Genomic DNA, 52,302 nt, shown 5'->3' on the forward strand with positions numbered 1-52,302 from the left:
GCTTTGAAGGGTTGTGATGAAGGCAGCAACCATTTGCTGTCTACCTCCACTGAGGACAGAGGACAGGGCTCTGATAGCAATGGGAGGGATGCCAGGTAGATTCTAGAAAGAACTTCCTGAGAAATGTTTCCGTCTTGGAATGATCAAACTAAACAGGTTGCCAGAGGAAGCTCTAGCACCTTTTCCCACTGGCTAGTTGGGAACAAAAGTGCAGTTACCTAGCCAAGGGCTCACTTTACTAGTTGCCTTTGGGAAGGGATATTCAATTATATTTATTATCTTTACTGCTCCTTGTGGAGCAGGGCGACCCCATAGGCAGTGTGCCCAGAGTAGCCTACATTACTTTTAAGTAATTCGTGGTTCTGATTCTTTTTCTCTTGAAGGCACTGCTGTTTAGAGTATCCCACATCTAAACCAGTCCAGTCTAGAGACAGTGCGGAATTTATGAAGAGAGAATGGAATGAGGTCAGAGTGTGGGACTGCATCCCAGCTCTGTTGTAAGGCCTTGGGCAGGTCCCTTCCTGCCTCTGGGCTTCAATTTCCCCATCAGTAAAACAAGGAGCCTGGCCCAGATCAACTCTAAGCCCTCTACTGGCTATGACATTCTCTAATTTTAGGGTTTCTCCAAGATCTCATCCTCCCACTGCTGTATTCATTCCTTAGGTAGTGCAGATGGCTCAGAGCTCGGGGCAGAGATCAGGTTCCGATCTGGGATTTGCTGCTTTGCCAGCTGGGTGACCTTGGGCAGCTCCTGTTTCTTCCCTGAGTCTCAGTTCCCTCATCTGTAAAAAGGGTGACATCATCCTCCTCAAACTGGAATCTATCATCTCAAACGTTTTCTTAGCTGAGCACTCACTGGGGATCGGAGTGGAAAGGCAGTAGGGAAGAAGAATTTGGGGGCCTCCAAGCCCCTGAGGCAGGGGAAGGTGGAGGGGACAAAGAGGGGACAGGATGGCCTTTTTTCATGTGCCCATGGGGGCTTAGCCACAGCCCTCTCTGCCTGCCTCCGGCGGGCAAGAGTCCCTCCTGGGACTCGGCAAGCCCTTGCTGAATGGTAGCGGTAATTATTTTTTGGCCCATAGTACCGTGTATGCACATGTGTGTATCTTGACGTGGGGCAGCAGCTGGGGAGAGTGAAGGCTCCATGAGATCATTACCCTGGGCTGGGCTCAGTTCATGGGTATGGCAGTCCCAAACTTAACAACCCTCTGTCTCAGCCTGCGCTGGGACCTTTCCGAAACCAGAGGTCGGCTAAGGCTGGGTGGTGTCTGGAATTGAGACCAAGAGTTCTGGAGGGGCAGAGTGAAAAGGATGCCAACCACTTTTCCTGTGTCCCTGCTGGCTTTGTTGTGCTTTTAAATCTCCAGAGCAGCACTGGCCAGTTGGAAGAAAGCTGGGAGCGAGGGGGAGCCATATGTTCTGCACGCCCACTACAGGTCCCATCCCTGGGCCCCAAAGTAAAGGCGGCACCAGACAGCCAATGCTATGGCAAGAAAAGGGGAATCTTTATTTTGGTTAAAAAAACGTACAGGATAGCAGACAAGCAACCCCCAGCCCTGGGCTCAGCTGATTTTCCTTGGACCAGCTGTTTCCTTTAGTCCCCTGAAGCGTATGGGGCTGTGCACAGCTGGCTCGGTCCCTCGGTGCCTAGAGCAAAGGAGGCACGCACCCTCCCTACATCTTAGCTACTCCGGTGGAGGGTTGGGGGTGGGAGGTGGACAGGCCGTGGGAACAGTGTCAAGCCAGTTGTGCTTAGAACAGTCACCAAACTTGTTCAGCAGCGTCATCCACCATCAACACCCGACAGTTCCTGAGGAAACCTGCTGGGCTTGACTATGGCTATGCCTGATCTGGGGGGGTGGAGGGACAGGCTGTAAGGCCAGATTCCTAGAGTCTTGACACCTCACAAATCCGGGGAAGGGGAAGTCAGTGGAAGAGAGAGGGAGCATTTCAGCATAGAGTCACATTATTGTGCTGATGGCTGCGTTATGGCTTTCTACACTCTGGCCGGCATGGAGCGGGAGTGGGGCAGAGTCCAGCCCCTGCCCCCTATGGGGGCCCTAGAGAGCACACAGGCCGGGCAGGCTTGGGGGCAGACTCTGTAGGCACAGATGGTGGCAGATGGGCCACAGGTTAGGCAGGTGGAGGTGCCGGGTGCCTGGCTCCCCCCAGGCCACTCCTGGAGAGGCAGAGAGCAGCGGTCCTCAGGAGGTCTTTAAGCCCCCGCACACACTGGAGATCCCCGGCAGGACAGCAAAGAAGGAGAAGAGAGAGGGTTAGCGGGGTTGGGAGGAGGGAGGCGGCCTGCAGGGGCCCCGGTGGTGGGGACAGGTGCTGCCACAGCACCTGCCTCTCTCCCCGAGAAAAGGGCCAAGCAAGGCTCAGGCAGCAGACAACAAAGCAGGAGAGAAAACGGGCGGGTGAGAGAAAGCTCAGCGGGGACAGAAAGCCAGGACACAAGAGCGTTAGTGACTGGTGGCCCCTGCATACCAGGACTCCACCAGCACAGACCCAAGCACCTCAGGGCAGGTTCGCCATCCTCTCCCCAGCCTCACCCTCACCCTCCTCTTCCAGCTGGAGAGCTGCTCTGCGCGAAGCTACCTCCTCAGTCCACAGTGGGGCTGGGCTCTTAGCCTGGCCCTATATCCCGATCCTTCTGCTTAGCAGGGAATCCCTGGAGACCCTACCACCACCAGCACACACACCGAACCACACAACAGACAGATGGACGGGCTCCATGGGGTTGGCGAGGCATGCGATGAAGATGAGATGGTGTGTGAAGGGAGCGGGCAGTGCTGGCCGACAGGGGAGAAACGGTCTTACCAGCTAACCCTCTGCAAAGAGACCTGTTAGCTCCCCTCAGGCTGTGCAGGAGATGGCAAAATCCTGACAGGTGTCCTCCTGAGGGAGATACCAGAGAGGTGGGCCAGTGTTATGAGTTGTCTGGCTGGGCCCTGCTGCCCAGGTTGGAGGTGGTAGCCAGGGAAGCTCCGGCTCTCAAACTGGAATCTACCGTCTCTCAAACGTTTTCTTAGCTGAGCACTCACTGGGGATCGGAGTGGAAAGGCAGTAGGGAAGAAGAATTTGGGGGTCTCCAAGCCCCTGAGGCAGGGGAAGGTGGAGGGGACAAAGAGGGGACAGGATGGCCTCTTTTCACGTGCCCATGGGGGCTCAGCCACAGCCCTCTCTGCTCTGCCTCCGGCGGACAGAGCTCCAGCCAGGTGAGGGAAGATGTAGCCAGATCACTGGGCTGCCTGCCTTCGCACAGTCTCCCCAGGAAATAACCAACTTTGTCCGAAAGAACAGAGGGCTGCCAGCTGGGGCCTCAGCAAAGGAAAAGCAAACAAAAACCAAACCAAAGCAAATCAACTCTTATAAACTAAAGTTTTATTACAGGCAGGAACAAAGAATACTGGCTTAAATAAAAGGTAGATGGGAGCCCCCTCCTCTAGCCAGCTTCTTCCTCAACTCCCAGGGCCACTGCAGTGATGGCCCAGGGCCCTGAGGTTGGGGTGAATGAAGCTGTTTCTCCCAGACGGGACCCTCTGTGGCTGCCATTCCCAGCTGTCTGTGACCACTGGCCTCTGGAGTGAGACGGGCAAGATCTGGGGACTTCCTATGTCACTTTCCAAGGGCTTCAGCCCACTTGAAGAGCCAAGGAAGGGGATGGTGGGACAATATCTATTTTGATAAGAAACTATAGCTCCCAGCAGAGGAGAAACATCCTCTGAGTTTCCGGCCCAGACTTAGGCCAACCTTCACTTGCCTCTTGGCCCACCCTGCACCTTCGTTCCTTTTCTCTGGATGGAGGTCCCCGCTTGGCAGAAACACCTTGTCTTCCGGCTCCCGGCACTGGGTCCCATATTCAGAGCTCAGAGGAGGGGGTGTGGCTTGTAGGATGGCAGCCACTCCCCAGAGCCATCACCCCACCCACCACACCCAGGCTCAGCCTGCCTGGGCAGGTCCCAGCTGGAAGCCTCACCTGGGGGCTGGAGGGTAGGGCTGGGGGTAGAGTGGCAGAGTCCCCAGACACTGGCTGTCTGAAGTCCACAGAAGAAGGAAAGATAGGAGGCTGGGCTGAGCCCCAGTGGGAGCCCAGGGTTTTCTCGTGACCAATGCACGTGCCCCCTGTCCCCTTGGCTCAGAGTGCTTCTGACACTCAAAGGGGATAGGGCAGGGGGCAGGGGGCAGCCCAGGGGATATGGGAGCCAGCCACATTCATACAGGGCACACACGAACACACACACACATGCACACACACACTCACTCATTCCAGTCAGAAGGTCTCTTGGAATAAACTTATTAAAACCAACCAGCCTTCTGATAACCTTTCACCTGGCACTACACAGACAGTAATGTGGCTGACCTTTTCCCCTTCCATTTAAAAAAAGACTATGTAGAAAAGAGGTCTATAAAATTGTGCAAAATACCCAGCATTAATAAACCCGTTTCAAGTATTGCCAGCATGAGCATAACCCACCCATGCCCGGACCTGGCTTGGGAGAGAGGTGGAGGGGCAGGCTGGGATCCCTTAAAGAGCTCGCCACGGGCAGGGGAGGGACCAGGCTCGCACTTCCGCTGTGCTGCCCAGGACCTGCACAGGAGCTGAGGCTGTGGGTGCCTGGCTGGGTAATTCACCTTGGTCTGATAGAGGCTGCCCCTACCCACCACCAACCCTGCCTTCTCTACTGGAACCCCAGCTCTATCCTATTGGCCAACTCCATTAAAAAAAGGGGGAAAAACCCCACCAAAAATCCCAAAGAAGAAAGAGCAATTATCACCAAGAGAATGAAGGAGCCCACAGACCAAAGCAGCCCATAGAGGCTTCCTCTCCACAGCCCTCTGTCCAGAGCTGGCCGCTCCTCAGTCCTGCTTCACCTTGAGGACCTTGGCTCAGCAAGGCCCAAGCAGTTCCCCCACCTGGGAGGCCTCACGCTCAGTTCACAGCCTCACTCACACAGGGCTCGCCTGGCACAGGCAAGGACTTGGTGTCGTCCCCTGGGTGGCCTCCAGAGGCTCTGGTCTCTCCTGGCACTGATCAGCTAGGGGGACCTAGGGCCCAAGGCTGTGGGAACCTGGGTTTGGGGAGCAGAGGGCACAGCCACGGAACAGTTCAGGGAAAGCCACGCAGGGGGGGAAATAAATATGAAAAGACTTGAGTCTTTGGCAGTTCTGCTTCCCTTGGATGGAACAGGGAGGGTCCCGGCAGGTGAGTGCGGAGGGGCAGACAGGCCAGCAGGTGGCAAGTACTGAGCCATGGTCAGGGGTGGCCTCCTACCATGCTGGCGTCCGGCTTGGCTCTGCAGGCTGGGTCATCGCTTCTGATGGGTGAGGGCAACACGGTGTCGGACTGCACAAATCCCCTCCGGTCAATCAGGCTTCCAAAACACAAGGGGGACACATGAGGGCTCTGTCCGACCCTGAGCCTCCAGGCCAGCGGCTGGACGGCAGAGTCTATCTCAGCCAAGGAAAGGCCCAGGCCAAGAAAGGCTGAGGAAAGGACAGCTGCTCCCCATCTGGGGGCCCAAGACCCTTATCTCTGGCAGGCCTCTCTCTGCCCTCTGGCCACCTGGCTTTTGGCCATAGAATTTATTTACTATTAATTCCAACTGGCCCACCTGTCTGGCTGCCAAGAAGCCAGGCTGCAGGTGACGGGAGAAAGCAAGGATGAACAGGTATTTGGTGACTATGAGATTCCTGTGTTCCTTTCCCCTCTAGGCAGGCTGGGTGACAGGGATACTGGGTGGGGCAGGGGACATGACTATGTGGGAATGACTCGTTCTGGCAGTGCCTACAGCAATTTAATCCCGTTCTGGAGCTCTCTGGTGCCCCCTGGTGTCGGGATGAACAGGGAGCGTCCCAGCAGGGCTGAGTCCCCAGGGTTCCTACTGCCAGGAGAGGATGGAGTCGCCACCCAGTCCATGCAGTGGGCAACTGGAAGGGCAGTGTCATTCAAGCGTGGCTGAAACAGTCATGGTGGTTATCCCCGGGGAGCAGGATTACATGTCATATCCAATGCTCTTCTGTTTTACATTTTGTACTTAATTTTTTTTTCTACAATGAGCACGTGATTAAATAACAATTCTCCATGGAATTCCTTCACATGACAAATGCCCTCCAGAGGGTGGTGGATGGAGGGCATCTAGGGTATAGGGGGAGGTCGGCTGATATCCAGGAACACTTTAATCACTGGCCAGGCCTGGCCCTGTTACCCCTCTTCTGTACCCCACTCGCTTACCTGGGAGGTAGGGGGCCACACAGCACAGCGCAGCAGTTGGTGATAATACTTTTATGGCTGTAGGGGTTGACAGAGGCCTCGCCGCCCCTCTTGCTGGACCACGAGCCTTTGATCTGCAAGCAGGAAGGAGGCCTGGGTCAAGTGCCTCCTTTTGCTTCACTTTTCTAGGAGGGAGGTCTAGAGGCTGGGGACAGCTGGTCAATTCCAAAACCAATTCTGGTTAGAGAAGGGGACATGTCTTTCTTTTTTTTTTTTTTTTTTGAGACGGAGTCTCGCTCTGACACCCAGGCTGGAGTGCGGTGGCCGGATCTCTGCTCACTGCAAGCTCCGCCTCCCGGGTTTACGCCATTCTCCTGGCTCAGCCTCCCGAGTAGCTGGGACTACAGGCGCTCGCCACCTCGCCCGGCTAGTTTTTTGTACTTTTTAGTAGAGACGGGGTTTCACCGTGTTAGCCAGGATGGTCTCGATCTCCTGACCTCGTGATCCGCCCGTCTCGGCCTCCCAAAGTGCTGGGATTACAGGCTTGAGCCACCGCGCCCGGCCTGGGGACATGTCTTTCATGTGGGCCATTCAATGAGGGTGTGGGGGACCCCTGGCAGAGATCAGGAGGCCCCAAAGAGGAGATGACAGAGCAGAGCCCAAGAGAAGCACCAGAGGAAACCTTTCGGATGACTCCTCCCTTCTCTGGCCAGCCGCTTCTGAAGGAGGGTAGTGCAGGGGCACAGGGTGAGGGCTGACCTGCCTGTGAGCCCCAGCCCTGCTACTCACTGGCTATGCTACCTGGACAGATCACCACTTTGCTGAGCCTGAGTCATCATGTGGAAAATAGGGAAAATAATACTAATTCTCAGATGGCATTGCCAGGGCATTAGATTAATCTTTGCCAGATTCTCTAGCTCTGTGAAGCCAAGCTATGGAAGGCACTGGGGAGTTTAGCAATAAAGAATACTTTGACCTAGAGGTATTACCTAGAGCTAGAGCTCTAAATACCTAGAGCTTTCTACACTTATTTGGCCACACACTCCTTTCTCTTTAACCTCTGGTAATGTGCTGCAGAACTGGCACTCAAGAAGCTACAGAGGGAGATGCTGGCTGATGGCATTTCTGTTCTCACCGATCACCAAGCACACAACGCCCTGTCATGTGTGTTAAGTTTTGTTTCCCTGAATGAGAGGATGAGGTCTGGGAATGTATTTTCTGTTGGAGGATGGGTTGATGGTGGGCCCTGAAACAGATGCTCTCATTTGCTTTTTAGTGTTTGGAGGATGGCGAGGGGAAGTCAGGTCTGGCCCAGGGCTGGGCACATCAAACATGCTTGTTGATGGCAGTCTGCAGGGTGCCAGGTAGGGAGGGTCAATGGAACCCACTGGCCTGTCCCCTGTCTCCCCCAGGTGTGCATATTAAGAGGGGCAGCCAGGACAGGCCGGTGACACCCTGAGAACAGTCACGGCTTTGCTGCTGACAGGGGCAGTGTGCAAGAGGGAGAGCACCTGACTGGGCACCGACCTTGGCTCTGTCCCCTCCCAGCTGTGTGACCTCCCAGACAGGGGACATGTCTCTCAGTCATCGAATGGGGAAAAAGCATCCCTGTCCTTTCTGCCTCAGGCTTGGCAAAAGGACCCAAAGAGATGACGGGAACAGAAAGAATTCCGTAAGCAGTCATGTGCCAGCCAAACATCATGTGTGTTGTGGTATGGGCACTGCCTCCTGCGGGGCTGTGGAGAAAAGCAACCTGGGGCCTTGAGAGCCCGCACTGAGAGAATGAAGCATGTGGAGGTCTCAGAAGCCTGCATCGGACCCACCAGGGCCAAGCTGAGAGGACTGGGAGGCATCTGGCTGCTTAACAGGCGTTTTCCCAGCAGTCCCTGAGTCAGGACTGCGCTTGGCTGCCCCAGGCTCCCTCAGCCCTGCCTCCTCCTGAGGGCGCTGCCCTAGAATGAGGGGTGGCTCCAGATTTACTCACGTCTTCATTAGTAGTCAGGTTGGAGGCGACGAGGTACGTGTGAAACCCTGAGAGGCCCAGAATGGACCAGATGGAGAAGAAGCAGATGACCAACTCCAGCACGGTGAGGCAGTTAAGGACCTAAACGGGTGGAGGGTAGGGAGCCTCCCAGCCTGGTCTGTCTCACCTATCCTTCCATGAAGCTGTTTCCCCAGAGAGCTGAGAAGTTTTGGAACCTTCCTGTGGCCCAGTCCCTACTTCTTAGCAGGATCACCTCCTGGGCTCCACGGAAGGTCAGGACCCCACTCAAGAGCCAGACGAGGTGAGAGTGACAGATGGCAGACAAAACTAAGGGTTCCAATCATAAAGAGCCTCAGGCATGACACGGTCCAGGGAGCTTGGCATCTTAAGGGACATACTCTCTTCCAGGCCCCTGAAGATGGGGACCCCCGGCCCCACAATGCCCCATGTAGAATCAGCTCTTGCCTGGGTGTGAACAGAGGAGCTGGTACACTGGATTCTAGAGGACACATGTGGGCTGTATGCTGTTCCCCTCTGATTAGAGGATGAGGCATGGGACCCACCCAGTGAAGGGACCTCAGTTCCCACTGGAGTGTCCTCTAGCTGACAAAGGATATCTTGCTGGTGTCTCCTTCAGAGTGGAGAGGAAGTTGCTTCCCTGAGCACCTGGGGAGAAAGAAACAGGAGAGGACAAGCTCAGAGGGACAATGACTGCTGAAGCTTGCTGACCCTTGAGCTTGCTGGCTGGCCCGTTCCACTCCCCCGCTGCCCTCACCCCCAACTCACGCAACGTCAGGTGGGTGACCACGCAGGCGAAGATGAAGGCCGTCAGGAATGAGAGGGAGAGAATAAACGCGTAGAAGAAGCGATAGTTCCGTCTCCCCACACAGTTGCCCACCCAGGGGCAGTGATGGTCAAATCGTTCTGGACAAGGGCAAGGGGCGATGGGTTAGTGTGGGCTGGCCTGCAGCCAGCACAGGCATTTGGCAGCCTCAACCATGGCTGGTGTTTTCCTACTCCGCTCACTCTCACAGCACCAGCTGGCTCCCAGGCCTTGGACACACCTGCCTCTGGTCCTTTGTGTACCAGTTCCCACTGCCTGATACACTCTCTCCTGTCTCTTTACCTGGCTAACTGGAACTTCTCCTCCATGTCTCAGCTGCAAAACCACCTTCTTAAGAAAGTCTCTTCCAATCCCAGACTAGGTGGGGGGGCCCTGTTATCTGCCCCATCACTTCTCTTTTGTGGCCCTCTGCACATGTGTGCTTTTATGCTTATTTATAATTACTGGATTGGCCAATCAGCCCTACTTGACTGTAAGCTCCATGGGCGAGGGGGGCTGTGCTGGTCTCACACCATGCTGACTCCCCAGGATCCGGAGCAGCGCCGGCACAAAAACTCACAAAAGTACTTGTCACGTGGTCTACCATCCCAACCACATGCTAACAGTCAATAACCCCTGTCCCCTGCTCTAGGACTAGCGGCCCAGGGAGGGGCTGGGCTGCAATGTGGTTCACAGCCAGCCAGCATCACAGGCCAGGTCAAAGGGCTGAGCTCACCTACACACTGTCCCCGGGGGTGGAGGCACACCCAGACTCTGGTAAAGGAAGTCCCTGTGGGAATGTGGGTCACAAGCCCGTTGCAGGCCTCATGCCAAGGCCAGCGCCCTTTGCAGGGGGTGGGCGGGGCAGCTCCTCGGGGATGAATGGTGCCCACTGAGTCACCCCCTTTGCTGCATGCCGTCATGGGGTGCTCCCTGCTGTTCTCTTGCTCAGGGAGTACTGAGCTGGCATGATGATCTCACTGCCCTGGGAACTGTGCACAGTCACTGTGGCTCAGCTCACCTGCGCCCTCTCACGCAGCGTTTCCCTTACAGCACCCTTCCAGGGGACCACCCTTGGTGCCCGTCACAACTACACAGCCTCTGGAGGGCAGGGAGAGGGGACAAAACAACCACTGCAGGCAGCTGTAGGGTCAGGAGCCGTTTCCAGTGGTGACATCCTCTGCACCTCATCAGCTTAAATGCCTCTCTTCCCAGATGCTTGTCCCTCTCAACCCTGGGAATCAGATCAAAGTCTTTCAGTACAGCTGGTGCCCTGGGCCACTGGACAGTAAATCATTCTTTCTGGCCCAAACACATCTGGAATGTTATTATTTCAGTCTGTTTCCTGGGAGCTTTGACTTCCTGAGGACCGGGCTGAAGCTTGGGAGAAGGGTTCAAGGCCCCTCTGTCTGCCCCGCACCTCCGAGCTGGGGGAAGGAATCCACCAATCCAGAGCTGAAGCCAAAACACTCCTGGTGAAGCTGAGGGCCCCTCCCCTGGGCCCTCCTGAGTCAGGGCAAATCTGGGTGAACCAGTCCCCCTGCCAAGCCCTGGGTATTTCAGACCCTGCCCACACCATCCCCATGCGTGACATCCCCCCACCCCCAGGACTCAGTCTCTCTCAGGAATCCCTGCATCCCTCCCTGCCGCCTCCTACTCACCCACACAGTTGTCACAGACACTGCAGTGTGAGGTTCGGGGTGGCCGAAACATCTTGCAGGTGAAGCAGTACTTCAGCTTCACCATCTGCCCATTGATCAGCACCTCCCGGGTCCGAGGGGGCGGCCGGTATGTAGAACTGCCTGTGTTGTCTGAGGGCAGGAGGAGAGAAAGACGGGGAATGGCCAAGGCAGCCCAGGGCCCAGATCCCCAGCAGGGGAAAGCTACTGCTGCCTGGCCAGTCCAGGAGAATCGTCAGGGTAACAGGTTCCCAGGAACAAACATTGGAGTAAAATGTCTGGCCTAAGGCAGGGACAAGTATTAGGAGCTGCCACCATGTACTGAGACTGCCTCTGTACCAGGCGCTATGCTAAAACTTTACATACTTGTTCATACACCTGCCGGCCGTACCCACTCTAAGAAGGGCTGTCAGAGAAAGAGACCCCCAGAAAGCTTAGTGAGGTTTTTTTTTTTTGTTTTTTTTTGTTGTTGTTGTTTTTGAGACAGAGTCTCATGCTGTTGCCCATACTGGAGTACAATGGCGTGATCTCGGCTCACTGCAACCTCCACCTCACAGGTTCAAGTGATTCTCATGCCTCAGCCTCCCAAGTAGCTGGGATTACAGGAGTGTGCTACCATGCCCAGCTAACTTCTGTATTTTTAGTAGAGACAGAGTTTCACCACATTGGCCAGGCTGGTCTCAAACTCCTGACCTCAGGTGATCTGCCCACCTCGGCTTCCCAAACAGCCAGGATTACAGGAGTGAGGCACCGTGCCTGGCCAGCAAGGTTTATCTGCATCTCATCAAGCCTAGACCTATGTCCCAGTTTACAGGAAGTTCAGGAGATGGAGGAACAAAGTGAGTAACACGATGAGGAAAAAGTCAGATCTAGAACATCAGACATCTACAAGACTGCTGGCCTGATCTCTAACAAAAGTCAATGTCATTTATAAAAAGAGAGAGGAGGTCGGGTGCAGTAGCTCACGCCTGTAATCCCAGCACTTTGGGAGGCTGAGGCATGAGGATCACTTGAGCCCAGAGGGTCAAGGCTGCAGTGAGTCAAGATCATACCACGGCACTCCAGCCTGGGCAACAAAGCCAGAACCTGTCTTAAAAAAAAAAAAAAAAGAGAGAGAGAGAGAGAGGCAGAGAGGAGATGATTCTAAATTAAAAGAGATTTAAGAGACATAAAGAAATGCAATACATCATGGATCTTATTTTGAAAACAAAACAAAACAAAAAGCAACGAAAGACATTTAGAGGGCAACTGTGGAAATCTGACTATAGATTAAAAACTAGGGCTGGGCGCGGTGCTCATGCCTGTACTCCCAGCGCTTTGGGAGGCAGGCGGATCACGAGGTCAGATCGAGACCATTCTGGCTAACATGGTGAAACCCCATCTCTACTAAAAACACACACACACAAAATTAGCCGAGCGTAGTGGCGGGCGCCTGTAGTCCCAGCTACTTGGGAAGCTGAGGCAGGAGAATGGTGAGAACCCGGGAGGCGGAGCTTGCAGTGAGCTGAGATCACGCCACTGCACTCCAGCCTGGGCAACAGAGCTAGACTCCGTCTCAAAAAAAAAAAAAAAAAAAAAAAAAAAAGCTAGGAAACAGGCCGAATGCGGTGGCTCATGCCTGTAGTCCCAGCACCTTGGGAGGCCAAGATGGGAGGTGTGCTTGAGCCCAGGAGTTCAAGACTAGCCTGGGCAAATAGGAAGACCCCATCTTTATAAAAAATAACAAAAATTAGCTGGATATGATGGCATGTGCCTATAGTCCCAGCTACGAAGGATGCTGAGGTGGAAGGATCATTTGAGCCCAGGAGTTCCAGGATGCAGTGAGCATGAGCCAGGATCGCTCCACTGCACTCTAGCTAGGGTGAGGGCATGAGACCCTGTCTCTAAAAACAAACAAAAATTAGGGAACAATCAGCCAGGTGCGGTGGCTCACACCTGTAATCCCAGCACTTTGGGAGGCTGAGGCAGGCGGATCACGAGGTCAGGAGATCGAGACCATCCTGGTCAACATGGTGAAACTCCGTCTCTACTAAAAATACAAAAAATTAGCCGGATGTGGCGGCGGACGCCTGTAGTCCCAACTACTCAGGAGGCTGAGGCAGAAGAATCACTTGAACCCGGGAGGTGGAGCTTACAGTGAGCCGAGATCGTGCCACTGCACTCCAGTCTAGGCGACAGTTGGCGACTCCGTCTCAAAAAAAAAAAATTAGGGAACAATTAATTTTCTTAGATATGATAATGGAATTGTGATTATATAGGAGACTATCCTTAGACTTTTAAGATATATGTTGAAATATTTATGGGTAAAGTATCTATGATGTCTATAATTTACTATGAAATAGTTTGAGAAGAGCAAATTGGCCAATTGTTCCCTAATTTTTGTTTGTTTTTAGAGACAGGGTCTCACTCTGTCACCCTGGCTAGAGTGCAGTGGAGCGATCCTGGCTCACACTCACTGCAGCCGGAACTCCTGGGCTCAAATGATCCTTCCAACTCAGCGTCCTTCATAGCTGGGACTATAGGCACATGCCATCATACCCAGCTAATTTTTGTTATTTTATATATATACACACACACATATATACGCAAATAAGACACACTATCAACAACTATTCAATCTAGATGATGAATGTACAGAATTAGTTGTACTATAATCCTTCCTGCTTTTCTATATGTTTGAAATTTTTTTTTTTTTTTTTTTGAGACGGAGTCTCACGCTGTTGCCCAGGCTGGAGTGCAGTGGCGCGATCTCGGCTCACTGCAAGCTCCGCCTCCCGGGTTCCCGCCATTCTCCTGCCTCAGCCTCCTGAGTAGCTGGGACTATAGGCGCCCGCCACCGCGCCCGGCTAATTTTTTGTATTTTTAGTAGAGACGGGGTTTCACTGTGGTCTCGATCTCCTGACCTTGTGATCCGCCCGCCTCGGCCTCCCAAAGTGCTGGGATTACAGGCTTGAGCCACCGCGCCCGGCCTGAAATTTTCCTTTTTTTTTTTTTTTGAGACGGAGTCTTGCTCTATTGCCCAGGCTGGACTGCAGTGGCCGGATCTCAGCTCACTGCAAGCTCCGCCTCCCGGGTTTACGCCATTCTCCTGCCTCAGCCTCCCGAGCAGCTGGGACTACAGGCGCCCGCCACCTCGCCCGGCTAGATTTTTGTATTTTTTAGTAGAGACGGGGTTTCACCGTGTTAGCCAGGATGGTCTCGATCTCCTGAAATTTTCATAATAAGAAATGTAAGAGGAAAAAAATGCAGAGATATAGCATATTCATGGATTGGAAGACTGAATATTATGAAATAATTTATTCTTCCTAAGCTACAGATTCAACATAATCCTAGTTAAAAATCCCAGTAGGTTGTTTTTGTGAAAAACTCATTCCAAAATTCATATGGAGGTGGCTGGGTATGGCTGCTCATGCCTATGGTCCCAGCTACTCAGGAGACTGAGGCAGGAGGATTGCTTGAGCTCAGGAGTTTGGGGCTACATTGAGCTATCATTGTGCCGCTGCACTCCACCCTTTGCAACAGAACAAGACCCTGTCTCAAACAAACAAAAGACACAAAGGGGCTAATCATAAAAGAGCAATTTGATAAACTGTATTATATCAAAAGTAAAAATTTTTTTCACATAAAGGTAATCATTAAAATAATGAGGAGTTGGCCAGGCGCGGTGGCTCATGCCTGTAATCCCAGCACTTTAGGAGGCCGAGGTGGGTGGATCACGAGGTCAGGAGTTCAAGACCAGCCTGGCCAAGATGGTGAAACCCCGTCTCTACTAAAATACAAAAAAACTAGCCGGGCACGCGCCTGTAATCCCAGCTACTCCGGAAGCTGAGGCAGAGAATTGCTTAAATCTGGAGGGGCGGAGGTTGCAGTGAGCCGAGATTGTGCCACTGCACTCCAGCCTGGGCAACAAAGCAAGACTCCATCTCAAAAAAAAAAAAAAAAAAAAAAAAAAAGAATGAAGAGTTTTTTTGGGCTGGATGATTAAAAAAAGAATGAGGCCGGGCACGATGGCTCAAGCCTGTAATCCCAGCAATTTGGGAGGCTGAGGCAGGCAGATCACCTTAAGTCAGGAGTTCGAGACCAGCCTGGCCAACATGGGGAAATCCCATGTCTACTAAAAATACAAAAATTATCTGGGCATAGTGGTGGGCGCCTGTAATCCCAGCTAGTCAAGAGGCTGAGGCACGAGAATTGCTTGAACCAATGAGGTGGAGGTTACAGCGAGCTGAGATCATGCCACTGCACTCCAGACTGGGCAACAGAGAGAGACTGTCTCAAAAAAAAAAAAAAAAAAAAAAAACAATGAAGAAGTAATCTTTAGAGCAGAAGTGGATAATTACAATGTGTTTACATCTTGCAAACATCTTGTTAACAAAGACAAAGGACTTGTATCAAGAATACGTAAAGGGTTGGGTGCTGTAGCTCACGCTTGTAATCCCAGCACTTTGGAAGGCTCACCTGAGGTCAGGAGTTCGAGACCAGCCTGGCCAACCTGGTGAAACCTCATCTATACTAAAAATACAAAAATTAGCTGAGCATGGTGGCGCGTGCCTGTAATCCCAGCTACTTGGGAGGCTGAGGCAGGAGAATCGCTTGAACCCAGGAAGCAGAGATTGCTGTGAGCCGAGATCATGCCACTGCTTTCTAGCCTGGATGACAGAGCAAGACTCCATCTCAAAAAAAAAAAAAAGAACATGTAAAGAAATCCTGTAAGTCAGTAAGAAAGTCACACAACTGAATAAAAATATGGACAAAAGACTTAAGTAGGCATCTCATAAAAGAGGCTGTCCAAACAGCCAATAAACACATGAAAAGGTGCTTATATTCATTAGTCAGCCAGGAAATGCAAATTAAAACTACAATATGCTACTATGACACATGCACTAGAATGGCTAAAATGAAAAAAAATAAAACATACCAAGTGTTGGCAAAAAAGTAGAGCAACTACAAATCTCATATGACCGTTTTGGACAACTGTTTGGCAACAGCTACCCAAGCTGAACATATGCACGCCCAGAAAACCTGCTCCCAGGCATCCACCCGACAGCAATGTGCATGAGATAATGTGCTCTGAAAGACATGCCCAAAGATGTTCACAGCAATCATTCTCATAATACACAAACTCTGGAACTACCCAAATTCCCCAGTAGTGGAATGGATGTTTTTAAAAAGTAGTATGTTCACACAATGGAATTCTATATAGCAATGAGAATCGAACCATCGTCAACTACACACAATAATATTAATGAATCTCATAAAAATTATCTGGCCGGGTGCAGTGGCTCACACCTATAATCCCAGCACTTTGGGAGGTTGAGGCGGGCAGATCACTTGAGGTCAGGAGTTCGAGACCAACCTGGCCAACATGGTGAAACCCCCTCTCTACTAAAAATACAAAAATTAGCCAGGCATAGTGGTGCGCACCTGTAATCCCAGCTACTCGGGAGGCTGAGGCAGGAGAATTGCTTGAACCCAGGAGGTGGAGGTTGCATTGAGCTAAAATCGCGCCACTGCACTCCAGTCTGGGTGACAGAGTGAGACTCCATCTTGAAAAAAACAAAACAAAACGAAACAAATCGTGTAAAGTGAGGAAATCAGACATACAATACAAAATGTTCAAAAATAGGCAAAAGTAATCCACGGTGTTAGAAATTAGGATTGTGGTTACTCTTGGAGAGTGACAGTGATTGGAAGGGGGCGTGAGGGGGCTCCTAGGATGCCAGTCATATACTGTTTCTTGATCTCAGTGCTGATTACATGTGTGCATTCAGTTTGTGGACATTCATCAGACAGAACACTTGCAACTTTTATACTTTTTTTTTTTGAGATGGAATCTTGCTGTGTTGCCCAGGCTGGTGTGCAGTGGTATGATCTTGACTCACTGCAACCTCTGCCTCCCAGGTTCAAGCAATTCTCCTGCCTCAGCCTCCTGAGTAGCTAGGATTACAGGCGTGTGCCAACACACAAGCTAATTTTTGTATTTTTGGTAAAAATGGGGTTTCACCACGTTGGCCAAGCTGGTCTCAAACTCCTGATCTGAAGTCATCCACCCACCTCGGCTTCCCAAAATGCTGGTATTACAGGCATGAGCCACTGCACACAGTCACAACTTGTGTACTTTTGGTAAGCCCATTATATTTCCATAAAAAATAAGAAAGAAAGAAAAAAAGAGGCTGGGTGCGGTGGCTCACGCCTGTAATCCCAGCACTTTGGGAGGCTGAGATGCGAAGATCACCTGAGGTCCAGAGTTTGAGACCAGTCTGGCCAACCTGGTGAAACTCCATCTCTACTAAAAACATAAAGATTAGCTGGGCGTGGTGGCGCATGCCTATAATCCCAGCTACTCGGGAGGCTTAGGCAGGAACATCGCTTGAATTCAGGAGGTGGAGGTTGCAGTGAACTGAGAAGTCGCCATTGCACTCCAGCCTGGGCGACAAGAGCGAAACTCTGTCTCAAAAAAAAAGAAGAAAAAAAAAAAAAAGCAAGAAAGATAAAAAGAAAGAAAGATTTAAGTGAGTTATTTAGGTCCTGTCCTGTTATATCGGCAGAGCAGGACTCTAACCCAGGTGTGTCATATGCAAAGCCCAAAACTCCACCCATTGAGCCTCTGGGTACCCCAGGGCACAGAGGACCTGAACAGTGGTTCCTTCCAGAAAGAAGTCTGAGTGTCCTGGGGCAGCCTGTACCCCCGGCCCTACACCATGTACCCTGTCATTGCTCCCATTGCATTGTTTGCCAGATAATGTCTCCAGTTTGGCCATTTGCCTCCAATGATTATTTACTGAGTGTCTGCCAATGTGCCAGGCACAATTCTAGGCACTTGGCGTATATCAGCGAAGCAAACATGCTCCAGCCTCCCATTTTCAACTACCAAATAAACCTTTGTTAGGCTGTTTCATCACCACCTTGACTATGGCATGTTTAAAATGGAACTAAGCATCTGAGCATTTCTTCCCTAAAATGGGCAGCATTAAAAAGGGTTGTGGATTTAGAGGCCAATGGTCACACTCTGAAACCTGGTTTTGTCATTGACTGGTAGTGTGTAAGGCTGAAGTCAAATGAACTTCTCTGAGCCTCAGTTTTCTCATCTGTAAAACAGGAATAACAGGTAGAATAGTTAATGAATCTAGCTCCACTTCTGCCCAGCTGGGTTTCTCCTGATAATATCATTTGCTAAAAAATCATATAAGCTCTTTGTGCCTCGGTTTCCCTAATCACTGAAATGGAAACAATAGTAACTCCCCTTCACAGGGTTGTTGTGAGGATTAAATTAATCAATATATGTGAAATGGCACAAAGCAAATGGTTAGCAAGTGTAAGCTATTATTTTAGCTCACAGGGTCAAGCGTAGTGGCTCATGCCTGTAATCCCAGCACTTTGGGAGGCTGAGGCAGGAAGATTGCTTGAAGCCAGGAGTTTGAGACCTGCCTGGGCAATAAAGGGGGACCCTTTCTCTCTCTCTCTTTTGTTTTTTTGGAGATGGAGTCTCGCTTTGTCGCCCAGGCTGGAGTGCAGTGGCGCGATCTTGGCTCACTGCAACCTCCACCTCTAGGGTCCAAGCAATTCTCTGCCTCAGCCTCCCGAGTAGCTGGGATTACAGGCGCTTGCCACCATGCCTGGCTAACCTTTTGTATTTTTAGTAGAGACAGGGTTTCACCATGTTGGCCAGGCTAGTCTTGAACTCCTGACCTCATGAACCACCCACCTCGGCCTCCCAAAGTGCTGGGATTACAGGGGTGAGCCACCGCACCCGGCCACCTCAGTTTCTTTATCTGTAAAATGGAGATGGGTCAAGTCACACCTTCATAGGATTGTGCTAAGGGCCGAATGAGATGCTTCCACAGCCCTGAGCACAGTACTAGCCTCCCAGGAGCCCCTGACATTGCTCCTGACCAACTGTTCATGCCATGACGCTCCAGGATGCAGAACCCCCAGCAGCTCTTTCCAAAGCTGGTGATACTACTCCAAACCAAACCCCTAATCCTGTCCCACAGGCCCCAGAGTCCCAGCTTATGGCTCCCCACTCACTGCTTCCTTCCTGACTTGGATATAGGCTTTGGGGTCAGAAAGACATGTAGGTATAAATCTCAGTCCAATCACTTACTAGCTGAGTGAGGTGGGTCAAGTCACTCAACTTCTCTGTGCCATCACCTGCTAAATAAATAAAATGGAAGGCCAAGCATGGTGGCTCACGCCTGTAATCCCAGCACGCTGGGAGGCTGAAGCAGGAGGACTGCTTGAGGCCAGGAGTTTGAGACCAGCCTGGGCAACATAGTGTGAGACCCTATCTCTATAAGAATAATAATTTTAAAAAATTAGCTGTATGTGGGCTGGGCGAGGTGGCTCACGCCTGTGATCACAACACTTTGGGAGGCCGAGGTAGGTGGATCACCTGTCTGAGGTCAGGAGTTCGAGACCAGCCTGGCCAACATGGTGAAACCCCATTTCTACTAAAAATACAAAAATTAGCCAGGTGGGCCAGGTACAGTGGCTCATGCCTGTAATCCCAACACTCTGGGAGGCCAAGGCGTGCGGATCACAAGGTCAGGAGATCGAGACCGTCCTGGATAACATGGTGAAACCCCGTCTTCAGTAAAATACAAAAAATTAGCTGGGTGTGGTGGTGCGTGCCTGTAGTCCCAGCTACTAGGGAGGCTGAGGCAGGAGAATTGCTTGAACCCGGGAGGTGGAGGTTGCAGTGAGCCGAGATTCAGCCACTGCACTCCAGCCTGGTGACAGAGCAAGACTACGTCTCAAAAAAAAAAAAAAAAAAAAAAAAAAAATTAGCCAGGTGTGGTGGTGGGCACCTGTAATCCCAGCTACTCAGGAGACTGACGGAGGAGAATCACTTTAACCCAGGAGGCGGAGGTTGCAGTGAGCTGAGATCACACCACTGCACTCCAGCCCGGGCGACAAGAGCGAAACTCTGTCACTCCCTCCAAAAAAAATAGCTGTATGTGGCATGAACCTGTAATTCTAGCTACATGGGAGACTGAGGCAGGAAGTCAAGGTGGTGATGAAACAACCTAACAACAGATAGCTACAGTTGAAGGGAAAGTTTAGGAGTTCAAGGTTGCAGTGAGGTATGACCACGTCACTGCATTCCAGCCTGGGTGACAGAGCGAGGCTGTGTCTCTAAAAAAAAATTAAAAATTAAAATAAAAAGGCTGGATGTGGTAGCTCACCCCCTGTAATCCCAGAACTTTGGAAGGCTGAGGCAGGCGGATCACCTGAGGTCAGGAGTTCGAGACCAGCCTGGCCAACATGGTGAAACCCCTTCTCTACTAAAAATACAAAAATTAGCCAGGCGTGTTGGCGGGCGCCTGTAATCCCAGCTACTCAGGAGGCTAAGGCAGGAAGAATCACTTGAACCTGGGAGGTGGAGGTTGAAGTGATCCAAAATCATGTCACTGCACTCCAGCCTGGGTGACAGAGCAAGACTGTCTCAAAAAAATAAAATAAAATGGAACATCATTGAGTCCACCTCAGAAGGCTGCTGGAAGGATTAGGTGAGAATTCACCAAGTGGCTTTAGCAAAGTGGCTAGCACTTGACAAGGGCTTAACAAATATCAGCCATTAGTATGACTGTTGTTTCTACAAAACACAGCATTCCAAACAAACAATGGAGTTATGAAGAAAACTTCAGAACACAGCCCGTCTGTGAGTGAAGGACAGCCACAGATCTCTCCAGCACTGAGAGAAGTTACTGGAATCCTCAGTGGAATCCCACAGGTCTTCCTCAGGGGAGAGGGGAACCCAAGCCTCCCCTAAGGATAGGGAGGGAACTGCTAAGCATGTTCTGGCCTCCATCAGCCAGGCTTCTTTCTCTCCAGCACTCTGCAAATGAAGCTTTGTACTCCAGCTTCCTGAGGCTGCCAGGAGCCAGGGGAGGCAGAGTGCTGTGTCATGCTGGAGCAAGGGTCCGCCTGGTGCTAAATCAAAGTCACCAGAGTTGGGGCAAAGGAGGCTCTGCAGGGGCTGCATCCTGCATGGGGGAAGACAAGCAGCTCTCCCACTGCTGAGACAAGATAGTGCTGACCAATCACTGTCCAAGATTCAGCCTCAGAATCCTCCTCAACCTGCTCCTCCCGACAGCCACTACTGGTGGCAGCTTATAAGCACCTGGAGCAAGTCCACTCTCCAATCCTGACCAAAAGACTCAAGTCTCTTCAGTTTCAATAGAGAAAAGTGACTTTCAAAGTGTACTGACATTCCCAGTCTCACTCAATCACAGAGACTGCTCTGGGCTGGGCAAGGGGATCTGTGCCTGTGAGTTACAGATGGGAAACCGAGTTTACTCCAATAATAGAAGGTGGCACTGAAACTAGGACCCTTGTCTTCCAGGGCACTCATTTGTTCACTCTTTCACACATGAGCACATACTATGTGCAAGTTATTGTACAAGGTCTGGGGGTGGCAGGAAGGTAAGGGGCAAATTCATAGAAATGAGCCAAAGATGTTGGTTTTGTTCACCCTGTGCCTGCCTGACATACTGCAGATGTTCAAAAAATATTTGTTGTAGAAAAGAAGAAAGAAGGGAGTGATGATAAGTGATGCTATCCCTGCCCTCAGGGAATCTAAGATCTACTCCAGGGCTGTTTCTGCTATGCCAGGCTCTTCCCCAAGTAAAAAGGTGCCCTTATGCTGGCAAGGCCCTCCTGCTGCCTTCCAGGCAGAAACCAAAGCTCTGAGGATGTGAAAATGAGAGGAAAGGCAAGGCTCCTCGTCACTGAATGGCTGTGAGGGCAAAGGAATTTCCCCACCCTAAGACAGCTCTTGGAGAGGAGCAGGCAGGCCTTTTGCGGTCAGAGCCTGAAAGGCTGGGGCCGTGGAAGTTCCCCAGGGCTGGCTGCGGGCTGCCAAGAAGGCCCTGACTGCCCTCTGCCCTTTCATTGTTGTCACCTGCAAAGGACTACAGTCTCCCCGCCTCTAAGGCCAGCTCAAGGTCAGCCACAGCTCCTAGGCCTCGAGTACTGGGTCTCCATAATCCTCCCAGACCACTTTTGTCCATCTCTGGGCTCATGGAGCCTTTACCACATACCAGGCTTAGTGCTAGGCCTGTGGATACAGGAAGAGCCCGCCTGAGGGCAGAGTCAGACAGAAGTGGATAATTAGAGTCGTCCTACAAGGCAGTGCCTCTGTGTGGTAACTCTGGGCCTGCCTGATCTTATTTTGAACCCTGGCATGGCCAATTGTTAGCCTGTGACCTTAAGAAGCTGGTCAATCGGGCGGATCACGAGGTCAGGAGATCGAGACCATCCTGGCTGACACGGTGAAACCCCGTCTCTACTAAAAAATACAAAAAACTAGCCGGGCGCCTGTAGTCCCAGCTACTCAGGAGGCTGAGGCAGGAGAATGGCGTGAACCCAGGAGGCAGAGCTTGCAGTGAGCCGAGATCTGGCCACTGCACTCCAGCCTGGGCGGCAGAGCGAGACTCTGTCTCAAAAAAAAAAAAAAAAAAAAAAAAAGAAGCTGGTCAATCTCTGAGCCTCAGGTTCCTCACCTGTAGAATGGGTAATGATGACATCAACACTGTAAAATTTTACACAAATCAGAAATAATATAATATCAACCTAATAGCTATTCAATTAATGACATTACTAGTGTCTATACTCAATGCCTCAAGAACACAGAGGGAAATATGTGGGGTGGAGGCAGGAAGCAGCATTCAAGAAAGCAACAGGCCAAGTGCAGTGGCTCATGCCTGTAATCCCAACACTTTGGGAGGGTGAGGCTGCAGGACTGCTTGAGTCCAGGAGTTTGAGACCAGCCTGGGCAACATAGCAAGACCCTGTTTCTACAAAAAATAATTTAAAAAGAAAGCAAGGGGCTGGGCACAGTGGCTCACGCCTATAATCCCAGCACTTTGGGAGGCTGAGGCAGGCGGATCACCTGAGGTCGGGAGTTTGAGATCAGCCTGACCATCATGGAGAAACCGCGTCTCTACTAAAAATACAAAATTAGTGGGGCATGGTGGGGCATGCCCGTAATCCCAGCTACTCGGGAGGCTGAGGCAGGAGAATCGCTTGAACCTGGGAGGCAGAGGTTGTGGTGAGCCGAGATCTCACCATTGCACTCCAGCCTGGGTAACAAGAGCAAAACTCCATCTTAAAAAAGCAAGCAACAAAAGAAGTGGCAGCAAAGCTGGATCAGAAAGAATGAGCACTCTGGCTCACCACGGCAGGTAAGGACAGCACAAGCACAAGCAAACGCACTGAGGCATCTAGTGCACAGCGTGGCTGGGGGCACCAGGGACCGGCAGGAAAGGAGTGGTGGCAGGGGTAGGCTGCAGCTTGCCTTAATTTCATGAGTGAGTTTTCAAGATAGAAGAGGAGCCAGGCATGGTGGATCATGCCTGTAATCCCAGCACTTTGGGAGGCTGAGGCAGATGGATCACCTGAGGTCAGAAGTTCAAGAGCAGCCTGGCCAACATGGTGAAACCCCATCTCTACTAAAGATACAAAACTAGCCAGACATGGTGTGCATACCTATAATCGCAGCCACTTGGGAGGCTGAGGGAGGAGAGTTGCTTGAACCCAGGAGGTGGAGGCTGCAGTAAGCTGAGATCATGCCATTGCACTCTAGCCTGGGTGACAGAGCGAGACTCTGTCTCAAAAAACAAAAACAAAAACATATATATATATATAAAAATATATATATAAAATATGTTAAATATATTACACATTAAATATGTTAAATACATATTATGCATATTAAATATACGTTAAATGTATATTATACATATTAAATATGTTAAACATATACATATTAAATGTTAAATATATATTATATGTATGTATTAAATATATAAACATATATTTAATGTATATTTAATGTATATGGAATATATATATATTATACACATATATTTAAAGATGAGCCATTTAGAGGAAAATACTAAAGAAATGAAGGTACAAGGTGGAATGCAGAAGGAAAAATCACAAGGGTTGGACTAATATCACTAATATGCAGGAAGCAGTACTGAGGGCACCAGAGAGTCACCCAAATTCTGTAGGGTTTGTGGGGGGACAGGGCATGGGTGGGGGGACAAATTTGGATCTTGGAAATATAACTACAGTTGAAGGGAAAGGCCCAGTGGGGGCCTGTTCTGCAGAGCCCTGAGCCAGTTCAGGTGAAACATGAGGCAGGTCTGTCCAGGGGAAGTGTGCTTCAGGACTGGCCAGGGGAAGTGGGCGGACACGTCCTGGAGACGGAGAAGATGGGGTCTGGGAGCTGGTGCAGGGCAGTGGAGAGAGACGCAGCCTCTGCGTCCGTCCTGTGAACTGTAACGGGGTCTAAGTGAGCACCTGTCACTTGGATTCGGATGTCTCTATCATCTCCCATCAGACCAGGAGCTTCTGCGAGCAATATTCCTACTTCTTCCCAACTGCCTAGAGCCTGTAGGGTGAGCCAGCTGCACAGCCCATCAGCCGGCAAGACAGGATCTCAGATGAGGGTGACCGAGTGCCCTGATTTTCCTGGGATTGAGTGGTTTCCTAAGACAGCAGACTTTCCAGGTGGTCCTGGGTAAACTGGGAGGAGCTGGTCACTCTACCTCAGACTGTCCCTACAGGGCAGGAGCCCTGGGCCAGACCTGTTGGGCTGGAGTTGCTGGGCTGGGGGACCAAAGGGAAAAGCCCACACTGTCTACATGAGTCTAGGACCAGGTAATCAGTTCATGCTCACATGAACAACACCACCTGCCTCAGAGACAGCTCCCAACCTTCTGGAAAAGGTTCAATGATCTTAGTCCTCACCATTTTCAGGAAAATATGTTTTTTGTCTTTTTTTTTGCTTTTTGAGACGGAGTCTCGCTTTGTTGCCAGGCTGAAGTGCAGTGGCGCAATCCTGGCTCACTGCAACCTCCAACTCCCATTTCAAACGATTCTCCTGCCTCAGCCTATCCCGAGTAGTTGGGATTACAGGCATGCGCCACCACACCCAGCTAATTTTTGTATTTTTAGTAGAGACATGGTTTCACCATGTTGGCCAGGATGGTCTCAATCTCCTGACCTTGCGATCCGCCCGCCTCGGCCTCCCAAAGTGCTGGGATTACAGGCGTGAGCCACTGCACTAGCCCTGGGAAATATGTTTTACTTTAGTTAGTTAGAAGTCTTGGCCGGGCGCGGTGGCTCAAGCCTGTAATCCCAGCACTTTGGGAGGCCGAGACGGGCGGATCACAAGGTCAGGAGATCGAGACCATCCTGGCTAACATGGTGAAACCCCGTCTCTACTAAAAATACAAAAAATTAGCCGGGCGAGGTGGCGGGCGCCTGTAGTCCCAGCTACTCCGGAGGCTGAGGCAGGAGAATGGCGTGAACCCGGGAGGCGGAGCTTGCAGTGAGCTGAGACCCGGCCACTGCACTCCAGCCTGGGCGACAGAGCGAGACTCTGTCTCCAAAAAAAAAAAAAAAAAAAAAAAAAAAAAAAAAAAAAAAAAAAAAAAAAAAAAGAAGTCTCCTGGTCACACCTGAAAATTTGGCTTCTATTCAAGTTTGAGAATTCAAAGGCCCCCAAAATGCCACTTTTACACTTTGCACTTGTTCCTAAAGAAAAGTCTTATGCCCTGACATTCAGCACCCTATAAGATTGATTCCACCCCATCCTTCCAATGGGAATATCCCTAGGATCCCTAACTATCTGAAGTGCTCCTCGTATTCCAGCCAACATGGACTGCTCAGTGGCCCGTTCCCATCCCTCCTCCTTCCCTCCACCCTCTCTTCCCTCAGCTTTGTCTGACTGAAGGGCTGCCTCCACACAGCTCCTGTGCTTGAATTCCACCCAAACTTAAAGGCGTGGCTCAAGCATCACTTCTCAGGGAAGCTTCTCCAGTCCCCCAGGCAGAAGATGCTCTTGACTCCTCTGACCCTCTTCCGAAGCCTGATCTCACTGGCAGTGGCTGGTCAGGGCTAACATCTGGGGCCAACTCATTTGGAACCCATGAGAGAAGCTCCTATCAGATTCATTGTTGGCCCCCACCCGCCTTCACTCTGCTGTCAGGGGTCAGCATATAGAATTAACACACACATGAACAAACCCATGATGCCCAACTGGGAGATGTCCTGACCGTTTCCTCACCTGTCACCCTGACAGAGCAAGGAGGGCCTTCACAGAAGCTCACCCATTCTTCAGTCATTCATTTACTCATTTAGCCAACGTCACTGAGCCTTCTACATGGCGACAAGGTGAACAAGATTCTGGAATTCCACGCCCTCACAGACCAGCAGAAAGAACAATTTTGTGGCCGGGCGCGGTGGCTCAAGCCTGTAATCCCAGCACTTTGGGAGGCCGAGACGGGCGGATCACGAGGTCAGGAGATCGAGACCATCCTGGCGAACACGGTGAAACCCCATCTCTACTAAAAAATACAAAAAACTAGCCGGGCGAGGTGGCGGGCGCCTGTAGTCCCAGCTACTCGGGAGGCTGAGGCAGGAGAATGGCGGGAACCCGGGAGGTGGAGCTTGCAGTGAGCTGAGATCTGGCCACTGCACTCCAGCCTGGGCAACAGAGCGAGACTCCATCTCAAAAAAAAAAAAAAAAAAAAAAAAAGAAAGAACAATTTTGTAATGACCACCGCTGCAGCACAGGTTCAGAGAAGGAAGGAGAAGGTGCTCTGGGAATGTGCCATGGAAGGCCTGGCCCAACCGGGATCAGGAAGGCTTCCCAGAGCACAGGAAACAAGTGGAGACAAAGGATGAAGGAGATGTGTCCCTGCTGCCATCTCAGAAGAGAAAGCAAGGGGTTTGGGAGTGAAAGGCACACACTCCATCTCTGCTCCTTTATCCCTGGCCCTGTCATCACCTCCCTCAGTTTCTCCATCAGTACAACTGGTTAACAGGGTTGCCCTCACTGGGCTGTTGTGAAGATTTGTGGGGATAATCACTGTGATCCACGCAGCTCACAGGAGGCCGAGGATGGGCAGCCAGACCTCTGGGTCCGGCTGAGCTGGACAATAATCCTGCCTCACGATTAGCCCTGACCTGAAGGGGAGGAAGAATGGGGCACAGCTGGGCCTCCCCAGCTGCCAGGTGGGTTAGCCCAGGTCAGACTGTGGGATCCTGAAGGAGTGGCCAGGGACCTGGAGTTTGAGGGGGAAGGAAGCTGGATGTAGGCAAGATGAGGTGGCGCTCATGGGCATGGCTGAGGATGGGCCCGGGCAGAGGAATGAGACAAAGAGCAGACAGAGCCCAGACAACATCCACTCCAGCTGCTCGCCCTCCCTCCCTCCCTGCTGTACAGAGTATTAGTGAAATGATTTCTAGCGATGGATGCAGCAGGGCTCTGACATTTACAGGCCACTAGATGTCTTCAGGGCCAGCTGGGTGTTTAAACACCTGTGTGAACACCATCCTGTTAGGGGAAGGAACTAACCACGGACCGGAAACCCCCGAAGTGTGCAAGTAGCCACGTCATTTCTCAGCAGGAAGGAACTGGGGTGCAGCAAGCTGAGATTAGGGACCCATCCCTAGTGGCCCACCACCCCGGAAGCCACACAGCAGTCTGAAAGGAATCAAGGGCCACGTGGGCTGCCTGGGAGCACAGGGTCTTTCTGGCCACTGCCGTTCCTCACACACACCCAGGCTGTTTGCCACTCTGGGCTTTGGCCTTACTGTTCCCAGATCCCTGTATTTCTACCACACTCATCTCCAGTGCCGCGTCCTCCTGGAGGTCTCCCCTGACCACCTAACGCAAACTAGCCCACTCCCCAACACCTACTGGGCTCTTCCCTAGATAACCCCACGCTCAAGCCCTCATCTATTCAGGCCGGTGCTTCTTTGCTCAGATGTCACCTCCTTCACAAGATGTTCCCTGGCCACCCTATGTAAAACCACACACCTCCCTGCAGCCTTCATCCTCCCTCTCTCCTTTCTTCTGTCTGAATTATTTGTTTATTGTCTCCTTCCTCCTCAACTGTCAATCTCCATGAGGACAGGCAATATTGTCAGTTTTGTTCACCGCTATATCACACCTAAAAAAGTGCTGGCACATAGTAGGGGGTCAATAAATGTTTGATGAGTTCATGAATAAGTGTATATGAATGTTTAAGAGCAGGGGCTCTGGCCTGAGGTCTCATCCCAGTTCTTCTACTTACTTTGTGATCTTGGACCCTCTTTTGCCTTGATTTAATTAATCAGTAAAAGGAGAATAACAATAGTACCTACCTCATAGGATTACTGGGGGATTAAATAAGATCATGCATATAAAGAGCTTAAAACAGTGCTTGGCCCCCAGGAACTACTCAGCTCCACTCTGGCTGCCATCGGGGCCTTTGCTGGCCAGCATTTCTTGCTTACTTATTTGCTCACTTGTTGATCATCTGTCTCCCTCTGTGCCAGTGTCAGCTCCAGCCTGACTTGCTCACGACTGCATCCCCAGTTCCTAGTAAAATTTTGGAAGAGAAAACCAGGCCTCCTCCAAAGTCAGGGAATGTGGAGCTATGGAGACCCAGCTTCAGCTGGGAGTAGAAACCTCACCGATCTGTTTCTCCAGGGCGGCTGCTTCACAGACAGTAGCCCGGGGCAGGATCCCAGGGTCGGTGAAGCTTGTCTGCAGCAGGCAGCTCATGACGAAGAAGAAGAGGATGGCAGCGATGATGGGGATGGCAAGGGTCAGCTTGCGGGCCAGGTAGGGACAGCTAGAACGAGAGATGAAGAGAGATCAGCAGACAACCCAAGGGCTCCCTGTGGCACAGGGCTACAGCACCTGGCAGGCACTGTCATTCCAGCAACCACCACCAAAATCTTGAATACAGCCTTGCTCTAAGACAGAGGCACAGCTCCTCGGTGAGTGCAGCAAGTTCCCAATAAGTACCGGGAATAGACATCACTAATTGATCCTTGTGTTACACTTTCCTCCTGAGCACATGGCAGCTGTGTCCAATAGATCCCAGAATTCCTAACCTCTGCATTCAGAGAATCCCTCTATACACAGAGCTTCAGGTAGACACTAGTGAAGTGGACTGTTACCTGAGACAAACCATCCTGCAGTGTTCACTCACTCATTCATTCACTCACTCACTCAGTCCACAAATATTTACTGAGGTCTTCTCTGTGGCAGGTAACACTTTCAATAAGCAGCATGAATAATGACGATGAGTAAGACAAGAGCCCCTCCCCCTTGTGGCTTATGGTCAAGTGGGGAAAACAGACATGTAAACAGGGAATTGCCACACAGGGTGATGTGTGCTCTAGTCGGGGAGGGGAACACAGTAGCACAGTCAGGAAAGGCAACCTGAAGAAGGTAATCCTAAGCTCCAACCTGAAGAATGAGTAGAGGGCTGGGGGAACTGCATGGTCCAGCCTCTGTCACTGTGACGCAAGGGAGGCAGGTATCCCCGAGGCAGTGCTTTCAGACCCCCTGACCCCGGCTGCCTCAGAGAATAGCCTGTGCCTGCTGAATGGTTGTCCCTCTGTCCCCAGGCAGGCTGCCTACCATAGCCCTCCTCAAGCTCCCTCCTCCATCTTAGGGCCAGAACATTCTAGAAGTTCTGGACACTGGTGGGAGAATGGCTTCATGATAGTGAAGCTATCAGCGCTCTCTCTCTATGGCTAATCTTCTCTGTTGGCACCTCACTGTCCACCCAGAAGCCAGAGCCATCTTTTGGAAATGTCAATCAGATAATGTCATTTCCCTGCTTCAAAACTCCCAACTGCTTCCCATTATACTTTGAATAAAATCCAAACTCCCTACCATGGCCTTCTAGGCCAGGCATGATCTGGGCCCTACTGAGGACTTCAGCCTCATTTTACAAAACTCTCCTCTTGCTCCTGCTCCTCCCATCAGAATGGCCTCACGACAGTTCCTAGAACAAGCCTGGCTCTCTCCTATCTCAGGGCCTTTGCACTTGCTGTTCCTTTTCTCAGATTCCTCTTCCCTCCTCAGAAGGACCTTCCTTAACAACTCTGCACACAGCAAACTTCAATGCTCCTTTCCTGCATAACATTTAGTATATATTTCAGCTACTTGTCTATGTGATGGCTATTTTTCTCTCACTAAAACATAAGCTCGGCCAGGTGCAGTGGCTCACGCCTGTAATCCCAGCACTTTGGGAGGCTGAGGCGGGCAGATCATCTGAGGTCAGGAGTTCGAGACCAGCCTGACCAATAAGATGAAACTCCATCTCTAATAAAAATACAAAAACTAGCCGGGTGTGGTAGCATGTGCCTGTAATCCCAGCTACTCAGGAGGCTAAGACAGGAGAATCACTTGAATCCGGGAGGTGTAGGTTGCGGTGAGCCAAGATAGCACTCCAGCCTAGGCAACAAGAGCAAAACTCTGTCTCAACAACAACAACAAACAAACACAAAAAATCATAAGCTCCTCTGTGGTTATAGACTATGTTCTCTTGTTCGGCTTTATATTTCCAGCACACTGCACAGCACCTGGCACCAAGGAAGTACCCGGTAAATAACTGCTGCCAGGGGACAGAAAAATAGCTACCATCTTTTGAAGGCTTACTATGTGCCAGACACTGCCCTAATTAATAAATTAGTATTAGTAACATTCGAAGTACAGATAGTTACTATGGGTCAGGTACCAGGCTAAGCAGTTCCTGTGTACTTTCTCATCAAATCCTCACTGGGACCCTGTGAAGTTATGCTCCTCACTTTACAGATGAGGAAACTAGAGCTCAGAGAGCTTAAGTAACCTGCCCAAGGTCACATGGCTCAGGAGTGCTAAAGTGGGACCCAAGCCAGGTCTGACTTTGAGGTTCATACTATTAACCACCATCCCATAGCCAGAGTAGCACCTGATCGGGTAAGGAGATGACGGGGCCTTGGGAGGCCTGAGATCAGCCAAACTTCCAGGAGTGGCACAGTAGGCACACACCTGTGGGCACCTGCATGCTGCTTCTGAAGTCTCCATCATCAGAGGCTCTGGCCTTCAGAGAAGCCCTTCTCCTGAGGAGCAGACTGCCAAGGCCAAGGGCTCCCAGTGGGCCACGCTCTGCTCCATACATCTCAATGGTTTCTGGGTCTGACCCTCAAACAGAACCAGTGGGCCCTCAGTGTCACCCACATGGCAATGAATCCAGTTCATATGCAACCAGACTTGTGTAGGGGGACAGAGAAGACTTGAAATCTAAGACTTGTAGAGCCTGCAGGAACCACCAAGTCCTAGCCTCCTGATTCTCCAGAGGCCCACAGCTCTCCCAGGCCCACAGCTAGGTTCAAGGTCATCCAGCCAGTCAATGACAGAGCTAGGGTTTCCAGTCTCCCAGCAAATACACTGTCAATTCATTCAAATACACTGTCAATTCATTCATTCAATAAGTATTGAGCACCTACTGCATACCAGGTGCAAGTTCTAGGCACCAAGGCTGCAACAGAGGAGAATGTCCTGCTCTCATGGGGAAAGACAAGGAAGACACTAACAAGTATAACATAATATGTCAGGTGGTGGCAAGTGCTTCAGAGAGCGATAAATGAGGGGAGAGGAGAGGTGCTGGAGGGGAGTGGTTTGCTATGCTGTGCGGATGGACGGGGGAGGCCTAATGTGAGAGGGTGAGCCATGCGGCCACCTGCAGGAAGGGGATTCCAAGCACTGGCCCAGAAGGTAGGAGTGTGCACGGAGGATGACATGCCTCGAAGACGAGGACAGAAGAGAGCAGGGGGCAGCGGCCAGGGAAGATTCAGGCCTGACTTAGAATCAAAAGGGCACTCTGGCTGTTGTATGGGGGTGGGAAGTAAGGCAGAAGTCGGGATCCCTGCTGGAGGCCCGTGCAACAATCCACCAAGCCAAAGAAGCAAAGCCATTCATAGCAGGAAAGGTTTAGAGAGCACCTTACCTTTTCCCAGAGAAATGGGGAGCATCCAGTCCAGACCCAGGTGAGTTCTCGGCCCAAACCCAAACTCTTCTGCCAATCTACCGGCCCCCAATGAGGACAAGCAGGGCAAACCACAACATGGTTCACAAGCTCTCCCCAAACCCAGAAGTCCTTGCTTCCTCCCTCGCTGGAGACAAAACAGTCACCAGTGAAGATACCCGGTTAACCCAGAGAAGGTCTTGCTTCTAGTTCAGAAGTTAGGCCAGATATCACACTGCAGGGTCATGTGGGTCAACCACGGCAAGTACTGCTTCCTCCTGCCTCGGCTGCAGCCCTGGGTGTGGGGACTGAGAGGGCAGCCCAGGGAATACTGGAAAAGGCACTTCCAGAACACTCACGTGGCCACCCCAGGGAAGTAGATCTGAAACTCAGTCCAGAGCTGAGCTCTGGGCCCCCCAGAGCTTCTGCTTGTAATTCATCCCTAAACTTTTTATCTACACTACTCAGAAAACAAGGGCAGAGTGTGTGGTAAAAGGGTGAAAGGAGAAGCTAATTTATAGGAAGTCTTCACCTTGCTTCAAGGGGAAACCCAAGGTTGCAGATACATGATCTGGCAGCTAGAAAGGGTACCTGGGGGAGGGTGTCTCTACGATAGCCTTACTGTGGCCACATACCCTTGGGAAGTGCTTTTTTGATAAAGACAACACAAGTACTAATAGCAGCCAACACTGTGTGCTTGTTACTGGGCTAAAAGCTTGCATGTGACCTCATGCCACCCTCAGGACAACCTTACAAGGTGGGTACTATTATGAATCCCATTTTACTGATGAGGAAACTGGGGCACTGAGGGGGTGAAGTGACTGCCCTGAGGTCACACAATTAGTGGGTGGTGGAGCTGGGATTTGAACCAGGTCTGTTAGAGTTCTTAACTACATTGTATAATTAAGAAGGACGACCACAAAGGATGGGGAGTAGGGAGGGGACAGCAGGGCTCATGAAGCAAGGGTGGGTGGGTGGGCGTGTGAGTGTGTGTGCAAGGAATCATGGTGCAGGTGGCTCACAGGTGGGTGGAAAACTTCTAATACAAATATATGACTCTCCATCCATAAAATGGAGATTATGTGTGGGTCAATCCTGGGTCACTGGGGAATATGAAGAGGTGAAAAACCTAGGGGGGCAAATATGACCTGTCGCCCGAAAGCACTCCGAACTCTTTCCTGAAAAACAACAAGGCACTGCAGCTGTTGCTGATGTGGAACAGGCCAGAGGGACGCTCCAGAATGTTGAGCAGGGAAAGAAAACCAGGTGGTCAGGAGGCGGGCCAGGGGCCTGGGAGCCAGCTGGGTGGAGGCAGGTGGGAACTGAGGGAAGGACAGGAAGCTCTGGAGAAACTAAGGAAGGTTCTGGAGAAGGAAAGGGGGCCCGACAGGCCCAAAGATTTTGAGAAAAGATGGCTTGGGGCCTGGGGTGTGCGTGGCTGAGGGGAAGCAAAAGCGGGGTTGGTGTCTGAGACTAGAGAAAAGATGGGGACCCTGGAGGGGCCCGGAGAGGGCAGCGAGGATGACTAGGATGTTTACGGCGGGTGTGCAGCACAGTCAAAGGACACACAAGATCTCGAAGTGGTCAGGAAGGGATACAAGGGTCAGAAAGAACTTGGGGGGTTGGCAAGAGATGGTCCAGGAATGGGTGAGCAGGAGGGGCCTGTCCAAGGAGCCCTGGGGCAGATTCTGAGAGGGCAGCGAGGATGGGGGCCGTGGAGGGGCATGGAGGGTGGTGCTCCTGGCAGTGGCAGGCAGACAGGTGCCAGGGTGGGGCCAGGGAGAATGGAGTGGCTGGGAGGGTGGAGAGCACCAGCGCGGATGGGGCACCCAAATGGACCAGGGAGGATGGGGCATCTGGCAGGGATGGGGGTGCGCAGGGGCCAGGGGAGCAGACAAGAGGCCCGAGGAGGATCCCAAAGGGGCGGGGAGGATGAGGGCCAGGGACGCGCAGGGGAGGGCACGGAGTGCCCAGCAGGGATTGGGAAGGTCGGGTGCGCGGCAGGGTGCTGGGAGGGGGCGCAGCGGCAGCGGAACTCACTCGAAGACGAAGAAGAGGCCGGTGGTGGTGAGGATGAGCAGCAGCGTGAGCGCGAAGACGCCGCCGTGGCCGGCCAGCATGAGGCGGCCGCCGCAGTAGAAGCGATTGCGGCCCGGGAACACCTCCCACTTGCGCCGTGGGCGCCGGCCGAGGCTCCCGCTCCCGCTCCCACTGCCGCTGCCGCTGCTGCTCCAGCGAGGCGGGGCGGGGGTGGCAGGCGGCGCGGGCCCAGGGCCGGGGGTTGGGGGCGCGGCGGGGCCGGGGCGGCGCGCCCCCGGGGAGGCGGGCAGCGGGGCGGCCCCGGGGCTGATCTGCTGGTACTCGCAGTCCTTCATGCGGCCGGCCGCGGGCCTCGGCTCCGCGCCCAGCGGGCCGGCCGGGCCGCTCCGGGACCGGGCCGAGCAGCGGAGGTGGCAGCGGCGGCGCGCGCGGCGCTCGCTCGCTCACTCACTGGGGCGGCCCAGCCGCCGCTCCGCCCCCGGCCCGCCGCCACCGCCTGCCGTGGCCTCCCGCCGCAGCGCCCCCTCCGCCTGGGCCCGGGATGGCGCTCGGCAGGAGGACCAGCCCTGACCCGCGGCGGGACCCCGCAAGTCTGCGGCGCTCCCAGTCTCCCTTTTCCCTTCTGCACAAAGAGGAGGCCAGCAGACGCGCACTCGAGGGCTCTTTCTGTTCTCCGAGCAAGCCGTTTGTTGGGCGTCCACTGTGTACCAGGCACTGTGCCAAGTGCTGAGATTCAGGTGGTGGACTTCGTGATCTCCTGGCAGTCTGTGATTCCCCAGGCTTCGCCCATCTCTGAGGGCCGAACTAACAGGCATTTGCAGAGGCAGGCAGGCGCGGGGAGGTGGGGTACACGATTTGCTTTGAAAGCCAGGGCCTCTTCTACCTTGAAGTCCAGAGTGCCCACTGAGGGTGTGTGGCACACCCTCTGGCCTCGTTCACCAAGTTCTGTGTCCTGGGCCCAGGCCCAGAGTTTCCTAGGTAGCACATAATGTAGGGGTCATGCCTGAGAGCCCCAGTGTTTTTTCAGGAATTCTGGGTGTATTCATTTTCTACTGTTGTGTAACAAGTTACCACAAATATAAGGCTTAAAACAAACATTATTGGGCAGGCGCAGTGGCTCACGCCTGTGATCTCAGCACTTTGGGAGGCCGAGGTGGGTGGATCACGAGGTCAAGAGAGACCATCCTGGCCACATGGTGAAACCCTGTCTCTACTAAAAATAAAAAAATTAGCTGGGCATGGTGGCCCTGCGCCTGTAGTCCCAGCTACTCGGGAGCCTGAGGCAGGAGAATTGCTTGAACCCGGGAGGTGGAGGTTGCAGTGAGCCGAGATCGTGCCATTGCACTCCAACCTGGTGATAGAGTGAGACTCCGTCTAAAAAAAACCCCAAAAAACCAAACATTATCTAACAGGTTCCAAGTCAGGAGCCCAGGAACAGCTTAGCTGGGTCGTCTGCTTAGTCTCACAAGGCTGCAATCAGGCTGCATTCTCATCTGGAAACTCAGCTGGGGAAGAATCCACTTGCAAGCCCATTTGGGTCACTGGCAGAATTAATTTCCTTGCAACTGTATAATTGAGGAGGGCCTGGGACTTTTGCTGGGTGTCCGCTGGAGGCCTCCCTCAGGATCCAAAAGCCACCTGCAGTTCCTAGAGATTATCACATTTCCTTGCCATGCAGGTTTCTCCTACATAGCCACTTAATTTCTTGAAACTGACAATGAGGGTCTCTAGCTCCAGACTGTGAAGATAGAGTTTTATATAACTTACTATATATGTGACAGAGTGACATCCCATCATCATTGCCATCTCCCATGAAAGCAAGGCACGGGAGCCATCTGCACTCAAGAAAAGGGAATCACACAAGATGTAAATACCAGGAGGCAGGAATCACTGGGGGGTTAGCTTAGGGTGTGTCTGTCACACTGGGGTTACTGTAAAACCTAAGGAAAAGTGTAAGGAAAAAGAGAACTGGAGACTAGGAGAAAGTAAAAAAGGAAGTAAAATTATACAATGGGGAGGAGCAGGAAGCCAACAACAGTGACCTTAAGGATCAATAATTGATATATGTGCCAAAGGCTGCTGAGCTGTGCCTTTGGTGCCACAGGCTCTCAATTTGATGAGCCCCACCTTGAGCGAACCACATGGTGAGCTTCCTCCCTTTTTGTTCCTTGGCTGTGGAACAAAGTCACAAAACTAGACATACTGGTTCCAGTACAGATTCCTGTGGTCCCACCTTAACTGGGTCCTCTTGCAACCTGAAACCTTTTCTTTTTTCCTCGTCACTTTATAGAAACCAAAGCAATTCTACTTGATTTTCAGTTTACCTCCTCCTCTCTATCTCATAATTTCTCTTTATTTGCATCTATCCTTTCTTTATCCCTTCTTCTTATCTTAGAAGATGTGGGCCTCCTTCTGCCCATGGCCAACCCTCCACTCATATCCTTTTTTAATTTTATTTTTTATTTTTTTGAGATGGAGTTTCGCTCTTGTCACCCAGGCTGGAGTGCAATGGCATGATCTCTGCTCACTACAACCTCTGCCTCCTGGGTTCAAGTGATTCTTCTGCCTCAGCCTCCCAAGTAGCTGGGATTATAGGCATGTGCCACCACGCCCAGCTAATTTTTGTATTTTTAGTAGAGACGGGGTTTCACCATGTTGGCCAGGCTGGTCTCAAACTCCTGACCTCAGGTGATCTGCCCATCTCTGCCTCCCAAAGTGTTGGGATTACAGGTGTGAGCCACCGCTCCTGGCCTCCTTTTTTTTTTTTTTTAAGTAAGGCTGATGGAACTCCATTTTATTTATTTATTTAAGCCCAATAGAACTCCAAACTCATGTCCTATCTCTCTTCCTGTTCACTGATACTGCAAACACATGCTCAATTCTATATCAATTAAAAAGCAAGGCTGGGCACAGTGCTCACATCTATAATGTCAGCATTTTGGGAGGCCAAGGTGGGAGGATTGCTTGAACCCAGGAGTTCAAGACTAGCCTCAGCAACATTACGAGATGCCATCTCTACAAAAATAATTAAAAATTAGCTGGATGTGGTGGCAGGCACCTGTAGTTCTGGCTACTTGGAAGGCTGAGGTGGGAGGTTTGCCTGAGTCCAGGAAGTCAAGGCTGCAGTGAGCCGTGATTATGCCACTGCACTCCAGCCTGGTGACAGAGCGAGACCCTGTCTCAAAAAAAAAAAAAAAAAAAAAAAGGCTGGACATGGTGGCTCACATCCCAGCACTTTGGGAGGCCGAGGCGGGTGGATCACGAGGTCAGAAGTTTGAGACCAGCCTGGCCAACATGGTGAAACCTCATCTCTACTAAAAAAATACAAAAAAAAGGCCGGGCGCGGTGGCTCAAGCCTGTAATCCCAGCACTTTGGGAGGCCGAGACGGGCAGATCACGAGGTCAGGAGATCGAGACCATCCTGGCTAACACGGTGAAACCCCGTCTCTACTAAAAAATACAAAAAACTAGCTGGGCGAGGTGGCGGGCGCCTGTAGTCCCAACTACTCGGGAGGCTGAGGCAGGAGAATGGCGTAAACCCGGGAGGTGGGGCTTGCGGTGAGCTGAGATCCGGCCACTGTACTCCAGCCTGGGCGACACAGCAAGACTCCGTCTCAAAAAAAAAAAAAAAACAAAACAAAACAAAAAAAAAAATTAGCTGGGCGTGGTGGCATGCGCCTCTAATTCCAGCTACTCGGGAGGCTGAGGCAGGAGAATTGCTTGAACCTGGGAGGCGGAGATTGCAGTGAGCCGAGATCACACCATTGCACTCCAGCCTGGGCGACACAGCAAGACTTCGTCTTGAGAAAAAAAGAAAAGAAAACCCTAAAAAACCCAATGGAGCTTCCCATGGTTGGCTACATTCTCACCTTAGTTCAGGTTTATCTTTCTTATTATCATTAGGATCATATTAAAGAGTTGCTACCAGGCTGGGCATGGTGGCACATGCCTGCCATCCCAGCACTTTGGGAAGCTGAGGCAGGCAGATGGCTTGAGATCAGGAGTTCGAGATCAGCCTGGGCATCATGGCAAAACCCCTTATACCCTATGATTTCCTAACTTTTTACAATTTGGTCCCTGTTTACATCACTCCCCTAAAACTTATCTTCAATGTCACCAATGAGCCATTTAATGTAGTATAAACTTCTTGTTCTCACCAATACCTATAGTTCCCAGCTTCTTTAACAGACGGATGTGGTCATGCGAATGAATTCTAGCTAGTGGAAGTGACAGGTACTACTCCCAGGATGGCCCATAAAACTCCCAGGTGCTGATTCTTGCTCTCCTTCCTATCTGCTAGCAGAGTAGAGGAGATTCTGAGACCCTAGAAGAGGGTGGAGCCACAAGATGGAAGGAATTTGGGTCTCTGCATAATTGTGCAGAGCAGAACTTTCCTCTACTATGACTAACATATTAAACACTGAGAAGAGCAAGAAATACAGTTTTGTTGTATAAGCCAATGAATTTGAGAGGTTGTTTACTACAGCAATGAACTGATCCTTATTAATACAGAAAGATGGCCGGGCGCGGTGGCTCAAGCCTGTAATCCCAGCACTTTGGGAGGCCGAGACGGGCGGATCACGAGGTCAGGAGATCGAGACCACCCTGGCGAACACGGTGAAACCCCATCTCTACTAAAAAATACAAAAAAAAACTAGCCGGGCGAGGTGGCGGGCGCCTGTAGTCCCAGCTACTCAGGAGGCTGAGGCAGGAGAATGGCGTAAACCTGGGAGGCAGAGCTTGGAGTGAGCTGAGATCCGGCCACTGCACTCCAGCCTGGGCGACAGAGCCAGACTCCCGTCTCAAAAAAAAAAAAAAAAAAAAATACAGAAAGTTGTATCAGGAGTGGGATGCTGATACAATAAAAACACACATATGTGGCACTGAATTAATGGCCAGGCAGTAGATTACTGCCTGATCTTTAATTCAGTGCCATATATTGGATTAAGTAAAGCAGGCTGGATGGCTGGAGATCTCTATTATGCTGTAGCAAAATATTTGGTGAAATTGTCATCTGCAATAATGTGGAAGGTAGATGCTATGTCCACTCACCCTGCAACTATAAGGGAAGAGTTGGAAAAAGTCAGAGTAGGATATGGTTGGCCACTATTGGGGTCTGAATCAGTCAGACTCTAGTCAGGAGACAGAAACCATCCCAGTTGTTTGAACAGAAATAATTTACTATAAAGAAGTGGCCAGGCGCAGTGGCTCACACCTGTAATCCCAACACTTTGGGAGGCTAAGGCGGAAGGATCACAAGTTCAGGAGTTCAAGACCAGCCTGGCCAACGTAGTGAAACCCCATCTCTACTAAAAATACAAAAATTAGCCGGGCATGGTGGCACACACCTGTAGTCCCAGCTACTCGGGAGGCTGAGGCAGGAGAACTGCTTGAACTCTGGAGGTGGAGGTTGTGGTGAGCCGAGATCGCGCCACTGCACTCCAGCCTAGGCAACAGAGTGAGACTCTGTCTCAAAAAAAAAAAAAAAAAAAAAAAAAGAATTATTTGCAGCCTGGACAACATGGTGAAACCCTATCTCTATTAAAAAAAATACGAAAAAAAAAAAAAAATTTAGCTCAACATGGTGGTGTGTGCCTGTGGTCCCAGTTACTCAGGAGGCTGAGGCAGAGGGATGGCTTGAGCCCAGGAGGTGGACGTTGTAGTAAGCCATGATCCCACCACTGCACTCTAGACCTTGTCTCAAAAAAAAAAAAAGAAAAGAAAAGAAAAAGAATTACTTGAACTGAGTTCCTTGAGCAAAATAAAATTATAAATAAATAATTGTCAATCTATATAAAAAGTTAGGGCTGGGCGTGGTGGCTCACACCTGTAATCCCAACACTTTGGAAGGCCAAGGTGGGCGTATTGCTTGAATCCAGGGATTCAAGACTAGCCTGGGCAACACGGGATACTATGTCTCTACAAAAAATTTAAAAATTATTCAGGCCTGGGCCGGGTGCAGTGGCTCAAGCCTGTAATCCCAGCACTTTGGGAGGCCGAAACGGGCAGATCACAAGGTCAGGAGACCGAGACCATCCTGGCTAACACGGTGAAACCCTGTCTCTACTAAAAAATACAAAAAATTAGCCGGGCGAGGTGGCGGGCACCTGTAGTCCCAGCTACTCGGGAGGCTGAGGCAGGAGAATGGCGTGAACCCGGGAGGCGGAGCTTGCAGTGAGCTGAGATCTGGCCACTGCACTCCAGCCTGGGCGACAGAGCGAGACTCCGTCTCAAAAAAAAAAAAAAAAAAAAAAATTATCCGGGCCTGGTGGTGTGCATCTGTAGTCCCAACTATTCAGGAGGCTGATGTGGGAAGACTGCTTGAGCCCAGGATAACTGAAAGGTTACAGTATCAGAGAGGCAGTAACAGCAGGAAGCAGTTAAGAACTCCTTGGCTGAGGGAACAAAGAAAATAGGTTGGAATTATTACAAATTAGAAGCTTAGAGCAGAAACTAAGGAAGAGTGCCAACCAGATGATTTTTTTTTTTTTTTTTTTTTTTTGAGACGGAGTCTCACTCTGTCGCCCAGCCTGGAGTGCAGTGGCCGGATCTCGGCTCACTGCAAGCTCCGCCTCCCGGGTTTACTCCATTCTCCTGCCTCAGCCTCCCGAGTAGCTGGGACTACAGACGCTCGCCACCTCACCCGGCTATTTTTTTGTATTTTTTTACTAGAGACGGGGTTTCACCGGGTTAGCCAGGATGGTCTCGATCTCCTGACCTCGTGATCCGCCCGTCTCGGCCTCCCAAAGTGCTGGGATTACAGGCTTGAGCCACTGCGCCCGGCCCTTGAGCCACCGCGCCCGGCCGATTTTTTTTTTAAAGAGATGGGATCTTGCTATGTTGCCCAACCTTGAGGGCAGTGGCTATTTATAGGCATGACCTTAGCACACTACCAGCTTCGAAATCCTGGGCTCAAGCTATCCTTCCCTCTCAGCTTCCTGACTGGTTGGTTCTATAGGTGCAGGCCACCGCACACAGCAATGCTGGTGTCTTTGAGGCGAGGCATGATAAACTTGGTTCTGCAATCGGAAATACCTGCAAACTAAATTCGGCTCTACTGCAGAGAAGTACTACTTCTGTCAGGGTGAAGGAGCACTGTTAGGTTCACTCTCAAAGGAACTGAAAGTAATAGAAGGAGCCAATATCTTCGTCTCTTCCAGCTCTGTGGTCTCCCTCTAGTGCCCATTAGCAGAGCCAAACAGATGTAGCTGGTAAAGCAGAAGTGTGTCTTACAGAGCCCCAGCCTCAGTAACTCAAAGCTGAGTATAGACAGGCCGGTTTGGAGCTCAGGTAATAATACTGGGCACAGTCCACCTCTTTGGCTACTCAGCATCCACATGCACTTGCCTCTACATTTTTTCTTTTTTTGAGATGGAGTCTTGACCTATCTCCCAGGCTGAAGTGCAATGGCGCAATCTCAGCTCACTGCAACCTCTGCCTCCTGGGCTCAATCGATTCTCCTGCCTCAGCCTCCCGAGCAGCTGGTGCCCACCACAAAACCTGGCTAATTTTTGTATTTTTAGTAGAGATGGGGTTTCACCATGTTGGCCAAGCTGGTCTCGAACTCCTAACCTTGTGATCCACCCACCTTGGCCTCCCAAAGTGCTAGGACTACAGGAGTGAGCCACCGTTGTCAGCCTGCCTCTATATTTTTGAACCTCCATACAACAAGGCAACTCTAGTCTTCCACCTAACAAGGTGCAACTATGCAACTATCTTTTGTACAAGTACATTCTCACCCACTCCACCAAAATGAAGAATTGCGGAATCTCTTTTTTTTTTTGGAGACAGAGTCTCGCTCTGTTACTCAGGCTGGAGTGCGATGGTGTGATCTCAGCTCATTGCAACCACTGCCTCCTAGGTTGAAGTGATTCTCCTGTCTCAGCCTCCCAAATAGCTGGGACTACAAGCACATGCCACCATGCCTGGCTGACTTTTTCTTTTAGACAGAGTCTCACTCTGTCACCCAGGCTGGAGTGCAGTGGCCCGATCTTGACTCACTGCAACCTCCGCCTCCCGGGTTCAAGCGATTCTTCTGACTCAGCCTCCTGAATAGCTGGGACTACAGGTGTGTGCCACCACGCCCAGCTAATTTTTGTATTATTAGTAGAGACGGGGTTTCTCCATATTGGCCATGCTGGTCTCAAACTCCTGACCTCATGATCTGCCCGCCTTGGCCTCCTAAAGTGCTGGGATTACAGGCATGAGCCATCATGTCGGCCTTCTTCTTCTTTCTTTTTTTCTTTTTTGAGATGAGTCTCACTCTGTTGCCCGGGCTGGAGTACAGTGGTGTGATCTCAGCTGATTGCAACCTCCGCCTCCTGGGCTCAAGCAATTCTCCTGCCTCAGCCTCCTGAGCAGCTGGGATTACAGGCATCTGCCACCACGCCCAGCTAATTTTTGTATTTTTAATAGAGATGGGGTTTCAGCATGTTGGCCAGGCTGGTCTGGAACTCCTGACCTCAACTGATCTGCCCGCCTCAGCCTCCCAAAGTGCTAGGACTACAGGCATGAGCCACAGCGCCTGGCCAGAAATGCGGAATCTCAACAGTCATTGTATCTGTCTCTGGGATATGTTAATAACTCCTCAAAATCAATCGCATTCCTGTCTGGAAACACTGTTACTTAAAACTGAATTGTAAAGTTAAATAAAATTTGCATAAAATAATAAAAGGAAGGAGGAGAGAAAATTATATACATGTATTTATATATTCATATATGTGTATGTATAACTACAAATTATTTATAAATATATTTATCTTATATTTATTATATAATTAAAAAAAATTTTTTTTTGGTAGAGATAGGGTTTCACCATGTTGTCCAGGCTGGTCTTGAACTCCTGGGTTCAAGCAACTCACCCACCTTGGCCTCCCAAAGTGCTGGGATTACAGGCGTGAACCACCATGCCTGGCCTATAATTATTACTTTTTTGAGGCAGTCTCGCTCTGTTGCCAGGCTGGCGGGCAGTGGCGTGATCTTGGCTCACTGCAACCTCTGCCTCCCAGGTTCAAGCAAGACCCTCAGCCTTCCAAGTAGCTAGGACTACAGGCGTGCGCCACCACACCCAGCTAATTTTTATATTTTTAGTAGAGACAGAGTTTCACCATGTTGGCCAGGCTGGTCTCGAACTCCTGCTCTCAAGTGATCCGCCTACCTTGGGCTCCCAAAGTGCTGGGATTACAGGTGTGAGCCACCGTGCCCAGCTAATTTACAGAATTTTGGACCACCAGATAGTTCCCCGAAGTAGCAGGCCCATGAATTTTTGTGGTATTTCCCTCCCATTCTTTATTTCACATTTTACTAAGGCATCTAAAAGTACTTTCTACTTCTTTGTTACATGCTAGGTCAAGATAATCAAGGTCTCTGTGGACTACATTATGACAGAGAACAAAGGAGTTGACAGAAACTTGAGGCAAGACTGTGCAAGTGTACTCTGGGCTCCAAAATGTAAAAGCAAATGGCTTCTGGTCCCTCCCTCTCTCCCTCCTTTCCTTCTTTCCTTCCTTTTTTCTTTTTTTGAGATGGAGTCTCACCGCACTCTCACCCAGGCTGGAGTGCAGTGGCGAGATCTCAGCTCACTGCAACCTCTGCCTCACACGTTCAAGCGATTCTCCTGCCTCAGCCTCCCAAGTAGCTGGGATTACAGGCACCCACCACCATGCCCAGCTAATTTTTTGTATTTTTAGTAGAGACGGGCATTTCACCATGTTGGCTAGGCTAGTCTCAAACTCCTGACCTTGTGATTTACCTGCCTCAGCCTCCCAAAGTGCTGGGAGGTGTAAGCCACTGCGCCCCGCCTTCTTTCTTTCTTTCTTTTTTTGAGATGGGGTTTCACTCTTGTCGCCTAAGCTGTAGTGCAATGGCGTGATCTTGGCTCACCGCAACCTCCGCCTCCCAGGTTCAAGCGATTCTCCTGCCTCAGCCTCCCGAGTAGCTGGGACTACAGGCCTGCACCACCTCTCCTGGCTAATTTTGTATTTTTAGTAGAGACGGCGTTTCTCCATGTTGGTCAGGCTGGTCTCGAACTCCCGACCTCAGGTGATCCACCTGCCTTGGCCTCCCAAAGTGTTGGGATTAGAGGCATGAGCCATTGTGCCCAGTGGCTTCTGGTATTTCTTACAAACTATATGGAGGAAAAAAATCATGTGCCAGGTCAACAGCTGAACACCAAATGCCAGGTACACTGCTACAACTGGAACAGCAGCTGTAATTGGAGTTATTTTTTGATAAAATTTATTATACTTTTTTTTGGAGACAGGGTCTTACTCTGTTGCCCAGGCTGGAGTGCAGTGGTACGAACATGGATCAATGTAGCCTCGACCTCCTGGGCTCAAACAATCTTGCCACCTTAGCCTCCCAAGTAGCTGGGACTACAGGTGTGTACCACCATGCCTGACTACTTTTTAAATTTTTTGTAGAGACAGGATCTCCATATGTTGCCCAGGGTGGTCTTGAACTCCTGGGCTCAAGTGGTCCTCCTGCATCAGCCTCCCAAAGTGCTGGGAATACAGGTATAAGTCACTGCGCTTGGCCACTTTTTTTTTATGACAAGCACTAGGGTCTTGCTATGTTGCCCAGGCTCAAGTGCCGTGGCTATTCACAGGTGCTATCTCAGGATTGATCATCACAGGAGTTTTGACTTGCTCCATTTCTGACTTGGGCTGGTTCACCCCTCCTTAGGCAAACTGGTGGCCCTTTGCTCCCAGGAGATCACCATATTGATGCCAAACTTAGTGCAGACACCCAATCAGAATAGCGCAGTATAGCTCAGAACTCCTGAACTCAAGCAATCCTCCTGCCTCAGCCTCCTGAGTATCTGGGACTACTTCCATTCTCCAAGATCCAGTTGCCTTATTTATTGTCCAAACATGTGTGTTAAATGGGAAAATGACATCACCTTAGCATCTTTCAATCTTTGATGGTGACACTAAAATCTGCAACTCCCCCAACGTATTAGTCAGCTAGGACTGCCAGAACAGAATGCCACAGGCTGGGTGGTATGAAGAACAGAAATTTATTTTGTCACAGTTCTAGAGGCTGGAAGTCCAAGATCAAGGTTGGTTTATGGTGAGACCTTTCTATGGCTTGCAGATGACAGCCTTCTTACTCTGTTTTCACATGGCCTTTTTTTCTGTACACAGATACTCCGAGTGTTTCTTCCTCTTCTTTTTTTTTCTTTTTTTTTGAGACAGAGTTTCGCTCTTGTTGCCCAGGCTAGAGTGCAATGGTGCAATCTTAGCTCACTGCAACCTTTGCCTCCTGGGTTTAAGCGATTCTCCTGCCTCAGCCTCCCAAGTAGCTGGGATTACACGTATGTGCCACCATGCCCGGCTATTTATATATATATATATAATTTTTTTTTTGAGATGGAGTCTTACTCTGTCACCCAGGCTGGAGTGCAGTGGCACGATCTGGGCTCACTGCAACCTCCACCTCCTAGGTTCAAGCGATTCTCCTGCCTCAGCCTCCCAAGTAGCTGGGACTACCAGTGCGTGCCACCACTCCTGGCTAATTTTTTTGTTTTTTTTTTTTTTGTTTGTTTTGTTTTTGAGACAGAGTTTCACTCTTGTTGCCCAGGCTGGAGTGCAATGGCACGATCTCGGCTCACCGCAACCTCCGCCTCCCAGGTTCAAGCGATTCTCCTGCCTCAGCCTCCCTTGTAGCTGGGATTATAGGCATGTGCCACCATGCCCAGCCAATTTTGTATTTTTAGTACAGACAGGGTTTCTCCATGTTGGTCAGGCTGGTCTCGAACTCCGGACCTCAGGTGATCCGCCCGCCTCAGCCTCCCAAAGTGCTGGGATTACAGGTGTGAGCCACCGCGCCTGGCCTTTTGTATTTTTAATAGAGATGGGATTTCACCCTGTTAGCCAGAATGGTCTCGATTTCCTGACCTCGTGATCTGCCCGCCTCGGCCTCCCAAAGTGCTGGGATTACAGGTGTGAGCCACCACGCCCGGCCTTAATTTTATATTTTTTAGTAGAGACCGGGTTTCACCATATTGGTCAGGCTGGTCTTGAACTCCTAACCTCAAGTGATTCACCCGCCTCAGCCTCCCAAAGTGCTGTGATTACAGGGGTGAAGCACTGTGCCCAGCCCCTTTCTCTTTTTATAAAGACCCAAGTCCTGTTGGATTAGGGTAGGCCCTATCTCTAGATACAGTCACACTGGAGGTTTAGGGCTTCAACATATGGATTTGTGGGGGGTGTGGAGGGCGGTCACAGTTCAATTCACAACACCCGGGTACGCAGTTTACTTCTAGTTTGCTGTCTTCATAGAGGGGGAAGTCCCAGAGGCATCTACTTGGCCTTTCCTACCATAATGGCCCTTACTCTATGGGTCAGAGAGTCAACTGAACCCATGTTAGTTGTTAAATATGTCAATTCCAATTATAAATTCAGGAACTTGGGAGATAACCCCAAGATATGTCCAAAGAGGCCACCAAGAGCCCCTACTCTAACTGATATGCCACAGCGACATTTTGGGTCCCCAGGAATCAGCATCAGTTCAGAGCCAATATTTAGTAATCCCCTAAAGGTCTGGATGTTTCCTTTTCCCCACTGTACAGTTGCTCTAGTGAAGGGTTATAGATGTGATGAAGAAAATTGGAGGGAAAATTTACCATATATATTTTGGCAGTGTTGCTGGGTCCTTTCTTAAGGGGACTTGGCCTCCCTTTCAATCAAGGGGCTCCAGGTCTGTTAGCTGACTTAGGTCTAAAAACTGGGTAAGAGGCCATGACTCCCCATTGTTGGTGATTCAAATCATATTTCGGGCCACTAGATTCTTACAAAGACTCTACTGCTTTTGATGGCAAATGCATCTACCTTGTCTTTGTCGGTTAAGTACTACTACTTGGCCTCTGATACTCTGAGATCCTCTTGTCTCCAATGAAATTAGGGAGCCCATCTCAATGATAGAATTTCCAACCATCATTTTTGAATCACAGAGAGTCCCCACAGAGCTTTCTGAGAATGCAGATGCTCCCGTCACCAATACATTTCTCAATGTTGTGGTGAACAGAGTGTCCTCTGGGCCCTCTTGGGAGACACAGAGGACACCAAGTTCACATATGATACATTTATTACAACATTCTTTTCTCTCTGGTCCTTTGAATTTTGTCCTCTCCTCTTAGTCTCACTAAACCTAGATACCAGCTGGGCACAGTGGCTCACACCTGTAATCCCAGAACTTTGAGAGGCTGAGGCAGGTGGATCGCCTGAGCCCAGGAGTTTGAGACCAGCCCAGGGAACATGGCAAAATCCTGTCTCTACAGAAAATACCAAAATTAGCTGGGTGTGGCTGGGCGCAGTGGCTCATGCCTGTAATCCCAGCACTTTGAGAGGCCAAGGCGGGTGGATCACCTGAGGTCAGGAGTTCGAGATCAGCCTGGCCAACATGGTGAAACCCCGTCTCTACTAATAATACAAAAATTAGGCATGATGGTGCACGCCTGTAATCTTAGCTACTTGGGAGGCTGAGACAGAAGAACTGCTTAAACCTGGGAGGCAGAGGTTGCAGTGAACCAAGATTGCGCCATTGCACTCCAGCCTGGGCGACAATAGTGAAACTCCATCCAAAAAAAAAAAATTAACTGGGTGTGGTGGCACACGCCTATAGTCCCAACTGCCCAGAAGGCTGAGGCAGGAGGCTTGCTTGAGCCTGGGAAGTCGAGGCTGCAGTGAGGTGAAATTGTACCAGCCTGGGCATCAGAGCAAGACCCTGTCTCAAAAATAAATAAATAAATAAAATAAAATAACAGAAGTAACATTAAGTCAGATTTTCAGTCATCCAACCAAGTAAGTCATTAGAGCCACTTGTAGCTTTGTGAGGTAACACTTTAAATTCAGAATCTCTAACAAGTGCATACACATCAATACATTTGGCTCAGTCCTGTGTTATATTTCATCCTCATAGGTTTAACATTCTAAGAATCCACTCCCATGTGTATTCCCCAGATTTCTGTCTATATGTCAGAAAAATCTTGAAATGATTGTGGTGTATAAGTTATTTCCTTCTGTAAGATTTTATATTCGCCTCCTTGGAGAATGCTGAGATTGCATCCTAGTTGTGGATCTGGTGGCAATGAGGGGTGGCTTGGGTGGATCTTGGGGAGAATGGCATATCTTTGCAAGGTATATATCCTGCCCCAGAAGTTATTACAAGCTTTTCAAGCAAGGGAAGCCTCGACTTCTGAGACACAAGTCAACAAGATGCTTCTACTAGCAAGAGAAGCTCCGAGAGAAAGATAAATCTAAGATTTTCACATTTGTCTGAGTCAAATCAGATGTCCTCATTCCAAGTTTCAGGGTCCTACTCCTTCTGAATCACAGGAAAGACTTAGTTAAACTGAATTCAGCTGATGGAATTCTGCAACATGCACAATTTTCATGTTTTATTTGTAGCAAATCAGTCTGGTGGTACTGGAAATGAGATTCTTTTATGGCTATCAGAGAAGCCCTACAGTTCTCTGACCATGAGTTCAGCTGAGAGTTTAAAGACCTGAGCTGGTCATTTTTTTTTTTTTTTTTCCTTCAAGACCTATGATGCAACTGGAAGAATCGGTCCCATATCATAGTACCTATAGTCATTATCACTGCCGTAACAGTTAGTGCAACCACCACTTGGGCCCCCAAGACACTTGCTTTGGTTGGCACTTCATCACAAATAACCACAGGCGATGATTTCATTAATTATGATGCCACAGCATGCTATGGATCAGTAGCATCACATTCTCATTGGCAAGGAGCTCAGCACATTCAAACCCAATGACACAGCCAACCTGATTTCCTAATCCCACCTTTTGGGGTCTTTTTCCTGGGGCCACTCCTGGTACCAGTTTCTGTATCAGTCAGGGTCCAGGCAATGAGAGAGAAGCCACATCAGTCACTGACAGAGAGAATTTAATATAAAGAATGGTTAGAACAGTTAACTAGGAATAAATTGTTAACTAGATAACTGTAAGGGTAAAAAGAAAACTCCAAGATATCCTGGAGGCAGCAACAGACAGTAAGAAGCATCTATAACTCCTTGGGCTAAGAGTACAAAGGCAAGAGTTTGGAATTACTCAAAGTTAAAACCTTAGAGGAGGGCCTCTGCAAGAGCTGAAACTCGGACCTCTCAGTCTGATGCTCTATCTAGTCTTTGAGCTTGAAGAACTCAGACCTCTGAGGACAGGATACTACCCAGCTGGTGCTGGTATCTCTGAGTGGGACACATGGAACTGGTTTGGCAATTGTTGGGAAAAACTACAAAGTGGATTCAGCAGCTGCTATAGGAAGGACCTGCTGCTGCCTGGGTGAAGGAGTGTTGCCAGAGTTACCCTTACAGGAATAGGAAGCAAAAAGAAGAGTCCCGGCTGGGCGTGATGGCTCACGCCTGTAATACCAGCACTTTGGGAGGTCGAGGCAGGCGGATCACCTGAGGTCAGAAGTTCAAGACCAGCCTGGCCAACATGGCGAAACCCTGTCTCTAACAAAAACACAAAAATGAGCCAGGCGTGGTGGCGGGCGCCTGTAGTCCCATCTACTCGGGAGGCTGAGGCAGGAGAATCACTTGAATCAAGGAGGCAGAGGGTTGCCGGGCGCGGTGGCTCAAGCCTGTAATCCCAGCACTTTGGGAGGCTGAGGCGGGTGGATCACGAGGTCAGGAGATCGAGACTATCCTGGCTAACATGGTGAAACCCCGTCTCTACTAAAAATACAAAAAACTAGCCGGGCGTGGTGGCGGGCGCCTGTAGTCTCAGCTACTTGGGAGGCTGAGGCGGGAGAATGGCGTGAACCCGGGAGGCGGAGCTTGCAGTGAGCCGAGATCACGCCACTGCACTCCAGCCTGGGAGACACAGCGAGACTCCGTCTCAAAAAAAAAAAAAAAAAAAAAAAAAAGGAGGCAGAGGGTTGCAGTGAGCCGAGATCGCGGCACTGCATACCAGCCTGGGCAACGGAAGGGAAACTCCATCTCAAAAGAGTCCCTTCTTCTTCCTTTGGCCTCACTATCTCCCTCTGGTGGCCCTTATTGGGAAAGCCAAACACAGAGCCTGCGGAAGCAAAAACGTGATTTTCAGAGCCCCAGCTCCAGTATCTCATGTAGAGAATATGTGGGTAGGTTTGGAGCTGAGAGATAATAACTTAATAACTAGCACTGTTGTCTTTATAAAGTATTCCAAGAAAGAGGTGAGTTTAGGTGAGAATATGCTGGATTTCAACAGAAATAGAAGAAAATAGAGAAAGAACAAAGATCATGGGTCTTTCAGGGTTGGAAAAGCTGAGTGCTTCTGGACAACAAATAGTACAAAGTAAGATAGAAGAGATTTTAGGGCAGGGAGCAGTGGCTCATGCCTGTAATCCCAGCACTTTAGGAAGCTGAGGCAGAAGATCACTTGAGCCCAGGAGTTCGAGACCATCCTGGGCAACATAGTGAAGCCCTATCTCTACAAAAAAATAAAAAATAAAAATTAGCCAGGCATGTTGGAGCATGCCTATACTCCCAGCTACTTGGGAGGCTGAGGCAAGAAGATCACCTGAGTCCAGGGAGGTGGAGGCTGCAGTGAGCTGTAACTGTACCACTGCACTCCAGCCTGGGCAACAGAGTGAGACTCTGTCTCAAAAAAATAAATAAATAAAAAAGAAAAGGTCTTGAACAACATGAATTTAAAGATGCAATCTTTTTTTTTTTTAAACACTGTCTGGCTCTGTTGCCCAGGCTGGAGTGCAGTGGCGTGATCTCAGTTCACTGCAACCTCTGCCTCCTGGGTTCAAGTGATTTTCATGCCTCAGCCTTTCAAATAACTGGGATTACAGGCATGTGCCACCATGCCCGGCTAATTTTTGTGTTTTTAGTAGAAATGGGATTTTGCCATGTGGCCCAGGCTGGTCTCAAATTCCTGGACTCAAGTGATCAGCCTGCATTGGCCTCCCAAAATGCTGGGATTACAGGCATGAGCCACCGTGCCTGGCCTAAAGATGCAATCTTTCTAAGGCAAATATCAGGTTAAGAGTGTGGCCTTCATGGCCAGGTGCAGTGGTGGCGTGTGCCTGTAGTTCCAGCTACTTAGGGGGCTGAGGTTGAAGGAATGCTTGAGCCTGGGAGGTTGAGGCTACAATGAGCTGTCATCACACCACTGCACTCCAGCCTGGGTGACAGCATGAGACGCTGTCTCAAAAAAAAAAAAAAAAAAAAAGAGCAAAAACTATAAAACTCTTAGAAGAAAACATAAGGAGAAAACTTCATGACATCAGATTTGACAATGATTTTGAAAAAGCAACCCATAGAATAGGAGAAAATTTTGCAAATCATGTATCAGATAAGGGATTAATACCTAAAATATATAAAGAACTCCAACAACTCAACAACAATTCAAAAAAAACCCAAAACAGGTAAGGTTATGAATAGATATTTCTCCAAAGACGTACAAGTAGCCAATAAGCACATGAAATGATACTCAATACACAACTTAAATCAAAATACCACTTTACACTCACCAAGGTGGCTAGTATTAAAAAACAGAAAATAACAAATGTTGGCGAGGATATACAGAAATTGGAACCCTTTTGCATTGCTGGTGGGAATGTAAAATGTTGCACCTGCTATAGAAAACAGTATGGCCATTCTTCAAAAAAGCAGACATGGAACTACCATATAATCCAGCAATTCTACTTCTGGCTGTATACACAAAAGAACTGAAAGCAGAGACTTGAACAGATATTTTTATATCTGTTATATAAAATGTTCATAACAGCACTATTCATTACAGCCACAAGGCGGAAGCTATCCAAGTGACCACTGACAGATGAATTGATAAACAAGATGTAGTACAATGGAATATATGCAGCCTGAAAACGAAATTCTGATGCAAGCTACAATATGGATGAACCCTGAAGACCTTATGCTAATTGAAATAAGCCACACACAAAAGGACAAATATTTTATGATGCCACTTATATGAGGTACCAAGAGTAGTCAAATTTATAGACAGAAAGTAGAATGGTGGTTGCCAGGGGTTGGAGAGCAGGGGGAATGTGAAGTTATTGTTTAATGGGTACAGTTTCAGTTTGGGAAGATAAAAAAGTTCTGGGCCGGGTGTGGTGGCTGACATCTGTAATCCCAGCACTTTGGGAGGCTGAGGTGGGTGGATCACCTGAGGTCAGGAGTTTAAGACCAGCCTGGCCAACATGGCAAATCCCCGTCTCTACTAAAAATACAAAAAATTAGCTGAGTGTGATGGCGGGCACCTGTACTCCCAGCTACTTGGGAGGCACAGGCAGGAGAATCGCTTGAACCTGGAAGGCGGAGGTTGCAGTGAGCTGAGATCGTGTCACTGCACTGCAGTCTGGGCGACAGAACAATACTCTATCCCCCCGCCAAAAAAAAAAAAAAAAGTTGGTTGCACAACAATGTGAATGTACTTAATGCTACACAACACTTAAAAAGTTAAGATGGTAACTTTTGTTAGATACATTTTAGTGCATATACATACAGTCTGACTAGTTGAGACTTAAAATAACTTTAGGCTCCCTTGTTTTCACTAGTAGGAAGTGGCTTGGTGAAAGCTGAGCATTTTCCAAGGAGAATGGTCATACTTCCCAAAGCCAATCTCAGATGTGGCCATGAAGGGTAATCAACAAGGAAGAAGTCAGGCAGAGCAATGTGTGCCTGTAGTAGTTGGGGCTACTTGGGAGGATAAGGTAGGTGGATCGCTTGAGTCTAGGACTTTGAGGCTGCAGTGAGCTATGATCCTGCCACTGCACTCC

General features: G+C 50.1%; 1 protein-coding gene across 4 annotated transcripts; it reads right to left on the minus strand.

Annotated features, from left to right (window-relative positions):
- Positions 1-1,484: 1,484 nt before the first annotated feature.
- Positions 1,485-33,900, minus strand: LOC105494516 (zinc finger DHHC-type palmitoyltransferase 18). Of its 4 annotated transcripts, XM_024796790.2 has the most exons (10): positions 33,551-33,900; positions 28,179-28,339; positions 10,686-10,835; positions 8,988-9,125; positions 8,819-8,867; positions 8,202-8,304; positions 6,239-6,351; positions 5,279-5,378; positions 2,824-2,901; positions 1,485-2,232 (listed from the first exon to the last, which is right to left on the minus strand). In XM_024796790.2, the coding sequence occupies exons 1-9, from the start codon at positions 33,883-33,885 to the stop codon at positions 2,860-2,862; spliced, it is 1,191 nt and encodes a 396-aa protein (XP_024652558.1). In that variant the 5' UTR covers positions 33,886-33,900; the 3' UTR covers positions 1,485-2,232; positions 2,824-2,859. The 4 variants fall into 4 exon arrangements, with proteins under 4 accessions (XP_024652558.1, XP_024652557.1, XP_070954017.1 ...); XM_024796789.2 differs by lacking the exon at positions 2,824-2,901; XM_071097916.1 differs by lacking the exon at positions 1,485-2,232 and having other exon boundaries at positions 2,239-2,901.
- Between the last annotated feature and the right edge of the window lie 18,402 nt (positions 33,901-52,302).

Source organism: Macaca nemestrina, chromosome 1 (genome assembly GCF_043159975.1).
Source record: "Macaca nemestrina isolate mMacNem1 chromosome 1, mMacNem.hap1, whole genome shotgun sequence".
Classification (NCBI taxonomy): Eukaryota; Metazoa; Chordata; class Mammalia; order Primates; family Cercopithecidae; genus Macaca; species Macaca nemestrina.

Coding starts and splice junctions, on each gene's coding strand:
- LOC105494516 (XM_024796789.2), bottom strand. CDS start 33,885: ATGAAGGACTGCGAGTACCAGCAGATCAGCCCCGGGGCCGCCCCGCTG. Junction 28,340..33,550: donor GGCCTCTTCTTCGTCTTCGA/GTGAGTTCCGCT, acceptor CTCTCGTTCTAG/CTGTCCCTACCTGGCCCGCA. Junction 8,868..8,987: donor GGTCACCCACCTGACGTTGC/GTGAGTTGGGGG, acceptor CTTTCTCCCCAG/GTGCTCAGGGAAGCAACTTC.